This window comes from Apium graveolens, chromosome 3, assembly GCF_009905375.1.
Source record: "Apium graveolens cultivar Ventura chromosome 3, ASM990537v1, whole genome shotgun sequence".
Lineage (NCBI taxonomy): Eukaryota > Viridiplantae > Streptophyta > Magnoliopsida > Apiales > Apiaceae > Apium > Apium graveolens.
Genome location: NC_133649.1, coordinates 243,604,314 through 243,676,402, shown reverse-complemented (window position 1 = coordinate 243,676,402; position 72,089 = coordinate 243,604,314). Strand labels below are relative to the sequence as shown.

Below are 72,089 nucleotides of genomic sequence, written 5' to 3'. Positions count from 1 at the left end.
ATACTAATAACTATTATAACCTGATTTTTTTATATCGAGTCTTCACACAAAACGATCATTATTCTACCTGAGCTCGAACATACGAATCGGCATCACAAGTCTTACGCGCTGTCTACTTGAATCTAACCATATCTGCTAGCTGTAATATCAGGGTGAAAGCAAGTAGTGAGCCAAATGCTCAACAAGCGCTATAATATACATAAACAAGAATAAAAGAATAAAAATGGAAATGAAAGATTCAACAATATAGTAATAAGAGATAAACTTTCAGGGTGATGGCATCTTTTCTTATGATAAAATAATTCAAAACCATTTCTTTATCAAAAACCATTTTATGACTCTACGGATTACAGCCGGTGATCAGCCGCGAAGTAATCCCGAACCTCGCTGGGTTCTAGAACATTAATGGGATCCCTAGGCAACCTTTAAGCCTACAAATTAAGAGCAGAAAGGACTTATGTCTCAGTCCAGATCCACTATTTAAAGAAAATATTTGTCCCCCTTTGGGACTGAAAATCCACTTTTTAATTTTTTTTTTATTTTAAAAATTTATTTGATGCCAAGTGACGGTTAAACTATTAAACAATGAACATCTTTATCAAGGGTTATAGATCAACTTTAAAGCCATGATCAACTAGACTGATACCTTATCAAATGGAATCGCAAAGTTTATATTCACAATGAATCTGACAATGAGGTTTCACAGGGTTGTTGGATAGTATAAAGGAACTAAGTCAAACTAGGTTCAAGGTAATGGTTTCAGATAAGACATAGGTATTAAAATGTAAAGAAGGTGAGCATCAGCTCAAACTATAACAGGGTATCATGTTTTATGGGTAAGAATAGGGTTATCAAGTAATCATGAACGACTTTAAGAAATAACTGACTTTTAGGTATCAAGATAAGGTATACAACTTACACAGGGTTCACTATCACTAATTACTTTGATCTATTAGCATGGTATGACTTTTGAATTACTTGCATAGAAATCTCCAAGCAAAGCTATATTACTTGCAATATACTTGAGGGTTCATGGAATTTGCATATAATACAAAAGATAGATTTGAAACCACTCGAATCATATATGTCAAGGTGAATTAGAATACTCGCATCATATATAAAAACTGGTCTAACACACACTTGCAGTATAAACAAAAGGTGAGTTGAAACACTTGCCTTGAGAAAGGCTTGACTTGACTGGCAGGTGGGAGCAACTGGAGCTTCACTCGACTTTAATGGAAAGTTTAACCTCGTCTCAAGATCCTACATAAAATAATAATATCCTCATTATAATGTATACTCACTAACTCAACCTAATTATAAACCGAAATTACGTATATTGGCTCTTAGGCTTATATACACATACAAACTTATAATTACCTTATAAGCATAATAGTTCACATAGCCACACATGTTCACATAACACATTTAAGTACATAATAATATATTCACACACTATATTGCATCTCCAAGCTTGGATGATCTTACTCCACTTACTCAAGTCACTTAGTTAGGCTAAACTAGCCAAAACTCTTAATATCGACCTCATAACTCGAAGCGCCTTTTCTAAACTATCAAGTTCTTATTGGACCTGACTTAGGCCTTACACTCTAATGACCTTATACTATCTTAAAACTATGGTGATAAACCTAGGGCTCATTTATAAGTGCTCTAAAACTAAAGGTTAAGTGATTGTGCTCGTTATAATGATTTCAGGACAACACCAAAGGTTTTATGAGTACAATTGACACCCTTACACTTAAAGTTTACCTCTAAAACTTCTACCCTAGACTCTTCTGATCATAAGGCAACTCTGAAATTTGGTGTGGCTCAAGGGCCCAGCTTGGGCCTACCTGGGCCTAAGCTTAAAGTTCAATGTTCCCCTGTGTTCTGAACAGAAAAGTATCCTGATTTGCACTAACTTTTGACACATGATTCTAACTCAATTACTATGAAATATGGATGGAAAAACTCCTCTGAAACTCCCTCTAACTAAGTCCAACCGAGGCCTAATGAGGGTCTACCATGACATGGTCAACACTCCTACATTTCTAAGTTGCAACAAAACTGTCCCCTGCTAACCAATCTGCCTTGTTTTTACCAACTTAAAACTCACTTAAATTGTTCGATTATTGATTTTAATGACTTTTTAAGCTTCCTAAGACTTCATTATACTATTATAAACCAAGTACCAATGAATGTCTATCCTAAAATATGGTTATAATGGGTCAAATATGGACTTGTACCAAATCTGCCCTCCTCTGAGTTCCTCTCGGTCTTGTGTCTGTGCACCTAACCAAATGCATGGTTTTATCCAATCTAAAGCTTCTGGACTCAATTAAATACCAAGTCGTAACTCTACTGAACTTGGGTCTAACAAGGCCTCACCAATGGATACCTAAAATGACCTAAACTTCTAGTGTTAAATTCTGTCCAAATAGGACTAATGCATCCCTTCCACCTTAACTCCCTTCTTAACCACCAAAACCAATGAACAAACCAACAACCAAGCCTAATATCATGCTAACACCTACTGACCTATAGTGCACAAGGTTGATTTCTATTTTATTTACCATTATTACCAATTATCAAGGGGTCAAGAGGCAACTACCTAGACAACTTCATATCTCTAAGTTCTAAGCATAATTCGAATTATACACTTAGGTTAAGCACTTGATACCTACTGAGTTTAATCTCTTTTAATCATGACATATTTAAATTAACATTTTAACACATAATTCGTGGCATGCACCTCATAAAAATCAAGTATCAAAGCTCATAGCAAGCAAGTATGGTTTCCTAGTCTAAAATCACTTGTAAATCAACATGCAAGGGTTAATTTCATCATGCAAGGGCTATAACTAACATGCAAGTCTTAAAACTTAATATACTTGAAAAAAATACATAGCATTCAAGATTTTAAACATTATAATTCATCATTTTTAGAAGAAAAACATTTTATAAGCAACATGCAAAGTCATTTTCATAGAAATTTCTAAAGAATAATCCATACACATTTGGCTCTTTTAATAAATTATTACCAAATGCTCTGAACAAGATTATGACTTAGAAAGTTGAAGTAAAAATACTTCTCCAAGACCATATCAAGTCCATATCTTTAAGCCCTTATGATTTTAGTTCTTAAATTCATGAGAATTCAAGGCCTAAATCTTGGCTACAAGAACACATCAACACATAACAAAACATACCTTTTAATAGCCAAATTTCCAAGTATAAATATGGGAATATGGGTGAATTAGCTCCTTGATCAAAGTGTTGAGAAATAAAATAAAAAAGAAAAAGAAAGAAGAGGGGGTAAAATGAGAGAGTAAGCTTGTGTTTTTGGTTTTTAACTTGTTAAAGTGGTAATGGAATTGAGAAATGACCTATATGCCCTTCCTACAAGCTTAAGCCATTTTGCATGCAAGGGTAGATGAGTACTTTGCTTGGTTAATTGAGTTAGTGGGGTTGAAAATGGCGGTCCTAACCTTGGTCTCTATTATAAGGAATTTTGCATGCAAGGTTACATTAATAATCTAGTAATCATTTTTTTCTAGAATTAAAGTATGCTTAAAAAGAATGAATTTTAATAAATAAAGTACAATTCCTTAAATCACAAAAATTATACCATAAAATAGCTCATGATTTTAGAAATTTAATGATATAAGATTTGAAAATTTATTGTTAAAAGATTTTTAAAAATCGATTTTTCATAATAAATGAGGTACTTTTGATTATCATTTAAAAATACTAAATGATAAGATTTTCCCTCAAAAAAAATATATATATATTAATACATTAAACACTAAATTTATAAGCACTCAACACAATAATCACCCATATTTATAATTCCACAAAATTTAAATCTTAATTATAAACACAAAATTATATATATAAGATTTAGAAAGACCGGTCGTAACATCCTCTCCCCCTTAAAGGATTTTGTCCTCAGAATCTAAGAGAATAAGTGAGGATACCGGCTACGCATATCCGACTCTAGTTCCCACATTGACTCTTCAACCTTGGGATTTCTCCAAAGTACTCTTATCAACTTGACCAACTTATTTCTAAGACTCTTCTGTTGCCAGTCGAGTATTTTGACAGGTTGCTCCACAAATGACAGGTCTGCCTGAATCTCTATAGGTTCATACTCTATCACATGGTTGACATCAGGATTATACTTCTTAAGTAATGACACATGAAACATGTTATGCATATGTTGATACTGAGGCGGAAAAACTAATTCATAGGCCACCTTTCCCACTTCACTAAAAACTTCAAAAGGACCGATATATCTAGGTGCTAACTTCCCTTTTCTTGCCGAATCTAGACAATCCTTTCCTCGGTGATACTTTCAGCAATACGGCTTCACCTACTTGGATTCTGATATCCTTACGTGCCAGGTCTGCATACTTTCTTTTCCTATCTTGAGCAACAAGTAATTTCTTTTGAATCAATTTGACTGTCTCCTGCATTTATTGCACCAATTCCGGGCCTAGAATCTTTCTTTCTCCCACTTCATCCCAGCTGGTTGGTGATCTACACTTCCGTCCGTATAAAGCTTCATATGGTGGCATGCCAATACTGGTGTGATAGCTGCTGTTATAGGAGAAATCTACCAATGGCAGGTGGTCGTCCAAACTTCCCGCAAAATCAATTGTACAGCTACGCAACATGTCTTCAATTGTTTGGATTGTCCTCTCGCTTTGACCATCAGTCTACGGATGATACGCCGTACTCATGTTTAACTTTGTGCCGATACTTTCTTGATATTGCTTCCAGAATCTCGAGTTAAATCATGGATCTCTGTCCAAAACTATTGATACAGGTACGCCATGTCGTAATACGATTTCACGTACATACAGGTGGACCAATCTGTCCAATGAAGACCTCTCGTTAATTGGAAGAAAATGTGCCGACTTCGTAAGGCGATCAACTATAACCCATATAGCGTCATGTCCAGATTTCGTTCGTGGTAATCCTACTATAAAGTCCATGGCGATGTTTTCCCACTTCCATTCCGGAATCTTTAAGGGCTGAATTAATACGCTTGGTCTTTGATGTTCCACCTTCACTTTCTGACAAGTATAGCACCTCGCAACCCATTCTGCTACTTCTCGCTTCATATTTGGCCACCAAAAGTTCTGCTTCAAGTCCTGGTACATCTTGGTGCTTCCCGGATGGATTGAAAATATAGAGTTGTGAGCTTCTTGCTATATCTCATTCTTCAATTTAGTCATATGAGGAATCCAAATTCTTGAGGAAAACCTTAATATACCTTATTCATCCCTTTGAGTACAAATCTCTTCTCCGGTCAGTTGATTATTCTCCTATTTCATCACTTCTTCCTGACATTTCTTTATCTTTTCCAAAAATGTTGGATGAAAAGTCATAGTATGACAAATCTATTTAACTTTTCCGCAATCACAAATTTCTAATTCAAATCTTTTAATTTCTTCAAATAATTCCTTTGGTATTGCTACCATATTTTAACCTCTCTTTCCTACTCAAAGCATCAGCTACCACATTTGCCTTTCCTGGATGATAATTTATCGAGCAATCATAGTCCTTAATCAATTCCAACCATCTCCTTCGCCTCATATTGAGCTCCTTTTGAGTGAAAATATACTTCAAACTCTTGTGATCCGTGTAGATCTCACACCTTTCTCCATAAAGGTAATGTCTCCAAATCTTAAGTGCAAATACTATAGCTGCTAATTCCAAGTCATGTGTAGGATACTTCAATTCATGTGGTTTTAACTGTCTTGACGCATACGCAATCACCTTGTTGTGTTGCATTAGCACGCAACCCAGACCCTTATGTGACGCATCACTAAAAATCATAAAGTCTCCTTGATCATCTGGTAATACTAGTACCGGAGCTGTACCCAACCTCTATTTCAATTCTTGAAAACTATCCTCACATTCTGCATTCCATTCAAATTTCTGATTCTTCCTGGTTAACTTAGTCAACGGCGTGGCGATTTTCAAGAAATCTTTAAAAAATCTTCTATAATATCCCGCCAATCCTAGAAAACTTCGCACTTCCGTAGGTGTCTTTGGTCTCTCCCAACTCATAATTGCCTCAATCTTTACCGAATCCACTTTGACTCCTTCACTTCCAATAACATGTCCCAAAAATTGAACTTCTTTTAACCAGAACACACACTTTAAAACTTGGCATACAACTTCTCTTGTCAGAGTATCTCCAATACTAACCATAGATGATGCATATGTTCTTCTTCTGACTTTGAATATATAAGAATATCATCAATGAATACCACTACGAACTTGTCCAAATACTTTTTAAATACCCGGTTCATCAGATCCATAAATGCTCCAGAAGCATTAGTTACCCCAAAAGGCATTACTAGGAATTCATAATGTCCCTATCTTGTCCTGAATGGCGTCTTCGGAATGTCGTCTTCTTTGATCTTCAGTTGATGGTATCCTGATCTCAAATCAATCTTGGAAAAGCACTTAGCTCCTTTCATCTAATCAAATAAATCATCTATTCTTGGTAACGGGTATCGTTTTTTAATCGTCATCTTATTCAATTCTCGATAGTCTATACATAACCTCATGCTTACATCCTTCTTCTTTATAAACAGAACAGGTGCTCCCCATGATGACGTACTTGGCCGTATTACTCCTTTGTCCAACAATTCTTGTAGCTGGCTCGCCAACTCTTTCATTTCTGCCGGTGTCATTCTATAAGGTGCCTTTGAAACTGGTTCTGTGCCTGGAGCAAGGTTGATCTCAAACTCGATTTGTTGATCGGGCGGTAAACCTGGTAGTTCATCTGGAAACACATCTGCAATTTCGTTGACTACGGGAATATCTTCCATGCTAACACTCTCTCTCTTTCTGAATCTACTACATAGGCTAGGAACTATTCGCAACCTTTCCTAAGCAATCTCTTAGCCTGGATGATTGTAAGAAATAGTCGCTCTTGCCTCTGACCCTTAAATACCACTTTCTCTCCATTCTCCGTCCTTAAATACACTTTCTTAGATTTACAATCTATCTGAGCGTTATTCTCTCCTAACCAATCCATGCCTAAGATTATGTCAAACTCCCCTAACTTGAAAAGTATCAAGTCTGCTGAAAATTTATGCCCCAAAATATCAATCTCACACTTAGGACAGAATTGACTCACATGAATCTTCTCTTGGTTCACAATTACCACATCTATTACCTCGTTCAGAGTCATTTATCACATTTAAGTTTATCAACGAAAGTTTCTGATATAAAGGATCTAGTAGCTCCAGAATCAATCAATACCTTTGCTTCAACATTATCCATTAAAAGTTTACCTGCTATCACCTCAGAATTCTGAACAGCGTCCTTCATCTTTAAATCGAATGTCCTTGTTGTTGCTTGCGGAGTTGCGGTAGATGGTAGAGGTAATGCCAATACCTCAGCTGGCATGTGTGCACTAGTACTTGCCACGTTCATCAAAGCCTTGACTGGTCCAGTTGACTTGCATTCCTTAGCTATATGTCCAGTCTTTCCACACTTATAGCACGTAACTCCCGGCTTCGATACCTTACACTCATTAGCCAAGTGCCCCTTCTGGTTGCATCTATAGCATGTCATGTTCATCTTATTACACACTCCTGGATGTCTTTTTCCACAATGCTTGCACTCTGGTCTCTGAAATCTATTTTCTCCAACTTGTCTTTGGCTTGACTGGTTGTTCCCCTTAGTATCTTGTCTCTTATTCAAATTTCCCTTCTTCTAAAAATTTCCTCCTTTGTGAAATCCAATCCTTTTCACACTCCTGTATTGTGAGCTTCCGGCTTCAGACTTCTCTCCATGAAATGGAACCTTTCTCTTTTGTTATCCTTTTCTTTCCTTGACTGCATCCCATTACTCTCAATCAGAGCAGCTTTCTGTACTACTCCAGCATAAGTATCAAGCTCAAACATAGCCACTCTATCTCTGATCCAAGGCTCTAATCCTTGTTGGAATCTTTTTGCTTTCTCTTCCTCATTGTTGGTATACTTTGTCATAAACCTTGACAGCTCCATAAACTTCTTTTCGTACTCCAATACAGACGTACTTCATTGCTTTAATTCAAGAAATTTAAGCTCCATCTGATTCTGCATGTACTTAGGGTAATACTTTTCTTGAAATAACTTCTTAAACCTTTTCCAAGAAACCGGTTGATTTGCTTCCATAGCCTTCACGGAATCCCACCAATAGATGACTTCCCCTTTCAGAAAGTATGTAGCATATGGCGTCTTCTAATATTCTCCTAACTGAACCAATTCAAAAGCTCTTTCCATTTTCCCTAATCCATGTATTAGCTATTACCGGATCGGTGGTATCATGAAATGCAGGTGGATTCACATTCTGAAAAGCTTTGAAAGTGACAATTTGTCGAGGTGGTACTGGTGGATCAGGTGGTTGGTGTGGTTCACGGCTATCTTGGTTTTTAAATTATTGTTGATGAGTTCTTTGTTGTTGAGCTATAGCATTTGTTTGCTGTTGTAAGGTTTCCAGTAATCGAAGAATATCAGGATCTGTGGTAGAAGTTGTTGTCGGGTTTTTCTTTTTGGGTCGCATGATCCTGAAATAAAAGTTATACCAAAAACAGGTATGAACAATATAGAAAATTTCAAGGTTAAGGTGTCACAGGTCATTATATTCATTCAATTGGGTTTTGAATTAAACAATAAGGGCGATGCATTTAAAAGCATAAGAACAATTGAAAGCAAATAGAACGATAGTGCATAATTATTGAAATTAAGGTCAAGGTACATCAAGATCGGAATAGAGTCTGATTCTAAGGACAACATGCTTAATTAAAGGAAAACAACAGGGAATTTTATAAAGTCCAACAATACAATGACACGAGAAGTAGGTAATGGAAAGAACAAAGGCTCTTCTCCATCAGATTGGGGTCCGGTAGTCTTTTCCTCACGAAGCGTCTTCACAATACTCTGGAGCTCGTCCGCAATTATCTGGATAGTATACTGGCTAGTACGGTCTCGGTATGATGGCATCTCATCAAGCTTCGTGTTAATGTACTGAATCAAAGTCTCAAGTCTCGCAGTCATATGCTCCTTAGGCTTCCCTTCATAATTTCGGCTGTCCGGATACACGTTCTTCAATTGCTCTAACAGTCGATCGTACTTGCCCTGAAGTCTGTCGAACTAACGCCTCAACTCAGCATTCACGGAGAAAGCAATTGTGTCAGACGGTTTAGAGGATGATGAGGAATGCGCCCTTTGCTGCCAAATAATACATAGATATATATATATAAGAGAATTATTAGCGGATGACTCGAATAACCTATCCCTACACTCTCGTATAATACTATAAACATATATTCATATATGACTCTAAACCATAACTCTGATACCAAAACCTGTCATGCCCCGACTTAACAATAGATATTATACAAATTATTACAATAGTAAACAAAAGTACTATTTCTAAAAATTATAAAATAAATATATAAACACTAACATGCTATAATATACACAAGTACGAAGGCGGAATTTCAGAATCGTTATCCAAAATAAATTTTGATCACCCCGAAGAGAATATCTCATGTCCGGAAAATATCTCCGGAAAAATCCAAAATTAATAGCCATAGACATATACACGCTGAGATGCCATGTGGAGTAATCATCACCGTCATACTCCTTATTAATGTCCCGAAAATAAATTAAAACGGAAATATAACGGAAATATGTCCTGCAAATTTTCTTCTCAAAACCTTGCAATATATATACCTATGCATAGGTATCGAAGCGCTGATCGTTTATATATATACCAATTGAAATTTGGACGAACGGTTTGTAAGATATTAATTTTTGAAAATTAAAAATAAATAAAAATATATAACAGAGAGGAGAGACAGAGAGAAAGGGGGAGTAGTCTGTTGAACAAATAAAAGAAATGGGGGAAGGGTATACTCGGGGGGTGCGGGTAGTTTCTTTCCTTTTTTCCTTTTTTCCTTTTTTTTTTCTTTTAACAAAAAAAATTAATACAACATTTAAACAATTAGCCCAAAATTAATAATTAGCGGGAAATGATATTTAATCAAATAAATATAAAATTTATACAAAAAATTCCTAAAAATTATGAATATTCAAAAATATAAAAATATAATATATTTGAAAGTCCCACGATTTTATAAAAATGAAAATACATTTTTTGTGGGGTTTGACGTCCCGATAGGGGCCCGATCCGATAATTTTTATGAAACCGAAATAATCCTAAAATTCTAGGAATATTTAAAAATTAATAAAATAAAATTTTCATAATTTTTAAAATATTTATAAATCGCACGTCATATCCGCATTTTACGATTTAACGAACAAACGTGCGGGTAAATATAACCCGTAAAATTTTCGAAATAATTTTAAAATTCTTGAAATATTCAAATACTAATAAAATATAAGTTTCATGATTTTTGAAATATTCTGGAATTTAATACTGAATTTACACTTATATATCGGATCCAAAATTAGATTACTTAGCTGCTAAGTAACGATATAACGATACAATTTAATACCCGATATGGATAATTATCAAAATTGGACTTCTTATAAAATACTTTATACATAAATAAAGTAATATTATCCCACCTTCCGAGAATATGGGTTTTACCGGTCCATAAAATGATTAGCGTACGGGTCAAACCGTTATCCAGATTGAAAAAGTCAAAACATGAAAAATGTCTGGAATTACCAGATTAGGTTAGGAAGGAGTTTTCCGAAGAGTTTCGGGTTGTAAAAACGCAAAAACAGTTGAGGTTGGACGATTCCCGGCTTTATAAAATAATTTTGTAATTATTTAGAAAATAATTAATAAATCCATAAATCATTATAAAATCATCTAACATTCCAAAAATTACCAGAAAAATATCACAATTATCTAAATTTTATTCTGAGCATATAAAAATTAAAATACTCAAATAATATCACATATAAACACCCAAACACCAATTCCAATATCAGATAATTCACCAAAATTCACATAAACAAATCCAAATAATTATAATAATAATATTTAAAAATATGGGATATTACAATTTACCCCCTTATAAGGATTTCGTCCTCGGAATCAGCAGAAGAAAGCACTAAGGGTTTTCTTTTCAGCTTTCCAATACTGCCTACTTAACTTTTTCTCAAAATTCCAAATAACACCGCAATTTCTTATACCACACAATTATCACGGGAGCTTCACTCCGCACCATTGTTCCTTCCACATACCTTTTGACCAATTTCTCAATAGAATCACTTTTACTGATCGCGAGAAAGAAAAAATAGAGAGGAAGATAGAGAGAAAGAAAAAGAAAGAGACACAGAGATAGATAGATAAATAAAGAAATGGATTGACTTCGTCATATGCCACTGGTATTATAACCGCATTGCAGTCCACTATTGTCCTTGGTAATTCCATCACATCGCCTTACTTTGACTTGACCCAGATAACTCAGCTTAACTTGATTGGCATACCTTCGAATGTTTGGGATGATAAAATCATGGACTTACAAAGAGAAAAGAATTTCATATCATAACAGGACAAAATCTGAATTTGAGAAAAAGTATTGTTGAAATACAAGAATAACTGAGAGATCAATATGACCAAATGAACTTGGTATTGCGTGTCCAAATTAAGACACTACTAAAGGTTGTTAGCCTTCTTGTAGTCACAATACACACAAGTGATGGTGTCCCATCCAACTCCTATCACATAGACAGGTATACCTTGTGTCCCCTATAGTTAGGGTTGTTCATCTCAGTCAGAATAAAAGAATATCAAAGGAATTCAAACTCAGATGAATAAAACTGAAAAGATTTCAAAGCTAATATTTCTGGAGGAAATGAAATCCAGAGAACAAAATTATGGCACCAAATGAGCAAGTGGTGTCAGATCACCAAGAAACTATCCACCAAATAAGAAAAGTGGAAGTTAAATTATCATAACTTGGCAGAGCTATCAAAACCTGAAAAATAGGCTTCATGACAGCCTCTGGCACATTTAAAACACATATATGATTGAAAATGAGTGTTAGGGAATATATCCTCCAACAATTACTTATTTCTATGAGATGTCAAAAGGGAGTTATAGAAAGAGAAGGTATTGCCAAAGTCTTAATATTTATCTTCTATCTGAACTCTTCTGTTGACTCGCTATCCGATTCTAGACACTTCTTCATGTTCCAAGGATATCGATAATCTTCATCGTCTTCGAATCATAGTAGCCTCGAAAGATTCCAACATAGAAGTTTGCAGCTTCTCAGAGTTCCATCCAGCTCAACACAACCATCTCAAACGAATGCACCTATATTAACTTACTCGTTGGTACTATATCCAATAGTCCAACATGAACTCGATATGAGCTCAAACGTCCTCACATAGCTATACACACTCCTACACACTCTCGTTTCTAGTTTACTATAACCTCAGCTCTGATACTAACCTGTAACGCCTCCAAATCCGGGGTCAGAGGATTTGGTCGTCACTATAAAACTTCAATCCAAATCAACCTGTTTAATCAATAAATAAATGTCAGCGGAAGATATTTATCATAAATGACCCCAAACTAATCCAAGATCTTTTAAGGTTACAGTTCTAGAAACAAGATATCCAAATTCCATCAATAAATTTTTCATTTTTTTTTAAAACTCTTTTTAACAAAATCCAATTCAAAACTAAACCCACTAGTATAACTTCGAAATGAAGTATACTAGGCCCAAATAAAATACACAACTATAATATAATATAATATAATATAATATAAACAACTTTATACAATAAAACTTACACTAGTTCGCAAACCCTGGACCAACCACCTTCCAAGAACGTCTTCTTTGCTTCCTTGAATTACGCAGCTAAACAGCGCAAGCTAATCCTCACTGGAGGTTAAATTTGAAAACAGGCAAGTATGAGCGAAAGAAATGCTCAGCAAGATCATTATGACATATATACGGTCGTTTTGATATAAAACCGACATCTACATTAGAGCAGAACATTTAAAATCATAATTGCTGACTCATAAAACTCTTTTTGATATTTTCAAGCGAAATGCTTCAGCAATACTTTAAATCTTGACGAGAATAAAACTCGTAAAACAGTGTTTACGGAAATATCGTAAACAATTCTAACATGAAACAATGATTATGGATTGAATCGTAAACTTTACTCAAAACCGAACTCTTGAAATTAATACTTATTTTGTTATCATATCAAATTAGATATCACTACGAACTTTGATGCTCACAACATCCCATACTGAAGTCAACACCAATCATCTGTACTAATACCACCTTTGATATTTAACAACAAACTAAGTATTCTCAAATAAGAAACTGAATCAAAACCACATTTCATCTTTTATCCGAAAACAAAATACTTAATAAATCATTCCTTGTAAGATGTCAAAAGCAATATAATAATTTAGATTGGAATCCTCGAACGACGGTGTATTGCCACCGGTGATCATCCGCGGAGCAACACCGGTATGCCGAAGCATATCCAACAAAACAAAGGGGTACCCAAGGCACATATCGGCCTAGCAAGGTGTTATATCCTGTATAACACATAGCTCACGCTGGACCGCCGCCACGGCCTCTTACGCAACCATCCAATCTTAAAACATTTTTATTGAAAGGGGTCATAATACTCGACACCCTTATAAATTTTATTCGCCCATTCACTTGGGCAGAAAACCAAAACAACGTCATCTTTCTCAAAATCCACAACATTTATAAATCCGATAATTGGATAAGTAAAATCATTTAGCTATTCTGAACATAGAATAGCGAAAGAATACTTGCATAAATAGAATTATTTAATTCAGCGATATATAAAACATTAATCGATTTTAAACTGAGAATAGGGAAAACAATACTTGCATGATACGATTCAAAATAAATATCACTTGAACAATAAGTGATGATAGAAATACTTGCCTTTGGGTTTTTAGCAGTTAGTCACACTCGCAAACACGCATCTATTCTGACATTTTGTCTCAAGACATCACCGTCCTTCTTTTCAACACTTGCCTGATATGCTGCTCCTGCGATTGCTAGAAGCCAGATACCCAATACCATTCCATCTCATTCTTTATCCAACATCTTGTCCCGATCAACTCGAGAGATCCGCATCTATAATTAAAACATATAGCTTTAATTGTCTAAACGATAATCACTCGACGAACTGCGCGTCAAAATCCTATCGTCTACCCATACGATAGCCCACACATAAATATAACAGACAATCACAGGACTCTTGATCCACATACACACATAATTCATATAACACGTAATCACATAACTCACGTATCACATAATTCATATAACACAGGATTTGGTACGTTTAAAACTGAAATTGGGTCAAAATACGATTTATCGATCAATAATCGACTTAGAATGACTTGTAAAACAAGTAACCTTTTGAAACAAAATGATTTGGGTCTCAAAAGTATTTTTAATAAAAGCGAAATATTATTCTGAGTCTGTACGCGTTCGTTTCGTATTAAACAAACGAACGGTTGATTTATTATGAATTTTTGAACATTTTTCGGAATTAAAACAGGTCTCCGAATCATTTTATAACTAAATAATAGTGCTCGAACACCCGAAAATAATTTTATAAGAATTATTGAGCCTGGAAAATAATTTAAAATAATATTTTAAAGCTCGAACTATTTTTCGGAATTAAAAAATCATAAGAAATAATTAACCCGAATTAAATAATCAATTAAAATTCATTAACTAAATAATTTGGATTTATTTTCAAATAATAATAAAATAATAATCTTTATAACTAAAAATAATATTTTCTTGGAAATCGGACATCACCTCCTCTATTTCTCGGACTGCCAGTCGATATCATATCGACACAACCAACAACAATCAACACAATACTTTATATTTACGCATATAAACACTCCAGAAATGAATAACACGGTTACCAGAACCAAAACTCGGACCAAAAGTGACTTCTCCAACAATTTCTAAAAATTATGAAATAAATATATAAACACTAACATGCTATAATATACACAAGTACGAAGGCGGAATTTCGGAATCGTTACCCAAAATAAATTTTGATCACCCCGAAGAGAATATCTGATGTCCGGAAAATATCTCCGGAAAAATCCGAAATTAATAGCCATAGAGATATACACGCTGAGATGCCATGTGGAGTAATCACCACCGTCATACTCCTTATTAATGTCCCGAAAATAAATTAAAACGGAAATATAACGGTAATATGCCCCGCAAATTTTCTTCTCAAAACCTTGCAATATATATACCTATGCGTATGTATCGAAGCGCTGATCGTTTATATATATACCAATTGAAATTTGGACGAACGGTTTGTAAGATATGAATTTTTGAAAATTAAAAATAAATAAAAATATATAACAGAGAGGAGAGACAGAGAGGAGGGGGGAGTAGTCTGTTGAACAGATAAAAGAAATGGGGGAGGGGTATACTCGGGGGGGTGTCGGTAGTTTCTTTCCTTTTTTCCTTTTTTTTCTTTTAACAAAAAAAAAATTAATACAACATTTAAACAATTAGCCCAAAATTAATAATTAGCGGGAAATAATATTTAATCAAATAAATATAAAATTTATACCAAAAATTCCTAAAAATTATGAATATTCAAAAATGTAAAAATATAATATATTTGAAAGTACCACCATTTTATAAAAATGAAAATACAATTTTTGTGGGGTTTGACGTCCCGATAGGGGCCCGATCCGATAATTTTTATGAAACCGAAATATTCCTAAAATTCTCGGAATATTTAAAAACTAATAAAATAAAATTTTCATAATTTTTAAAATATTTATAAATCGCGCGTCATATCCGCATTTTACGATTTAACGAACAAACGTGCGGGTAAATATAACCCGAAATTTTTTCGAAATAATTTTAAAATTCTCGAAATATTCAAATACTAATAAAATATTAGTTTCATGATTTTTGAAATATTCTGGAATTTAATACTGAATTTACACTTATATATCGGATCCAAAAATAGATTACTTAGCCGCTAAGTAACTATATAACGATACAATTTAATACCCGATATGGATAATTATCAAAATTGGACTTCCTATAAAATACTTAATGCATAAATAAAGTAATATTATCCCACCTTCCGAGAATATGGGTTTTACCGGTCCATAAAATGATTAGCGTATCAAAAATTTTACGCCGGAACTCGTACGGGTCAAACCGTTATCCGGATTGAAAAAGTCAAAACATGAAAAATGTCCGGAATTACCAGATTAGGTTAGAAAGGAGTTTTCCGAAGAGTTTCGGGTTGTAAAAATGCAAAAACAGTTGAGGTTGGACGATTCCCGGCTTTATAAAATAGTTTTGTAATTATTTAGAAAATAATTAATAAATCCATAAATCATTATAAAATCATCTAACATTCCAAAAATTACCAGAAAAATATCACAATTATCTATATTTTATTCTGAGCACATAAAAATTAAAATACTCAAATAATATCACATATAAACACCCAAACACCAATTCCAATATCAGATAATTTAGCAAAATTCACATTAAAAATCACATAAACAAATCAAAATAATTATAATAATAATATTTAAAAATATGGGATATTACACATGCAAAGCCCCATTCAAAGTGAATACTACAACTAAACCACAATCCAACTCTGCACGGAGCATCGGCTGAAAACTTTTCCATCTGATCATTCAACAGTTGTCATGGAGGTATGTTTCTACTCTATCCTTCAATTAGGAACGTGATGATTCAATATCAATCTTCAATAGATATTTACTGTCTTCAATTTGTTCAATCATGCTCGTGTTTATATACAAATAAGTATAGTGAATAGCCTACGTTTATGATTCTATGAAAATAATTATTAAGATCAGTTTAGGATTGACAATGTAATCTCGTGATAACATTGTGTATTGATTCATCTTGGGTATTTTTCATATAGTATTGCCATATTGTATGTTGACTTATATGGTGAAAAATCAATCCAATTATTTTAAGTATGTGGTTGGTAGTCTTAATATGTTTTGGCTAGCAGTGTATGTTGTGATTTTGGTTATATTGGTTTACTACTGGGACAGTCATTATAGATATTAAACTCTGTTATATTGATTTGTAATAGTATCTGCCATGATTGTATTAAGAGATGTTTAGCATTATGCCTGGACTTTGCATCTGACCTGATTCACAGTAGCAAGTGCTACTACAATATTTTGTAATCCATCTGCTACAATGATTTTGCTTGGATTAGAATCCAAAAAAATATTACAATTGTTGCATTGCACAGGTCTCGTTCATTGGCCAATTAGACTTAATAAATTGTAGTTGCTAATTATACTTATGTATATTATTCCATCTCAGCAGCAAAATTGTGAGCCTGTTAACCTTCCAGCATTCATCATTCAGGTTGATGCCACAATGCAACCTCTCATGGATGAATTGGTAAATAACTTACTCAATTGTCCCAATACATGTACTGACTTTCATAATTGAGTAAATGAATAAGTATTTTCTTATGCCTTCAGAAATTACCACTTTCTATTATTTCTACATATGGCGAAAATCTTCCTGGTAATGGATTAATAATGCTACCAAATGGCCAACATTTGCAATTCTATTATGAGAAAAACAGGGAAAGCTTAACTGGAGTTGGGGAACTCAACAATTTTTCAAAACAGGCATTGGTTGTAAACTTCTTCTCTTCTATAAAGGTGAAGGAAATTTCCGGGGTCACATTTTTGATAAGACGGGATGTAAAATAGAGTATATCATCCCAAAAAAACAGAATTTCTATGTGGCTAAGCGAGGTAAAACTCTAAATGCTCTTCACTATATGGTTGAACATTGCATTATTTTAAGTCATGATTGTAATTATACTTTTTACAAACATGACCAGCCAATGTTGCTGGAGCTGGATGGAAAATTTTAGTTGAAGCTAATGAGAATACAATCTATGATGGCTTAGTTGTAAGTTATTTTCTTATAAAATGCTTTAATCGGGCAAAACTTTCTATTTACATAATAAAAATACATAGGATAAATATGTTTTCACTTTTGATGCAAGATATTCCACATTCTTTCGTGGCACGCTTTGGCAAGCATATTCCCGATGTTGTTCTCTACTCTTTCCCTTTGGATACAGTGTTTACAGGTTATTTTCCAAATATGACAAAAGGTTCTTTGGTCTCAATAAAATTGCAGCATATATTCAACTCAACCTGGGAGATTTTATTGTGTTCACCAACTGGGAAGCTGGTCGGTTTGATGGTATCATTTTTGACAAATATGGAGTGCAAAGGATGTTTGCACATCAGACCCCAAAGCCTGGTGAGAACTCTAATAATAAAAACTCTGTTACACAATATGGTCATATTAATTGACGATCATTGCTTAACTTACATTAACTATTTTTGGTTTATACTGAACTGATTGTTTACCTCCATTTGAATACACACATTTAAAGATACAAGTGATATTTTTCTTGATGAAGAGAATGTCCAGGGAACATAGTTCGGGAATCATGGAATGGAGAAGATTTCGAGTGAAAACATTTCATTACCATGCTTGCGTATCTGCTGATATTCAAATGTTTTTTAACTTATGCTTTCAACAAAGAAATATAATATTGATACAGTCGCCAATTATTTTGGCATGGAATTCACTTTAAGACGTATCATTGCAAACATGGTATTTGCCATGCTTGGTATTACTGAATTGTTATAATTTTTGATAATTATCGACTAAAGATGGCATTGGGCTTATGTATTAATTCCTTGGGTGATTCCATTAAGGTACTTAACTAATCATAGTATCAACTCATGGCCTATGAATTGCACATATGTAGTTGCGATTTAATGAAAGTGCATATAATAACCCACATGTAGACTATAGTTACACTTGTATTATAACTAATATCTCATGATACTCATGAAAACTATAGTTTCACAATTATGGTTTTAATGACTACAAATTTGGAGACTCAGGGATTTCGTAAGTTCTTTGCTTTTACAAACTGACCACGTCTAACAACTTTGAGGTTATCTTCCTATGGCATAATTGATTTTCTGGCCAAAATATGCCTAATTATGTATTCTGCCTAATTTGTAATTGTTGTTTTGACATCACAAAATCTATAATTATATAATTGTTATCTCTAACATATCTTTATTTATTGTAACAAAATATTGTATCATACAATCTATCTTGGACTACATACTAAATTAACTGCATTTACATGTTCAAAACACATATATTTCAGCACATTCTTCATATTAGTTTGATCAACAACAAAGAACAATAATATTCCATTCAACATAAAGTCTAGAAATTACAAAACTTAAACTACCAAATGTTTCAATTTCGTTTTAAATTCAAAAAAACTGCAAACCATCAATCACAAACATCACCAAGCAAGATCTTGAACAAAAGTAAATACACTTTGCAATGACCACAACCTGAATTCCATATGTGTGACATGGTTAAACGTTCATTAAAAAATTCACCTTCTTCATGGTACTTCTCTTTCACAGTCAATTCACAAAGTGAATACCAAAGCTGGTCACCAAAAGGATTTCCTTTAATCCTGTTTATTGGGCCTTTATTTCTTGCATTTGGACAAAATTTTGAAAAAGGAAGCAAATTGTCTACATCTGATATGTAGCAGTATATATTTTCAAGCAAATGAACAATGTCTACTAACTTCGATTTAAGATCAACCATTACAATAATATGAGACAATTCTTCAACAACCTGATCTTTTTTATATGGTCTGTACACGGCTCTAAAAAACACAAAACTAAAATAAGATGGAAAATGATTACCGGAGAGAAAAGAGAGAGTTTGAAGATTATGATCCACATTATTGCGCATGAAAAGCATTCGAACTGAGTTATAAAACATAGCTTGCTCAACTTCAAGAGAAATGGCAAAACGAATAAAGCCATGGAATTGGTCATGCCTAACTTCTAGATAATGATTATGGTGCAAATAGAGCATCCCAGTTGAACTGCTGCAACATCTCTTTAACTTGGATTCGGCTTGCTTTGGTGAAATAGGCCATCAACAACTTTCCAAACATGTGAAAGCTATCAAGATCGTGTATTATGAATATAAACAATATAGCAATAATATCAGTATCAACGGTGAAAATGTTAAAGCTTGCCATGATGTACTGAAGATAATAATTTGGTAATGAAGTAGAATTAAAATGATAACTGATTATGATAAGGTCTAAATACAACTGTTATATATGTAAAGGCGGACAAACTTGGAGTTCTCCAACTCTGTATAAATATAAAATATTTTATATATTCCAATTACTTGAATTAACTGAATTGAATGTGAAGAAAAACTTTTCACTTTCTACTCTACTTTAAAGGGTTATAACTTCAGAAATACATAATGATTAAATGGCAGTAACTTGGATTATTACAAAATACTACTACATCATTATGACTTGTAATAATAAAACAGTTGCCAAAATATTTTGGCCTTGTGGGAATAAACTTAGTCATGACTTTAATTGAGTAACGTGTGAGTAACAAAATACAGCATTGTAGGTAATAGAAAAAATTAGGAATGGACAATCCATGTAACATCAAATCAAACATATTTTCACATTCACATATTTATTAAGTACAATAATTATTTACATTTATATATAAAACCAAACTGTACATTATTTTTATATTTTTATAACGAAACTTATATATATTTAATAGGAACAAACACAAACAATTGAACATGCTTAGAAATTCACAACCACACCATCTTGAACTGGTTTAGGGTTATCAATTTCAACATCTTGAAACCGGGCTTGTGGAGGGCCAATACCTAAATCCATATTTAGAAATTCTTGAATGTTGTCAACAGGTCGGTCCAATGTCTGTAAATCATGGAGATTTTGTCTGCCAATAGATGCCAAGCGTCTTGCAACAGAGTTCCTTTACGGATGTACCAAATTAATTTCATAACGAATGTTAGGATCATTGAGATGTGAAAGGATAAATTTGAAAGTGCTCCTAGTATGTGGTGTTAATCCGTCCTCTCTGTAGTAATTGCATTCACGGTAAGCCTGGATATTATCAGTCTCAATGATAACACGTTCATACTGGTCTTGAAATGCTCTACGCATTCCTATCAAAACAGCCCATAAAGCACTATTCAGATTAGTTAGGCCTGGAATGGTGCCATATGTTAATCTAAGAAGAAATCCATTTGAATATCTCACAACAACACCAATGCCATTTCTATTTTGGCCTTCAGGAGCATTCTGAACGAACTCACTGTGAACATTTATCTTGATCCAACCTTGAGCAGGGAATTCCCATACACGTTCAACATGTTCCATATTTACGTGTTTTGTGTTTTTAGTATTCTTACTAAAACGTTTAAAGACCAACTAATTTCAACCATAATGACACACTTCTATATATACAAAAAAAGGTACAGAGATATGACTATTGGGGAATGGATGTTGAGTTTATTTATAACATTTTTTTTCCTTAATAACTAACTTCAAACAGTTATAAATATATAAGATTAACTGCCTGTAACATATATAACTAAAAAAATAAATCGAAAATTTGGTGTTCCTCTTAATATTGCATTAAACATTAAAAATGTGATTATCCAAAATTATGAATCAGACGAAAAACAAAACCAAAGAGCAATCTTCATAGATTATAATATAAAAACAAACTTGAAACAACCGGAAATAATGTTTAGAGTTCAATGTGATAAAGAAATTTCATAAATAAAAAGCTTAGGAAATTGGATTGCAAGATCAAATGCCGCATCCATGCCACAAAACAGATGCACATCATCACTTCTCCTGTAATATTAGAGCATTTTAATGTAAGATAGGCATTAAGAGATTAACTCAAAAACTATTATTACTATTTACTATTTTTATCTTCTTACTGACGGATTTGCAAGATCATGGGGTCTTTGAACTCTCAGCCTGATCAAATGACTATAATGCAAACATTTAGTCAATAATGTTTAATTATATTCCAAAATATGCAATAACGGTAATTTATGAAAAAATCTCATACCTCTGACAAATCAAGGGTAGGGAAATCAACATGATTGGATGATTCAGAGTTTAACATGACATACATGTTTGAATCATACATGTCTTAGGCTTTGATGATAAAATTTTCAGAAACATATTTGGCTGCATAAACTTCAACAACAACAATAATTTCTTTCCCGTACATGTCATGCAGAAATGCAGGAAACACTTTAGCAGCTACCTCTTCCTGTTTTGGTAATTAAGTCATAAACATAATTGGTCTGTATTGCAAACAATTTATAATATGGAAACAAATTTTAAAAATGTAATTGATTGAACCTTTGTTTGCTTCAAATAAAGATGTGAAGTGAAGCATCCTATGAGCCGTTTCACAACACGATCCATGAGAAGAATGCTCCATGAGAACGATTGATCCACAATAACAACCTCTAAACTGAATCCGTGAGTGAAAAAAATTATTAAATAATTCAACATTTCGTAATCCAAAGAAATTGTACAAACCAAATGTTTAATATATTATTTCCTATGTGTCAATACCTTTTTCAGCAACTGGAAAAGTGCGATTACATTTACCGCATTAAAATCTATTCCCAACTTCAACAAATTTTAAATGACATTTGCTACATGAATATGCAAACCAAGGATGTCCTTCCTCCAACTTAGCAATTGTGAAACCACAATACAATTTCTTCTGCAATTGGTAATTTTGAGGATAATGTTATAAATGAAAATTAGATTGCATATAATTCTAAGATAATGCTCTAAAACTTCTATCAAAAATGAATTAACCTCAACACTGCCAGCAACATTGTCAATTAATGTTTTTCAGATTTATAAACTCATAAGGAGAGGCCAATGTTAACGCATAGCTATTATCCACATCATCCCTCGACGGCTTGTAGCCTTCAAGTTCAAGCCTACACATTATATGATGTACATATGATATGGAACCTTGAAAAAATATGGAAAATGAGTAAAATTTTATAAGATTGTACCTGTTTCTCATCTCAAGTACACACTCATCATCAAGATTGAAGTACACTTTCGAAGATGCCAATCTGCTGATTTGAAGCGTATCTAAAGTTTTAAAGCAATATGTATCTTACATAAAATGTAATTTAATATAACCATGTGTAACCTTATTGATAAATTAGTATATAGCATAAAATACTAAAGATCAAACCGTTGTATGTTCCTAGCTTTGCGCTTGTTAGGATTACAATAACATTTTCCTCATGGTTATATTCCTCATATTGATCACTGACAACTTTCGCCATATCTCCCCATATACCAACCCTGTGCTTATTGCTACAATGTAATCAAGTAAACATTTAATTATTTATAGAGCAAGGTCCCAAAATTGATAACGATGTAAAAATTAATAAAAAATTGTATGCTGAATTAAAAGAATAACCTTGCATCACAAATTTTGAATCGAACAATATCCCTATCTCCAAACTTAGTGGGGATTTTGCTTACTTTAATAAAGTCTTCAACAACTCATATCTACAATATATAAACACATGGATTGCACTAAAAACTTTTATAACAATTGTTAATACGAATAATAATAAGCCAAATAGGAAAGACGAAGTAACCTATATCAAATTCTGGATTCTCTTTGGGACCATATTTTCTGGCTTCATCCATCAAATCACCCAAATCCATAAATTCAAATTTGTATTTTGGAATCATAACATAATTGGTGCATGGTTGGAAAGTGGTAGCATTTGTAAATATTATAGATGTGTCTATAGAAAAAGGCTTTAAATTCCCAGAAGCATCCCTAACCACAAACGTGTCAATAATATAAACAGCTCCTTCAACAATATTCTTCCCAATCAGTTTCCAAGTATCAGCAAAAGCAAATGCATGAATATAAGTATTCTGCACATAGTATAAAGTGGCAAAGTATAATTTTAAATATCCATTTTAAAATTGTAAACATAATCAATATAAAATGAAAACAACAAATTAGGTAGTTACATCATCATCAAGAAGAATAAGATTCCAGCCTTTCGTTATTCCTGATTCAGAAGACATAATAGGCCACATTCTTGTAACTCTTGCCTTGATCTTCCAATCTGACCTAGATTTGTCAAGACTTAAAATGTGTTCAAACATGAGGGCTTCCATCTCTACAAGATTCTGTGAAAACAATTTTTAATTTAAATTAAATAGAATGATCTATTATTAGAATTTAAAAGTCACGACTCCTGAGAGAGCTTACATGTTATATTCTTAATGAAGGTACTAAACATAGAATATCACAACGACGTGGTGGTCTTTTTGTAGTCCATTACCCTACATTAACGGGAATGATAATTGATGACATGCTGTTGAATGAAGTGCACGGACAAACATATATTACGGACTTGATCTTTCCCTTTTAATATGTGACATAAGGCCTGTAAAGGGATAATCCAATCAGCCTTTAACTGAATCATAAACATATCCTTTGATTGGATAGATTATTATTTGATACGATGAGGATCAATGTGATTGGATCAGCATCAAGTTAGTTAGATGGATTAGTGGGAACTAATTATACAGCTTTGTTATATATATGTCATTCTTTTTAATTATTTTTTAATACTATAAATTGTTTTTCCAAACGAAACTCAATGACATAAAATTATAATAATAAAAACACAATCAACTGTTAAACAAATCACATACCACGAAATAAGGACTTCAAGTACAAAATATTCATGGTCAAATAATTACAATAAGTTAGTTAAATCAAATATGATCACAATTTATGAAGATTGTTGAAAACTTCTTCAAACATAACATTTGATGTTATATTTGTGCTTTTCCCATTATCGTCATCAATAAGAATATGTAGTCCTTCTGGAGATGTAACAAGGGATATTGCAACGTATAACTGACCATGAGAGAATACGGGCCGAGGAAGATACAATCCAAATGTGTCCAACGATTGACCTTGGCTCTTGTTTACAGTCATGACAAAACATATTTGGAGAGGAAATTGTGTTCTTTTAAATTCAAATGGCCAATACGTGTCTGTTGGGACCATATCAATTCTTGGAATTAGATGTTTCGTACCAACTTGAGATCCACAGAGAATTTGACATTCTATACTATTTTTTTGCAGCCAGTAACTATCATCCTTGTACCATTGCATAGACCCATAATCTGATTTAAATTCCTCATCAACATAACAATAGCTCCAACCTTTACTTTCAACTCATATTTAGGCATACATGGCATATTTATGAAGTTCAGATATTCAATTGGAAATGACGAATCAAAGACATTATCGTCAACACCCCTGTCTTCAATTGAATCTTGGCTGAGATAAGTATGCACATTACCCGGAACTCTTTCAAGAATCTGTGCATTGATATCATCAACTACAATGTTTGTTGGAGTAAAAATAGATCACGATCTCAGATACTCCTGTGAATGCAAGTTATTCTGAAAATCTGGATATATAATGTCAATTAGGGTTTTTATGGGATTTTCAAGGGACTCTTGACAACATATTCATCAGGAACTACAAACTCAGTTTCAACATCTGTACGATGAGTATCAATACATTCAACTCTTCCGTCTCCAATCTCAAGTTGCCATTTACTAAAGTCAGACATTACTTTATGTCTAGCTTCAGAATTACCTGAATGTAATCTCATGTTCTGACTGAGAAGAAAGACCTTACAAGATTTCCAAAGTTGAGATTTGTTAAATGATGCATTTACTATTTCTGCCCTTCCAGCCTTAGGCAGAACAGGTAATATCTGTTCAAAATCGCCACAAAAAACAACTGTAATACCACCAAATGGTCTTTTTTCCTCGTTCTACATCAACGACAGCCATTATGTGTCACAAGCTCCTGTCCACGACTTCAAATGCATAGTGATGCTGTATTGGAGCTTCATCCCATATTATAAGACTTGTATGTTGCATCAACTCTACAATGTATGTACCATGTTTTATTCTAGGAATAGAACTCTGATCTAATTTAAGCGGTATTTTAAACCTAGAATGAGCTGTTCGGCCACCAGAACGAAGTGTAACAGCAATTCCTGAGCCTGCAATAGGAAGAACAATCTTTCCTTCTGATCGAAAACGTGAACAAAGAGTTTTCCAAAGGAACGTTTTACCGCATCCACCGCTCCCATAAACAAAAAACATTCCACCTTTATTTTTGTTTACATTATCCAAAACTGCATTATAAACATCTAGCTGCCTTCAGTTCAGATTTTTATGAGCTTTTTCATGATTAAGTCTCAATTCTTCTTTATTGTAGCTAGTTTCCTCAACAATGAGATGATTGACAAAAGTGTGAAAATATCGTTCGTCAGGAAATGGCATCATATGAAAATCTCTTAAGTACTTACCAACATCATTTAATTCAATCTCTGCACAAAAAAACATTGGTAAATAGTGCGCATAGCTGAGTATGTTAACAAACATAGCCCGAATTTGCGAGTATGTTAACAAACATAGCCCGAATTTGGCTTGGCATAGCTGAGAATGCATCTTCTTCCAAAGCATCATGCCACTGCTTATCATTATTTAATAGACCAAGAGCACCACATGCTTCCTTAAATGTATCATATGTAGTTCCATCAATAGTGCGCAACTGAGTGAAAGATAAAGCACCTTTACATCTAAGTAACAGCATTCGAAGATACAATAATTCACCAGTTGTTGCATGAACCTCTGCTAACCTCCCAATCACATCACCTCTTTGTCTAAGCTTCCATCTTTATCCATGTAAAATGGGTGGGAAAGTCAGAATATGTAAAATTTCGAGCTTGTGGAAATTCACTGTTAGCTACAAACCAAGCCTCTAGTTTACTTTTTTTGGAAGACGTGTTATTGCACACATTCTCCATATCTACAGAACTCTAAAAATTCAAGTACTTCTGACCGGGAAAATGTATTGGTAAGTGTTCAACACTTGGGGAACGATGGTGAATGTCAAACCCAAAAATCCTCCAGGATGCTTCAGATGCACAAACATATCTACCATCAAGAAAATTCTTTACCTCATCCAAATTCTTCACGAATCTTGCAGTTTGTTCATTCCCTGATTTGTTACTTTTGTTCTTCAACAACATTGTAGCAGTGTCATGACCCTTTAAACAGTACTTGAAGAGATATTTCAACAATCTTAAACTATTGCAAATTTTCAGATTTATATGACACTGAAACCGCAACAAAAGATCTCGATTGTATGGAACTACATATTGATTATCAAGGTTGATCCATTTTTTGTTGATAACTCTACAAGTGTTACGCCTCCGATAAACAGGAAAACCACAATCGTCAAAATAGGTATTGCCATTAAATCTGCAAAATAAAAATTACATGCATCGACATTAATAATGAAATAGACTTATTACAGAATATATGTATCTTTCTATTTATTCACACCTCTTTGGGAAATGACGCATGCATTTTCCTTTACCATACATGGAGATGTGTATAAGTCTTTACCAGAGGGTCCATGCATCATGTAGTTTTTAACAGCTTCATATGCTATTGGATCAGAATTCTTATCTGGTATTTTAGTAAAAACCAACTGGTCAACCTTTTCAATAAAATTAGGTCTGCTTTCAGAGCTTAGCCAGATTAGCATATGCACGTGTGCATAACTGTGCAAAACATAAGTAAAGAAAAAATATGTCATTAAATCTATGCATGTGTAGATATGATTAAAAAAATTAAATGTAAAAATGTCGGTGTCCAATAAAATAAATTCACCTCCTATACACTTTCCAAAGTAGTTCTTCTTTTTAATCAAATCTAATAGCTGATCAAGCTTCAGTTTAAACACGTGAGAAACAATATCTGGTGCATCAACAGGATCAACATTGGGCAATAGTTTAAGCATTTCTTGTATCTCTGGCCACTTTGAGTTACAAGTCATGGTGATAAATGAGGATGGATGACCAATTGCACGACATATCGCCAAGGAATCCTTAAAGTATTGAGACATGTACTGTTGAGATCCAATGAATGAAGCAGACAGTATAACAGCTTTTCCAACATGCATTGGATCATGGTCTCCTTTACTGAGAGCATCACGCACATAATTATACAAATCAGCACGGATGGTAGTTTGATGCGTTGAAACCCAGTTTAATATATATTTTTCAATGGTAGCAAACTGATCCACAGCGTATTGTTGCCACAAACATCAAGCAAGGTGTGGCGTTAAACCTGAAATTAATGAAACAATGGTGAGAATATGCACTAATTCATTACGCATTTTATATTCTAATCACATTGCTTACTTCTAATAAATACCTTCAGAAGTGTGTATCGTAATCTTGTAATCATAATACTCTGTTAGTGAAACATGTCGCCTCTGTGTTGAGTCAGGATCAAGGTCTTCATCATCTAAATTCTCTATTTCAGAGTATTTATTGCTTATCAGAGGTATAAGTTTATGATAACCCTCGGTTCCCCAGGGAAACAGTAGTGGATATTGTAACTGCATGAAATGTGGATCTCTTTCATATATCCTCTTCAATCCTTCTTGTTTGGAATTCACAACTGTGTCTCTAAAACCACCGGTATCCGTATTATCATTAACAATGAAAGCAACAACTTTATCAGATGGAGTAATATGGTTTGGTCTCCCGCTAGAAGATTTAGATGATATGAGGACTAACTTAAAATCATCTAGATCTTCATTTTCAAACCGATTCCAATTCATGCGAAAAGCTTTGACTAACTCATTGTTCTTGTCTAACATACTTAAAAGTTCCTCGACAATATCTGGATCAACATTGTCAGAATCACCTCCCATTGCATTGATTCTATTCTCAACTTCATTCTGCATGTCGTATATGTAGAGCTGGAAAAATTTGGGGGAAGATCCATCCAGAGGTACTAAACTCCCAACCAAATGATAGTTTTGACCTTGTAAGCGAAAATAATATGGTGAGCTACCTCTGTTTATTGAGTTATCAATCTTACCACCGGTGGAAGTGAATTGGAACATGTAGTTGTACACTCTTATGTACTGTTTAAAATGCCTCAATTTCATACCACCAAGTAACAAAGAAGCTAGTGGTTCTGGTGGCGGTCTTTCTTTTGGAAAATGTATCTGACCATTCCGATAACATATAGAAAATGTGGGCTCTTTACACGGACATGATTTATTATTACGCTCTTCGTTCCACATAGTAGCACCACATTTATTGCACAACTTTGACGGAAGACCAAGATCCATATATCCACGCCAAAAATTGTGATTTAATATCACACCATCCAGGTCATCATGGTACATATCATCAATTCCAACATCTGAATCAAGGGACTCTGAATTGTCATTTTCAACCACATTTTCAAAATCTAAAATCAAATTCCTCTTCTCAGGAGATGCTTGACATTTATTCTTTCCTACACTGTTTCTTAACTTTCATTCCTGGGGATTATGACAATTTCTACGTAAATGAGACATCTCAGGCTGGCTCATTCGCCCATGTTCGAAGATGGGATTAGAGTTTGAAGATGCGTCACCGCTATTCACAGAGGACATACCAAGTCCTTTACGTTTCACAAATGCATAGCAAACAAATACTTGACTATACATCTCCTTTGTTGAAGAAAGTGGGATTAATCAATTACATTCTGTAAAGTTTTAAAAAAATTTAGAAAACAACATATTAACAAAAAAAACGTACTCATGGAATTTGTATACATCTTCTCAATATTAGGACCATGTACTCTACATTTGTAAAAAACTACACATACCTATGAAGGAATATTTGCTGCTTCTATTAGACGATACATCACCAACAAAGTTAGAAGGTTTGTGGGGGGGGGGAATCACGCAAAACATTTGTCTCATTTGATAAAGGCTGTAAAGGGGACCTAATTCCCACTACAAAATGCATATGTTACACATGTGTTTCAAAATTAATTTATGTAACATATAAGATATGTATGATATGGAAAACTTACCAGACGATACTACAGAACCTGGTGTCCGTTGATTTGAAACTGTAACATTGGGACTGAGATTTTCTTGGCCAACACAAATATTTCTACGCTTCACAACTAAGTTCATGAAATGAATATAAGAACATGATTTATATTCAAATCTACATACGAACAGAAAGATAAAGAAAGATACAATACCAGAAGAGTCAGGAACATTCAAACTTGGGATGGGCTGCAACACATTAGATTGATTTGCATCTTGATTTGATGAATCTCGGCTACGAATCAAATGTTTTAAACCTATGGATAAAGACACAAACCAACAAATCAGATAATATTTAACGTGCATAATGATTAATAATACATCATAATAAAAACAAACCTATAAGTAAAGTCCTTGAAGAGGTTTTCTGAGAGCGTGGACCCATGATTAACAATAGATCAATGGAGCATGGAACGAATGAAAAGATCATATGAGGATAGAGTTATGTAGCAGCCTAAGAGAAATAATTCAAAAAAATTCAAACTGTACTATTCAGTTGCTACAATCAGGGAGTGGGTTAAGTGTATATTAGGGTAGTTTCTAAAATGGGTTATAATTTATGTAAATGTGAAAGATCCATGATATGTGTATAATATAAATTTTTATGTGTAAAAAATTAAAATGGGTCATGGGTAAATTTATAGGTAAATCTTATATGGGCAATAGTAGCCTTTAAGATTATATAGATATGTACGTATCACAAAACATATAGGATGAAAAGAAAAGAAAAAGAAGAAACACCTACTGAGACCTATATATACATACATAACTATAATATTAATCAACACCTTAACATCAAATAACTACACGAGAGAGAATTTTAGTAAAACAAGAAACACATAAGAAAATATAATAGAAAAAGGTACCTTATTAAGAAGAACCTGTGCAAAATATAAGTGAAGCAAGTACATATATTTATATACATAATTAGGTTTAACGTGCTCCTAGAATAATGGTACGTGGCCACTATTTTAAAATGATGTTTATCGCCACTAATAGCAGTTTTTTTTACTGAAGTTGTTTAAATAAATATATTTGTAAAGCAACAACAAATATTTTAAAATTCTAGTCATAAAATAATTATACATTAAATTAAAATTATGCACACATAAATTAAAACAATTTTTTAACCTTACTAGATATTTTAGATAATTAGATAATAAATATTTTTAATATAATAACAATACACGTCTTTATATTTTATAACTAATCTATATAATAAAATATTATTTTCTTATCTAACCAAATAATTAAAATCCAAAAAGTGTATATATATTTAATTACAAAAATCATGGTTATTACATTCTACCCTGCTTCAAAAAATTTGGTCCCCAAATTTTAACATTTCAAAAAACATTTAATGATACAAAAACTATTTCATCCTCGAGAAAGTCCCAAAACATTTAACCAAACAAAAATAAAAGTATTTTTTTTGAAACACAAATAACTAAACTCATAACTCACACGTCAAGCCTAAAAGGGCAGTCTACAGCAAGCTAACCTAGGCTTTGATAACAACTATAATACCCTGACTTTGCCCAATAATTATACTTAAATATTTAGCTAAAACTCCAAATTATATTCATAATAAGAATAAGTTTCTAGTTGTCCATAAAATTCTAAAATCCTAAACAGAATTAAAATTATCTAAGCTGAAAATAAAGCAAATCCTGGAAAACGCAACTCCAATATAAATATAATCACTAAAATGTTATTCCAAAGCAAGCTCATATCAAGTCCACCTTTGAGATGTCCCAAAAGCTAAGCACCTGGAAATTTGTAAGTAATGAGCCAAAAGCCCAGCAAGAAAACAATTCTACACTAGTGGATCAAGTATCATAATTTTATAAAACCAAAATCATTTTCCAAAATCCATATGACATAAGACCTAAAATTCCACAGCTCGCTTAGGCCACAAATACCTGGTGACACAGTATCAAAAGTTCATAATTTCTGTCAATAATGCGCCCCTTACCAAGGTATCATAGAATGTGCACTCCCGAAGGCATCAAAAGTAGCACTCCCTAGTAAGGTATCAAAGGCTAGTTACAGAACTATACGTAATTACTAACTGTTTCACAAGTTAAAGCTCACTGGGAATTCTTATTTCTAAAACAGGGTACTTGATCTATAAATTTTAAAACAAAAGCAGTGAAAAAATATTTGAAATATTTCAAATAAAAATAAAAGTATGAAAAGTTAACTTACCTTAGTTGAAAAATCACCAAATACACAATCCCCGGATATATGCTAAGAGATAAGCCTAAATTAAACAAATAAGCAATCTTTATTATAAAACTAACATATAACAATCATGAAATTAACTCCCACAAATTAATAACATATATATGGCTAATAGAATATTAATTATACAATTACAGTTAGGTCATGTAAACAACCTGACAAAAAAAACTTACGTCCGTACGCCTAAATATAATTCTTAACTAATACAAAGAATTACATTTAACTTATCAAATTTTATATATTTAGTTGATAACAATAATTAAATAATAAAAATTACAACCACAGTCTATTTTAAATTATGCTAAAAATAGAATACTCGTTCTAAAAAAACAAACCCAAATAAAAGTATATGTATTCTTTTATCAAAATAAATATTAGCATAAATATATTTATTTATAAAAAATTAGATCTACAAGAAAATAAATATAATTATAAACCTTTTTTTATACCAATAAATGATTTAAACAAGTATGTTAGGAATATGTTGTGTACTTGATGATAACTTGATCAAAACACTTAGTAGATTTTATTTAAGTGAATTTTGTAGCTTTTAACGGATGATCAATTCAACATCCATTGATAGAGTAGCTTATGTAATAATAAGATTAGTATCACATTCCTACATACCATAATGGCTTAGTGAACTAGATGTTGTAGAATGTATAGGTCTTGTTGACTACTAGATTGATATGCAAGATAGGTTGGCTAATTATAAATATCAGATGTCTTGTAATCTTGTATAACTGAAATAGAGTTAACTGCCAAGAAAATAGTCTCAACGGATGATTCACATAGCTTCAATGGATGATCTGCTCAAGCTTCAATGGATGATCAACCAAAGTTCTAATGGACGATCAACCAAAGTTTCAATGGATGATTCAATGAAGCCTTGATGGATGTTCAAATTCAAAAGAGCAGTTGACAGTGACTTGAAAGTCACATGCATTGATTTTATGCAAATGGAATGTGGCAGCCTATTTGCAGGGTTTAGAGAACAAATAAGCATTTCCATTTCCATGCTAAACTGAAGATATTCAAAGATGTTAGAAAGAGAAGTGAAGGAGCATGAAATTAGTCTAGAAATATTTTATCTTATTTACTTGTCTTTTTATCATGTATCTTGGTAATATATAAACGAAGTGTAGCAAGTTGAATAGTATCAAAGTTAGTAAGCAATTACCAGAGAAATAAAAAAAGCTACATCTGTAAAGAATTTCTCTGTTCTTTGTAAATTCAACTTGTAAGCAGCTGTGTGCAAATTTTGTATCATAGACTTCTCATATTAATATATATCTCTGGTGGAAAAGTTCAATCCACCAGAAAGTTTATAAATACTTGTATTTGATTACTTTGTGTTTTGATTTCATCAATAATTTCATTCTGCACCATAGCCAAATCAAACACGATTATATATTCACAGTAGAACAGTTCTTAAAATTGAAAAAGGTAGCTAGAATTACATTCAACCCCCCTTATGTAATTCTTTGTTAGATTGTTAGGGAATAAAACTTGGTATCAGAGCAAGCTCTTGAAGAACAAAGAGTTTAAAGATCACAACAACTAACAAGATGAGCAGAAAATATGTTGGAGTAAAGATTCCATTTCTAGACAAAGACAAATATCACCATTGGAAGGTGAAGATGCATATGCATCTCTTATCTCAAAATGAAGCATATGTGGACTGCATTGAGAAAGGTGCACATGTCCCTATGAGAGCTGTTACAGGAAATGAAGCATCTATCCCAAAGCTTAGAGTAGAATGGTCTGATCCAGATATTGAACAAGTTCATAAGGATGAAAAGGCCATGAACAATTTGTTTAATGGTGTTGATGGTGACATGTTTGATAACATCATAAACTGCAAAACTGCTAAGGATGTCAGGGATATAATTCAAGTTATATGTGATGGAACTGAGCAGGTAAGGGAAACCAAAATGTAACTCTTGATTAAGCTATATGAGCATTTCCATAGTGAAGAAAGTGAGTCACTCACTGACATTTTTAGTAGATTTAAAAAACTACTGAATGCTCTAAAGTTGCATGGAAGGGTCTATCAAATAAAGGACTCAAACCTCAAATTCCTTAGATCTCTGCCAAAGCAATGGAAGCCTTTGACAGTCTCATTGAGGAATTCTCAAGATTACAAGGATTTTACCTTGGATAGACTGTATGGGATTCTAAAGACCTATGAGCTTGAAATAGAGCAGGATGAGAAGCTGGAGAAATAAAGAAACAAGGGAGGATCCATTTCATTGGTTGCTTAGCAAAGAAAGGAGAAGGAGATAAAGGTTGAAGCTGTTGAATCTGCACCAAACCCTAGATTTTGTGAAGGCAAGGAAAAAGGGCTAGTAGCTGAACATGAAGACCATCTTAGCCAAGATGACATGGATGACATAGATGAGCATCTTGTTTTTCTATCCAGGAGATTTGCCAAGCTCAAATTCAAGAAGAAATCTGGAGCAACTAAGTCAAACAGAAACATGGTTGATAAATCTAAATTCAAATATTTTAAGTGTTGCTTGGCTGGTCATTTTTGTAGTGAATGCAGAAAGTCTGATTCTAGTAAAAAGAAGTTTGAGCATGATGATTATAAGCAGAAATATTTTGAATTGTTCAAACAAAAGGAAAGGGCTTTCATCACACAAGAAGTCAGTTCATCCAGTAATCAGGTAATCACCACTAATCTAGCATATCTATCTAAAGCTGAGTGTAATGATGCTATAAATGACATGTCTACTGAATTATATCATCTGCGTGTTACACTCAAATCTCTCACTAAAGAAAACACCAAACTTAAAGAGAACAATATGTTTTTAAGTGAGAGAAACAATGTGTTAGAAACTCAATTTGTTGAGTTTGAAAAATTGAAAATAAAATGCAAAATTACTAAAGATGAACTAACTGAATCCTTAAAGAAAGAGGAGAGTTTAAGAAAGCAGCTTGAACGAGAACATGAAGTAATTAAGGCATGGAAATCATCTAGAGATGTTCATACTCAAATTACTAAAGTTCAAGGTATAGAATCCTTCTGTGATGAAGCCTGGAAAAAGAGTAAGGAGAAACTTGATTCCAATTTGGTTGAAGGACTTTCAACGGATGTGGATTTGACGGATGATGAACATTATTCGTCGAATAATCAAAAGGATTATCCTTCGAAAGACAATGTACCACATCCGTTGAATGAAAGAAAGCCAGTTAGCAAAGCCAAACTAGCTAAATTAAATGAAAAATATGGATCAGTTTTTAAGAACATTGTTCTAGGAGATACAAGTCAAGTGAAACAGAACAAGAGAGTCAATGTAGGACATCTATCTAATAAGCAATTAAATGACAGATTGGATAAAATTGAAGTGAAAGCAGAGTCTAAAAGGAAAAACAATAGAAATGGGAAAGTAGGAATTAACAAGCTTAACAACTACACGCCTAATAAATATGCACCAAGAAAAATTTGTGTTATGTATGGTAGTGTTAATCATTTGTCTGTTAATTGCAAGCTTTCTATGCCTACTTCCATTTCTGCACCTCATTCTTTTCCCAGTATGCCTACAATACCTATTAATGTTATGCCTGCATATAATTTGAATGCACAGTTTGCTAATATGCCATTTGTATAAACTCCTTACTATGTTGCATTAAGTATGCCACAAATGCCATTTAGCATGCCATACTGGAATAACATGCTTTCACAAAATATACCTTTCTATGTTAACCAGCCTGTGCATGATAATTCTACAATGATGAATGGTTTTAAGGGTTCTACCCAATTGACTAAGGATGAACTTCAAATGCCTAAGTCAAATGAGGACAACCCTAAGAAACCTAAGAAAAAGGCTAACAAAACATGACCCAAAGAAACTTGGGTACCAAAATCAACTTGATTTGATTTTGTTGTGTGCAGGGAAATAGAAAAAATCTTTGGTATTTTGATAGTGGCTGCTCAAGGCACATGACTAGAGATTCTACCCTGCTCACTGAGTTCAAGGAAAGAGTTGGACCAAGTATTACTTTTTGGATGACAGCAAGGGTTATACTGTGGGATATGGCTTGATTTCAATAGATAATGTCACCATTGAGGAAGTTGCCCTAGTGGATGGACTCAAGAACAATTTGTTGAGTACCGGCCAGCTTTGTGATAAGGGCAACTCAGTAACATTTAATTCTGAAGCCTGTATTGTGACAAACAAAAGAAGCAACAAAGTGGTTCTCACTGGAGTGAGAAAAGGAAATGTGTATTTAGCTGACTTCAACTCATCTAATGCAAAATCTGTCACTTACCTATTTAGCGAGGCAAGTCAAGATGAAAGTCGGCTATGGAACAAGAAGTAATCCCACCTTAACTTCAAGACTATGAATGAACTGGTCAGAAAATATTTGGTAAGAGGTATTCCGCAAGTGGAATTCTCAAAGGATGGACTGTGTGATGCATGTCAGAAAGGAAACAGATTAAGGCATCATTCAGAAAGCAGCTTGACTCAACAATTAAAGAACCTTTGCAACTACTGAACATGGACTTATTTGGACCAGTCAATGTCCATATCATGGAAAAGGTACTGCCTAGTAATTATGGATTATTTCTCAAAGTTCTCTTGGACATATTTTCTCAAAACCAAAGACGAAGCTAGTGAAATCATCATCAATCACATAAGGAAAGTCAACAATCATCCTGACTTCAAAGTAAGAAGGATCAGGAGTGACAATGGAACTGAGTTCAAGAATTTTATGATGAGATTATTTTTTGAAGAGAATGGGATCATGCATGAGTTCTCAACAGCAAGAACTCCACAGCAAAATGGAGTGGTGGAAAGGAAGAACAGATCTCTCATTGAAGCTAAAAGAACTATGCCGGAAGAATCAAAGTTACCAACATATTTTGGGCAGAACCTGTAAATATAGCATGCTACACTTAGAATATTTCTTTGGTTAATCAAGAAAAATTCATGACACCCTACCAATTGTTCAAGAACAGGAAACCAACATTAAACTTTCTTCATGTCTTTGGCTGTAAATGCTATATCTTAAGGAATCAAACTGATCATCATGGAAAGTTTGATGCCAAAGCATATGAAGGCATTTTTCTTGGATATGCAGTTAGAAAAGCATATAGAGTCTACAATCTCAGAACCAACATTTTTATGGAATTTTTACATGTTGTGTTTGATGATAAATAGATTGAAGGATTACAAGATGGAGATTTCGATAAAAGCCTCAAATTTGACAATGTTGAGATAATTTATGAATATAGTGATGATGAAAGTGATCAAGAACCATATCTTAAGACAATGCAGAAAAGTCTACAACTAATGAAGCACATAATTCAACATCCGTCAAAATACCAAGTGCACCATCCGTTGAAAGACAATCTGCATCATCTGTCGAAAGGCACATAACAACAACCACTGATCTATCAATAGGAGTTGAAAGTCATGTTAGATCATAATAAAAAAGAACCCCAATTTCAAGTCAAAGATCCACAAACTCAGGGGGAATTTTTTCTAATCAAAACTCTTTTACACATCAAGACAACAATGAGGCCTCTTCATCTAGGGCTAATCTACCACAATAGAGATAATGGACTAGAGATCACCCATTTGAACTAATCACTGGTGATGCATCTTCAAGAGTGCAAACAAGAAAAGAAACTCAAGAAGAATGTCTATATAGCAGCTTTCTATCTCAGGAAGAACCTAAAAAGGTAGAGGAAGCTCTATTGGAACCTGATTGGATTTTAGCTATGCAGAAGGAGCTAAACCAATTTGAAAGGAATAAAGTAGGGAAGCTGGTACCCAAGCCTAAAGGAAAGAATCCTATTGACACCAAGTGGGTATTCAGAAACAAGATGGAATAAAAATGGTATAGTAGTTAGGAACAAAGCTAGATTGGTTGCTAAGGGCTATTGTCAACAAGAAGGAGTAGATTTTGATGAAACTTTTGCTCCTGTTGCAAGACTTGAAGCCATCAGAATCTTCTTAGCCTATGCAGCCCATGCCAATTTCAAGGTCTATCAAATGGATGTCAGGAGTGCTTTTTTGAATGGAGATTTGGAGGAGGAAGTTTATGCCAGTCAGCCTCCTGGTTTTGAAGACCCAAATTTTCCAGAATATGTCTACTATCTTTTAAAAGCACTCTATGGACTAAAACAAGCACCTAGAGCCTTGTATGACACTTTGCCAAAGTTTCTCTTAAAAAATCATTTTACCAGAGGTACTGTTGGTAAAACTTTATTCTTTAATGTTAATGTCTCTAGTATACTTGTTTAAATTTATGTAGATGATATTATATTTGTCTCTATAGATGAAAAACTTTAAAAAAAGTTTTCCAAATTGATGCAAAGTAAATATGAAATGAGCATGATGGGAGAACTAATTTACTTTCTTGGTTTACAAGGTAAGCAAGTTAGTGATGGAATATTCATTAGTCAAACCAAATATATTTATGATATGTTAAAGAAGTTTGACTTAATGGATTGCACATCTGCAAAAACTCTCATGGCCACTGAAACTAACTTGAAGTAAACACTATTGAAAAGTCTGTGGATATTTCAAGCTATAGAGGCATGGTTGGTTCACTTTTGTATTTAATAGCCAGTACAACAGATATAATGTTGGCTACTTGTCTTTGTGCTAGATTTTAGGCTGATCCTAGAGAATCTCATTTAATAGCTATTACGAGAATTTTCAGATATCTCAAAGGAACATCAAAACTTGGCATTTGGTATCCTAGAGATTCTGGTTTTGATCTAACTGGTTATTCAGATGCAGATTATGCAGGTTGTAAAATTGATAGAAAAAAGTATAACAGGAACCTGTCAATTTCTAGGAAATAAGCTATTATCCTAGTTCAGTAAAAAGCAAAATTCCGTTTCTACTTCCACAACTGAAGCTGAATATATTGTTGCTGGTAGCTGTTGTGCACAGATCTTATGGATGAAAAATTAACTGTTGGAAAATGGTCTACATGTGGACAAGATTCCTATTTTCTGTGATAACACAAGTGCCATTACAATCACTGAAAATCCTGTACAGCATTCAAGGACCAAGTACATTGACATCAAGTATCATTTTATTAGAGAGAATGTAATGAATGGTCCTGTAGAACTTCATTTTGTTCCAAGTGGGAAACAACTTGCAGACATCTTTACCTAGCCACTTGATGAATCCACCTTTACTAGGGTTGGTAAGTGAGTTAGGTATGCTTAATTATTCCTAACTCATTTAGATGTCTAAGCAAATTGTAATGCAGCCAGAGTAAATGTTGATATTTCCTGTCAAAGATAAAATTTTGGCTAAGTCAGAATTTATATCTCGACGGATGTTCATTATCCATTGAAAATGATCATCCGTTAAATCTTATCATCCGTCGAAGTATGAATTATTACTCAGGGTACTTATATCATTATTCGTCGAATTACACTCAATCTTCGCCGTTAATTTTATGCTTTATCCTTAGAATTTACTTATAACCTGTATGTATATCTCAATGGATAATCTTAGAATTTTGACAATTTTCTTTATTTTTAAACGGCTATTTTGGGCTAATTTGATTGGTCACTTTATTTTACTTTTTACTTTTTGACAGTTTATTTCTGAGTATATAAACTAATTTCATTTATATTCTTTACTTTTATCTTTCTCAAAGCAATTTCTCTAACTCTTTTCTTCTCCAAAAGCAAAAACTTCCTTTCTGCAACTAAGTTCAATCAGAGCTATGGCGCGAGTAGTCAAAATCATGTCCTCAACTGGGTACGTTTATGAGAAGAACAACTTTGTGGCTCTGGTAAACAAGCAAATTCCGGCATCTGAAGATTATCACAAAATGATGGACTTCATTCAAAACTGCAAACTGAATTATGCCATGCTTGAGTTTCCAACCATTTACTGTGAAGTTGTCGAGAAAATTTTGTCTACAATAATGTTCAATTCAAAGGACAAAACTATTGTCTTCACTCTCAAAGGTGGTGAACATTGTATTAACTGTGATGCAATTGAAAAATGTTTTAAACTACCTGAAGATAACACACTTGCTCAACACACAGACACTGATGTGAGCAACATGCTAGTTTCTATGGGCTATGCTCTTAATGCCACTAAGTTAGGTGATGTTAGGAGAATGTTTCTTAGGAAAGAATGGAGTTTTCTGTGTGTTTCCTTCATTAAGGTATTTTCTTGTAAAGTTAGCAACTTTGATGCTGTATCTTATTCACTTATTCACATGCTTTATATGCTTCTGAGTGATAAGTATTATAACTTCAACACCTCAGGTATGTATGAATTAGGGAGTAAATTAGGGGATATTAAGAAAAGGTCTAAGAATATTTATTATGCTAGATTCTTCACGATGATAGCTAATTTTGTTTCTGAGAATCTCTCAATTGAGAACCCGAAAAACAAGTTAGATTGTTGGGTCCAAGAGAGATGAGTTATTGCTGACTTGAACAGGGCAAATCACCATAAGGATGTCCCTCTTGTGTAAATACCAATCATGGAACTGCCTCAGGTAAGTAAGGTAAATATTTCTGTCCCTACTACTTCTCAACCACCAACTTCTTTGTAATTAAATGTGGCAATGACATCTAGGACTAGTGACCCAACACATACCTACCCAAGTCACAAAACCAAAAACTTCTAAATCCAAGTCAAAGAAAGTCCCCTCTAGTTTCTCTCAAAAAAAGCTAGTTGTAAAATCCACTAAAAACCAAGAGGGGAGCGTGAAGGGAAGTGAGTCTGGTGAGGGACAGGGTGAACATCAAAGAAGCCCTAAGAATAAGGATGTAGAGGTGAGTGCGTCCCAGCCTAGCCACACTACAGTTTCCCAACAAACTGTAGTACTTAATAAGGATATAAGCTCATTGCTAGTTGCATCCTCCCAAAAGGATGTGACTATTGAACAAAGCTCTCAGCCAAGAGTACAGGACAAAAGGGTTAGGGACACAAGCTCACCCCAAACTTATATTAGAAAGAAGAAATCAAAAACCCTTGGGGATACACAGGGTGCACACACTGTGCCTACTGAAGTCAAAGACTAAGTTCATGCACCTTCTTAAAGTCAGGTTGATGTGGCTCCAATAAATGTGGAGTCACGGACAAAATCTTTAGTTATAGAGGCTCCGAACACACCAAACTCACCCACAAATTCTCTGGATGTGGATATGATTCACACATCAATTCCTGATTCCACATCTCTAACTCTCATGGAGAAGCATAAATCTTCAGCAAGTGAGCATCATCTTTTAGATGATTTGTTGGCTCACTTTCCATTTCTGTTTTATTCTACTGAGAATACTGTGCAAAATCTCAAATCAATCACCACAGATTCTACAGTAGTCTCTACTCCAAACTCTACGATTTCTACTATCCCGACGGATATTATTCATCCGTCGACTACTGATTGTATCTCGACAAAATGTGCTTAACTACAGTCATTCATTGAAACTCTCAACTACTACCTCGACGGATGTCTCTCATCCGGTGACAATCACCGCACAACTTGAAATCTCAATTGTTGTCACAAGTGCAGATGATTTAGTAGTTGTACAATCACTCTTAGGATTGAGGGAAAGGAGTGAACAGAGTGAGAGGCTGAGTTGGTCTCAGGCAAAATGAGAGGAAAGGAGTGAAAACATGCAAGCTATTTCATCCAGCTTGGTAAAAGTAAGCGAGAGGAGTCCCACCTTAGTTGGTGATGATGAGGGTGTGAGGGTGGGAAGCCAAGAGGAGCCCCTGATTCAAAAACAGAGAGAACATGAGAGAAAAGAAGGTACAGGAGAAATAAGGATGGAAACCATTGCTAGCGAGTCTATGAATGTCAGTGATGCAGAAAAAGAGAGACTGTTTCAGCAAGAATATCAAGTTGTCATAGATTCTATCTCTTTGGATGCTGAGACATTTAGTCATCCTGTTCCAGCATATCAAATTCTGGCTGGACAGGGCACTGAGCAGGCTGAACAGGTATTGAACTTAGTGCACACAACTGCTTCTATGCAAAGAGAAAAGGATGATATAACTGCCATGTCCTCCACAGCTGGTAATGACTTTAAATATGCTGAAGATTCATTTGGGGATGATGGCGAGGATGATGATGAATTAGAAGGCATGAGCATAGGGGGAGATGCAGAAACTCCATCATGGATGCTGCACAAGGAATGCTCTTATCCACATCTCCAATCCACAGTATTCAAGCATATCCATGACACCCAAACAACAATTCAGGCATCCACTACTGCCAGCACCAAAAGACTACTTACAGCTCACCTGGAATCTTTCCAATTGCACAAAATCCAAGCCCTCCAAAAAAGTCAGAATGTGGATGCCATCAAACAGGAAATTGGTGAAATTAAGCAAGAATTTGTAGCATGGTTGGATGTTAGGCTTCCAGGAACCACCATGACAGAAATAGCTCAAAAGCTCGGAAAGGAAGCTGATCTGAACAGGAAAGTTGAGGCCATGGATTCAAGACTGACAAATGTGGAGAAATCAGTGGCCAAGATACTTGCACATCAGGAAACTCAGACTAGTCTGCTACAACAGTTGGTGGCTGCACAAACCTCAACTTCCACTCAACTTGATGCTATCAAAAAGGGGGAGAAAGACTCTATCATTCCAGTTAGCCAGGGGGATTCAACAAGTGAGAGGGAGAAAGTGCTTAACATTCAAGTTAGCAAAGTGATTGTGCCAGCAATTGCTTTCACTAAGCCACCAACTCTTGACATCATTGATCTAATTAATCTAGCAGCAGCTAAGTTGGAGTCAAATGACAAGTTGAAAAAGCTTGATGTAGCAGGAGTAGAGCAAGAGCTAGATGCAAAATGGAAGAAGCTTGATGAAAACATCAAGAAGAAGTTTGGTCCAATTGGGAAGCAAGACAAGGTCTTTTCTCACTTCTCCCAATTGAGACAAATTTCATCTAATGAAATGAGCTTAAGGAACATGGAAAGGGGTCTACCCTCATCAATCAAGTCTCCAAAGGCCAATGTGATTTTTCATCCATAAAGAAATTATCCATAGAATTCAGATAAAAATCCACTGGACCTATCCTATGAAACCCCTAGGCTAGATGAAAAGAAGCTGCTTGCAAGGTCCATTGCCTTATCCAAAGATCCCAGAGACACAGTGTCAAAGAACAGAATTGCTAAGATCTACAAGAATGGTAAATTAATCTATGTAGTGGCTGGACATCCACAGTTTGCAGAAGCTAAGAAAGAAGAAAAGGTGAGGCTTAAACAACAACAAAAGCAAGCTACTTTAGAAGCCAAGAAGCCTGCAACCACATAAGTTACATTGCCTGCTGTGACATATGAGAATCCGATGGAAGAAAGCAAGAAAAACCAAAGCAGAATAAGAGGAAATTTAGGTACAAGCTACCAGCAAAGAGGAAGCTAGATTTCAATGAAGATAAGGAAGACTACTATAACCTCAAGCCAACCAGCCATACCTACTATGAAGGAGGCTGAATTCATGGTTGATCCCAACATCACCTTTCATGGTGAACCTTTAATTCCTAAGGATGAACCTATAGATTAGGTCAGTTTGCCTCTTTCTGATCTGAACATTCCAATCTTTTCCAAACCATAAAAAACAAGGAAAAGAGTAGTCAAAACTGTTAAACCTGTCAAACTTTAATCCAAGACAGTGGCCAAACCCAAACCTACTGTCAACAAGGGAGATCAACTCTTCATTTGTGACATCAAAGAATTCTTAGACATGAATCTTTATCTAGAAAAAATAGATCAAGTCAAAGATATTGATGCCTACAGACATCTTCCAGAAAGATTGGTCTTCAAGTACAAGGGTGGAAAAGAGATAACATGGCCCCTTCACAGAATTCTCAATGATGGCTATTCTACTCCAGTGACTATCTTTTCCTTAATCAAAAAAAAATTTGGATTCAACATAGTTGCCAAGAGAATGGTACTAAACAAGATTGAGGAGATAACAAATAGCTGGAGAGGACCAAATGCACTCCCAAGAGTATTGACAAAACCTTTTACTGGAGATAGGGTGCATTGAGGCCATACTGGATTATGAAGTTCAAGGATAAAAAGTACATTAGAAATTCTTCAGATTGGAAGATCAGCTAAAGATTACAAGCAATGAAATTCTCAAGGAGATGCAAGAAAAATGAGGATGAATCAGAATATTACAGGCAACTCCAAAATCAGATTGAAGAAAATAATGTGAAGATGGGAAAGAAGTCAAGACAATCAAGGAAGTAATCTAAAATTGCTCAGTCGAGAGGAGCACCTTGAAAAATGATCTGTGAGCCACTCTACAAATCTTCCTCTGTAAGAATTTTCAATAAACTGCAGCACTGTAATTTTATCTACTTTATTTCATTCTGTATTCATAAAGTGTTTTGTTATCATCAAGTTTCTCTTAATTTATGGCTATAATTCTAGTAGACATAAATTGGGGGAGATTGTTAGGAATATGTTGTGTACTTGATGATAACTTGAGCAAAATACTTAGTAGATTTTATTTAAGTGAATTTTGTAGCTTTCAACCAATGATCAATTCAACATCCGTTGAAAGAGTAACTTATGTAATAATAAGATTAGTAGCACATTCTTGCATACTATAATGGCTTATTGAACTAGATGTTGTAGAATGTATAGGTCTTGTTGACTACTAGAATAATATGCAAGATAGTTGGTTAATTGTAAATATCAGATGCCTTGTAATCTTTTATAAATGAAATAGAGTTAACTGCCAAGAAAATAGTCTCAATGGATGATTCACATAACTTCAACGGATGATCAACTCAAGCTTCGATGGATGATCAGCCAAAGTTCCAACGGATGATCAGCCAAAGTTCCAACGGATGATCAACCAAAGTTTTAACGGATGATTCAATGAAGCCTCAACGGATGTTCAAATTTAAAAGAGCAGTTGACAGTGATTTGACAGTCACATGCATTGATTATATGCAAATGGAATGTGGCAGCCTATTTGCAGGGTTTAGAGAACAAAGAAGCATTTCCATTTCCATGCTAAACTGAAGATATTCAAAGATGCTGGAAAAAGAAGTGAAGGAGCATGAAATTAGTCTATAAATATTTTATCTTATTTACTTATCTTTTTATCATGTATCTTGGTAATATATCTGTAAAGAATTTCTCTGTTCTTTGTAAATTCAACTTGTAAAAAGCTTTGTGCAAACTTTGTATCACAGAGTTCTCATATTAATATATATCTCTAGTGGAAAAGTTCAATCCATCAGAAAGTTTTTAAATACTTGTATTTGATTACTTTGTGTTTTGATTTCATCAATACTTTCATTCCGCACTATAGCCAAATCAAACACGGTTATATATTCACAGTAGAACTGTTCTTAAAATTGAAAAAGGTAGCCAGAATTACATTCAACCCCCCTTCTGTAATTCTTTGTTAGATTATTAGGGAAAAACAAAGTATACAATTTACTCATTCTTTTGCATATATTCAAACTAATAACATTCATTTATTAGAACAACAGAATAAAACATTTAAATATTAACAATTTTAACTACTTATGGAAACTGGTTTTGTGAAACCGTAACACATTTACAGAATTTAACATCAACCACTTGTAACATATTTACACAATTTAACATAACTTACCAAACTATAACATGTTATACAACTAAATGCAAATCATGGTAAATAACAATACATATTATATTATATATGTAAGTATCACAAAACATATAGGTTGAAAAGAAATAAAAAAGAAGAAACACCTACTGAGACCTATATACACATACATAACTATAATATCAATCAACACCTTAACATCAAGTTACTACACGAGAGAGATTTTTAGTAAGACAAGAAACACATAAGAAAATATAATAGAAAAAGAGGTACCTTATTAAGAAGAACCTGTGCAAAATATAAGTGAAGCAAGTACATATATTTATATATATATATAATTAAGTTTAATGTGCTCCTAGAATAATGGTATGTGACCACTATTTTAAAATGATGTTTGTCGCCACTAACAATAGTTTTTTGACTGAAGCTACTTAAATAAATATATTTGTAAAGAAACAACACATATTTTAAAATTCTAGTCATAAAATAATTATACATTAAATTAAAATTATGCACATATAAATTAAAACAATTTTTTAACCTTATAGAATATTTTAGATAACTAGAATATAAATATTTTTAATATAAAAATAATACACATCTTTATATTTTATAAATAATCTATATAATAAAATATTATTTTCTTATCTAACCAAATAATTAAAATCCGAAAAGTGTATATACATTTAATCACAAAAAATTGTGGTTATTACATGGAGGAACATTATTTATCTCTTTATTCTTCCTGCAAGAATTAACAAGATGATTAGTACTACCATAGTTCAAACAAGCCTTTCTAGGTGCATTGGGAGGAGTTACATAATTACCATTCTTATTAACACCTACCTTGCCATTTCTATTTTTCCTAGGCCTTTTCTTCTTGTCTTTCATGTATAAATCCTTCAGCTTTTGCTTAAGCTGCTTCTGAGTCATTAGTAATTAAGTTTGATCTAGGTGCTGAGGTTGAACTTAACTCGTTAACTGATTTAATAGTATCAGCACTTGGACTAAACTTAATGGTCTTCAACTGAACCTTGTTAAGTTTGACCTTAATATCAGTACTTACTGGTTTATTTTTCTCAGTTTCTTTTTCAATTTTCTTATCAGAATTAGATATATCAGCATATCCTAATCTTGATCCCTAACAGCCATTCTCTAAAATTTCCTGAGTTGTTTTTCCTGAGTTGGTCATCTCGAACGAATGCGCCTATCATAACTTACTCGTTGGTACTATATCCAATAGTCCTACAGGAACTCGATATGAGCTCAAACATCCTCACATAGCTATACACACTCCTACATACTCTCGTTTCTAGTTTACTATAACCTCAGCTCTGATACCAACCTGTAACGCCCCCAAATCCGGGGTCAGAGGATTTGGTCGTCACTATAAAACTTCAATACAAATTAACATGTTTAATCAATAAACAATGCCAGCGGAAGATATTTAGCATCTATGACCCCAAACTAATCTAAGATCTTATAAGGTTACAGTTCTAGAAACAAGAATTCCAAATTCCACAAATAATATTTCACTTTCTTTTAAAACTCTTTTCAATAATTCTCAACCTTAAAACTTAACCCACTAGTATAACTTCGAAAAGAAGCATACTAGGCCCAAATACAATATACAACTATAATATAATATAATATAAACAGCTTTATACAATAGAACTTACACTAGTTTGCAAACCCTGGACCCACCTTCCAAGAGCTTCTTCTTTGCTTCCTCCAATTACGCGGCAAAACAGCGCAAGCTAATCCTCACTAGAGGTTAAATTTAAAAACAAGCAAGTATGAGTGAAAGAAATGCTCAGCAAGATCATTGTAATATATATAGGGTTGTTTTGATATAAAACCGACATCTGCAATAGCGCATATCATTTTAAAATCATAATTGCTAAAACAGAAAATTTATTAAAGAATCGGATAATTGTTTCTCACTGTATTCAAAACTCTTTTTGATATTTTAGAGCGAAATGGTTCAGCAATACTTTGAATCTTGACGAGAATAAAACTCGTAAAACAGTGTTTACGGAAATATCGTAAACAACAATAATATGAAAATTGATTATGGATTGAATCATAAACTTTATTCAAAACCGAACTCTTGAAATTAATACTTATTTTGTTGTCCTATCAAATTAGATATCAATATGAACCTTGATGCTCACAACATCCCATACTGAAGTCAACATCAATCATCTATACTAATACCACCTTTGATATTTAACAACAACCTAAATATCCACATCAAGCAGAAACTGAAGTCAAAACTGCATTTCACCTTTAATCCAAAACAGAAACAGTTGATGAATCATTTATTTTATGATTATCAAAACAATATCATAATTTAGATTGGAATCCTCGAACGACGGTGTATTGTCGCCGGTGATCAGCCGCGGAGCAATACCGGCATGCTGAAGCATATCCAACTAAACAAAGGGGTACCCAAGGCACATATCGGCATAGCAAGGTGTTATATCCTGTATAAAATATAGCTCACACTGGACCGCCGCCACAGCCTCTTACGCAAACATCCAATCTTAAAAACATTTTATTGAAAGGGGTCATAATACTCGACACCCTTATAAACTTTTATTCCCCCATTCAATTGGGTAGGAATACTCGTAAAACCAAATCATTTTTCTCAAAATTCAAAACATTTATAAATTCATTAATTTGATAAGTAAAATCACTTAGCTATTCTGAACATAGAATATCAGAAGAGTACTTGTATGATAAATATTTAATTCAGCGATATGTAAAACATTTATCTATTCTGAAATGGGAATAGAAAAAAATACTTGCATAATAAGATTCAAAATAAATATCACTTGAACAATAACTGATGATAGGAATACTTGCCTTTGGGTTTTTAGTAGTTAGTCACACTCACAATGATGCATCTATTCTGACATTCTGTCTCAAAACATCACCGTCTTTAATCTACTTATCCTTTGACTTGCTGCTCATGCAGTGCTGACAACCCAAGATTCCAAACTATTCATCTCTACTCTTCATCGATTGCATCTGGTCCCTGATCGCCTTGAAAGACTCGCATCAATAATTATAAAATATCATTTTAATCGTCTAAACGATAATTATTCGACGAACTGCGTGTCAACACCATATTTTCTACCCATACGATAGCCCACACATAAAGGAAACAGTCAAACACAAGACTCTTGACCCACGTACGCACGTAATTCACATAACATATAAACACGTAACTTACATATAACATAATTCATATCAAACATGCCTCGGTTCGTCAAAAGCTTCGACTCGATATGTTTAAAACGGAAATCGGGTCAAAAATATGATTTTTCGATCAATAATCGGCTCAGAATGACTCGTAAAAAGAGCGACCTTTCGAAACAAAATAATTTAGGTCTCAAAAGTATTTTTAATGAAAGCAGAATATTTTTCTCAGTCTATACGCGTTCGTTTCGTATTAAACGGACGAACGGTTTATTTTCTACGAATAAAATATGAATAATTAGGAATCAATCAATTAATAATAATATTAATTGATTTTTAAATACCAAAATATAATTTTTAAAAGCTTAAAAACAATTTTTAGGAATTGTTTGAATTAATTATAAATAATTATATTTTATTTAACTATTTATTAATAAAATTAATTGATTAAATGAATTAATCAATTAATTAAATCATAAATAATTAACTAAACTAAATTATAAATAACTAAATCAAATTTGGATTTAAAAAAATAATAAAAGAAAATAATTTTTGGAATTAAAATAATTCACTTAATTATTTAAAATAATTAACTAAATTAATTTTTTTGTTTTTTGAATTTAAAATAGATTTTAGGGATAAAAATGGAAATTTGAATAAATTTTTAAAAAGAAAAAGACAGAAACAGATTTTGTAAACAAAATTGGGAGTTTTGGGATTGAAACCGGGTCGGGAAATAAAAGAAACGGGTCGTCCAAGAACGAATCCGGGTCGGGTTGAACACCGACCAGATTCTGGGAACATCACCAGTTTCCGGCGGGGTTCTCCGATCCCGGCGAGCTCCGTTCTTGGTCAGAAACACACCGTTTGATCTGCTATATAGTCTAAACAACAACAACAACAACGTCCCAGCTACTCGTTCGTGATCACAATCCAGTCAAAACATGTCTGATTCCCTTATTCCGATCAAGAATTTGAACTTGAGTTCGACTTTTCCGGCAATGGAAATTTTAACAAAAACCAAACGAAACTTTCTGCTTTATATACCAAAACGACGCTCTGAATACACACGATCCATATACATGATCAAAACTAACGATCAGAGCATAGATAATCCAGAGAATCGAAATGAAAAAAAACGGAAACACAAGACCCGACTTGATCATTCCAGCAATAAAATGAGTATAATATTTACATGAATCGACTGCTCTAATCATGGAAAAGCTATTAAAATCATCAAAACATCGAAAACAATCCAGAAATCATAAACCCAATTCGAACAGAATAACCCTAAAAATTGAAAATTCGATTCATTACCAATTGATGAAATCTGATGATATGAATTGGTAGAGTTCATCACAAGCTTCAATTTGATTATTCATACTTCAAAAACAGAGACCGGAATCACCTTCAAATTCTAGTTTAATTCTTACAGCTCAAGAACACCCCGCACAAACCATTTTTTATTTTGATTTCCAGAATTTTAATAATTAAACTGATTTTTATGATTTTTTTATAATTAAATAATAAAAAAATCAAGCTATTTATATTATCTGAAAATTAATACACCAAAATCAAATAAGGGTGTTTTTATCCCCTATTTAAAATAATTAAGCCCCAAAATTATAATTATGGGGAATAATTTTAAAAACGGTAAAATATAAAATTCGTATCAAAATTCCCCAAAAATTGCGAATAATTCAAAAATGCAGAAATACTGGGTATTTGAAATACGATAATTTTATAAAAATAAAAACACAGATTTTGTGTGGTTTGACGTTCCGGTGGGGTCCCAGTCCTTTCATTTTTGAGAAAAACAATACCTACATTAACAGAAAATTCCAAAAACATGTAAAATACAAGTAAATGCTCATACATCGAGATAAAACGAGTACCTCGATAAAGACACAAATAAACACGTGCCCAAATTACGAATCGATTGATATAAATGCATTTTAAAACACGTAACGAGTATCCTATTGGATCATATCGGATCCAAAAATAGGTTACTTAGCCACTAAGTAACTATTAATACGATACAATTTAATATCATATTTGGATAATTATCAAAACCGGGTTTCTTATAAAACACCTTATATGAAAATAATGTAATAATTTCCCGTCTCTCAATATTACGGGTTTTATTGATTTATCAAAATGACTATCGTATCGAAAATTTGGCATCAGGACGCGTACGGGTCAAACCGTAATCCGGATTGAAAAAGTTAAAACACGGACAATGTTCAGAATATCCAGATTAGGTTAGGAAGGAGTTTTCCGAAGAGTTTCGGGTTGTAAAAACGTAAAAATGGTTGAGGTTGGACGATTCCCGACTTTATAAAATAATTTTGGTAATTATTTAGAAAATCATTATTAAATCTATAAATCATTATAAAATCATATAACAATCCAAAAATTACCAGAAAAATATTACAATTATCTATATTTTATTATGGACATTTAAAAATTCAAATACTCAAATAATATCACATATAAACACCCAAACATCAATTCCAATTATCATATAATTCACTAAAATTCACATAAAATCATATAAACAATTCCAAATAATTATAATAATAATATTTGAAAATATAGGATATTACAATCTACCCCCTTATAAGGATTCCGTCCTCGGAATCAGCAAAAGAAAGCACTAAGGGTCTTCTAACCAACTTTCCATTTCCTAATAAACTCAATTTTCCATAATCTCAAATAAATCTTGTATTCCTTGTATAATAAAACTTTTACAGAAGCTTCGTCTTGCACCACTGTTCCATCCACATCCTTTTGACCAATTCGTCAATGGAATCACCTTTACTGATTGCGAGAAAGAAGAATAGAGAGGAAGACAGATAGAAAGAAAAGAAAGAGAGAGATAGGTAGAGAGAGAAGTACAGAAACAGTATGACTTCAGTATATGCCACTGATATTATAACCGCAATGCAGTCCATTGTTGATCTTGGTAATCCCATCATATAACCCTGCTTTGACTTGATCAGGATAACTTAGCTTAACTTGATTGGCATACATTCGAATATTTGAGATGATAAAATCATGCAATTTCAAATAGAAAAGAATTTGATACCATAACGGCACCAAAATCTGAATTTGAGAAAAAGTATTGCTGAAATAAAAGAATAACTGAGAGATCAATATGATCAAATGAACTTGGTATTGTGTGTCCAAATTAAGACACTACTAAAGGTTGTTAACCTTCATGTATTCACAACACACATAAGTGATGGTGTCCCATCCAACTCCTATCACACAGACAGGTATACCTTGTGTCCCCTATAGGTAGGGTTGTCCATCTCAGTCAAAATAAAAGAATGTCAAAGGAATCCAAAATCAAATGAATAAAACTGAAAAGATTTCAAAGCTAATATTTCTAGGAAAAAATGAAACCCAGAAAATAAGATTCTGGAACAAAATGATTAAAGGAGTGTTAGGGAATATATCCTCTAACAAATATCTCTTTTTCAAAGATGTCAAAAGAAGTCATAGAAAGAGAAGGTATTGCCAAAGTCTTAACACTTATCTTCTGTTTGAACTCTTCAGTTGACTCGCCATCTGATTCTGGACACTTCTTCATGTTCTAAGGATATCGATAATCTTCATTATTGTCGAGTCGTAGTAGCCTCGGAAGATTCCACCATAGAAGTTTGCAGCTTCCCGGGGTTCCATCTAGCTAGACACAATCATCTCGAACGAATGCGCCTATCATAACTTACTCATTGGTACTATATCCAATAGTCCTACAGGAACTCGATATGAGCTCAAACATTCTCACATAGCTATACACACTCCTACATACTCTCGTTTCTAGTTTACTATAACCTCAGCTCTGATACCAACCTATAACGCCCCCAAATCCGGGGTCAGAGGATTTGGTCGTCACTATAAAACTTCAATCCAAATTAACCTGTTTAATCAATAAACAATGCCAGCGGAAGATATTTAGCATCTATGACCCCAAACTAATCTAAGATCTTATAAGGTTACAGTTCTAGAAACAAGAATTCCAAATTCCACAAATAATATTTCACTTTCTTTTAAAACTCTTTTCAATAATTCTCAACCTTAAAACTTAACCCACTAGTATAACTTCGAAAAGAAGTATACTAGGCCCAAATACAATATACAACTATAATATAATATAATATAAACAACTTTATACAATAGAACTTACACTAGTTTGCAAACCCTGGACCCACCTTCCAAGAGCTTCTTTTTTGCTTCCTCCAATTACGCGGCAAAACAGCGCAAGCTAATCCTCACTGCAGGTTAAATTTAAAAACAAGCAAGTATGAGCGGAAGAAATGCTCAGCAAGATCATTGTAATATATATAGGGTTGTTTTGATATAAAACCGACATCTGCAATAGCGCAGATCATTTTAAAATCATAATTGCTGAAACAGAAAATGTATTAAAGAATCGGATAATTGTTTCTCACTGTATTCAAAACTCTTTTTGATATTTTCGAGCGAAATGCTTCAGCAATACTTTGAATCTTGACGAGAATAAAACTCGTAAAACAGTGTTTACGGAAATATCGTAAACAACAATAATATGAAACAATGATTATGGATTGAATCATAAATTTTATTCAAAACCGAACTCTTGAAATTAATACTTATTTTGTTGTCCTATCAAATTAGATATCAATACGAACTTTGATGCTCACAATATCCCATACTGAAGTCAACATCAATCATCTATACTAATACCACATTTCATATTTAAGAACAACCTAAATATCCACATCAAGCAGAAACTGAATCAAAATTGCATTTCACCTTTAATCCAAAACAGAAACAGTTGATAAATTATTTATTTTATTATTATCAAAAAATAATCATGATTTAGATTGGAATCCTCGAACGACGGTGTGTTGCCGCCGGTGATCAGCCGCGGAGCAACAGCGGTATGCCAAGCATATCCATCTAAACAAAGGGGTACCCAAGGCACATATCGGCCTAGCAAGGTGTTATATCCTATATAACACATAGCTCACACTGCACCACCACCACGGCCTCTTACGCAACCATCCAATCTTAAAAACATTTTATTGAAAGGGGTCATAATACTCGACACCCTTATAAACTTTTATTCCCCCATTCACTTGGGTAGGAATACTCGAAAAACCATATCATTTTTCTCAAAATTCAAAACATTTATAAATTCATTAATTTGATAAGTAAAATCATTTAGCTATTCTGAACATAGAATATCAGAAGAGTACTTGTATGATAAACATTTAATTCAGCGATATTTAAAATATTTATCTATTCTGAAATGGGAATAGAGAAAAATACGTGCATAATAAGATTCAAAATAAATATCACTTGAACAATAAGTGATAATAGGAATACTTGCCTTTGGGTTTTTAGTAGTTAGTCACACTAACAATGACGCATCTATTCTGACATTCTGTCTCAAAACATCACCGTCTTTAATCTACCTATCCTTTGACCTGCTGCTCATGCAGTGCTGCAACCCAAGATTCCAAACTATTCAACTCTACTCTTCATCGATTCCATCTGGTCCTGATCGCCTCGAAAGACTTGTATCTATAATTATAAAATATCATTTTAATCGTCTAAATGATAATTACTCGATCAATTGCGCGTCAACACCCTATTTTCTACCCATACGATAGCCCACACATAAAGGAAACAGTCAAACACAAGACTCTTGACCCACGTACGCACGTAAATCACATAACATATAAACAAGTAACTCACATATCACATAATTCATATCAAACATGCATCGGTTCGTCAAAAGGTTCGACTCGATAAGTTTAAAACTGAAATCGGGTCAAAAATATGATTTTTCGATCAATAATCGGCTCAGAATGACTCGTAAAACAAGCGACCTTTGGAAACAAAATAATTTAGGTCTCGAAAGTATTTTTAATGAAAGCGGAATATTTTTCCGAGTCTATACGCGTTCGTTTCATATTAAACGGACGAACGATTTATTTTCTACGAATAAAATATGAATAATTAGGAATCAATCAATTAATAATAATATTAATTGATTTTTAAATACCAAAATATAATTTTTAAAAGCTTAAAAACAATTTTTGGGAATTATTTGAATTAATTTTAAATAATTAAATTTTCTTTAACTATTTATTAATAAAATTAATTGATTAAATGAATTAATCAATTAAATAAATCATAAATAATTAACTAAAATAAATTATAAATTACTAAATCAAATTTGGATTTTGAAAAATAATAAAAGACAATAATTTTTGGAATTAAAATAATTCAGTTAATTATTTAAAATAATAAACTAAATTAATTTTTTTGTTTTTTGAATTTAAAATAGATTTTAGGGATAAAAATGGAAATTTGAATAAATTTTTAAAAAGAAAAAGACAGAAACAGATTTTGTAAACAAAATTGGGAGTTTTAGGATTGAAACCGGGTCGGGAAATAAAAGAAACGGGTCGTCCAAGAACGAATCCGGGTCGGGTTGAACACCGACCGGATTCTGGGAACATCACCAGTTTCCGGCGGGGTTCTATTTTTCCGGCGAACTTCGTTCTTGGTCAGAATCACACCGTTTAATCTGCTAAACAGTCTAAACAACAACAACAACGTCCCAGCTACTCGTTCGTGATCACAATCCAGTCAAAACATGTCTGATTCCTTTATTCCGATCAAGAACTCGAACTTGAGTTCGACTTTTCCGGCAATGGCAATTTTAACAAAAACCAAACGAAACTTTGTGCTTTATATACCAAAACGACGCTCTGAATACACACGATCCATATACATGATCAAAACTAACAATCAGAGCATAGATAATCCAGAGAATCGAAATGAAAAAATGGAAACACAAGACCCGACTTGATCATTCCAGCAATAAAATGAGTATAATATTTACATGAATCGACTGCTCTAATCATGGAAAAGCTATTAAAATCATCAAAAACATCCAAAACAATCCAGAAATCATAAACCCAATTCGAACAAAGAACCCTAAAAATTGAAAATTCGATTCATTACCAATTGATGAAATCTGATGATATGAATTGGTAGAGTTCATCACAAGCTCCAATTTGATTATTTATACTTCAAAAACAGAGACCAAAATCACCTCCAAATTCTAGTTTGATTCTCACAGCTCAAAAACACCCCCACAAACCATTTTTTATTTTCGATTTCCAGAATTTTAATAATAAACTGATTATTATGATTTTTTTTAATAATTAAATAATTAAAAAATCAAGCTATTTATACAATCTGAAAATTAATACACCAAAATCCAATAAGGGTGTTTTTATCCCCTAATTAAAATAATTAAGCCCCAAAATTTTAATTACGGGGAATAATTTAAAAAACAGTAAAATATAAAATTCATATCAAAATTCCCCAAAAATTGCGAATAATTCAAAAATGCAGAAATACTGGGTATTTGAAATACGTATAATTTTGTGAAAATAAAAACACAGATTTTGTGTGGTTTGACGTCCCGGTGGGGTCCCGTGTTAGATATATTTGATAATGTCATGACTAATATAATTTATGTTAGATATCATCAGAAGTTAGATATCAGAACTTAAGTGCTGAAGGACGATCAGATAAGGACAGTAGCTGATTAAAGGAAAGAAGATCGAGATAAACATAAGAAGAGATATGCATGAAGAAGGAGTTCCGTGAAGAATGGAATACTTGGAAGAAAAGATATCTGATTGATATATTTTAGGAAGCAGAATTATATTCCATATCAATTAGCGATTATCTTGTAACTGTGTAGTATATAAACACAGACATAGGTTTTACACTATAAGTGTTATCATATTCGAGAAGATTATTCATTGTAACCCTAGCAGCTCTCGTGATATTTGTTCATCACTGAGAGGTAACAGTTCCATACTGTAACAGAGTTTATTGTTTCAATAAAGTTTGTTTTCTGTTACTTAATATATTAAAGTTCGATTTGATTGTATTATACACTGTATTCACCCCCTCTACAGTGTGTGTGACCTAACAAGTGGTATCAGAGCCAATCTGTTAACACACATACAGTTAAAGATCTAAACACAATCATGTCGGACACAGAAACTCCAACTAAGCCTACCAAAACTGAGGAACCACCAAAGACACAAATTCAGAGTCGGTATGAGACCATCAGAGTTCCCATACTGAGACCATCTGAATATCCCATATGGAAGGTAAGGATGGCCATGTTCCTGGAAGCAACCGATCCAGAATACCTTGATAGAATCAAGGAAGGGCCTCACAAACCAACCAAGCTCACTGTTGCAGTTGCAGGTGAAGCAGTAAAGACCGTACCAAAGGAGAAGAGTGATTATACTGCTGAAGATATAACATCAATTGCTAAGGATGCTAAGGTACGACACTTACTGCATAGTGCCATTGATAATGTAATGTCAAATAGGGTAATCAACTGCAAGACTGCTAAGGAAATATGGGATGCTCTGGAAACAAGGTGTCAGGGAACTGACACAATTAAGAAGAACAGGAAGACAATACTCACTCAAGAGTATGAACATTTTGACTCAAAGACTAATGAGTCATTGAATGATTTATATGATAGATTTGTCAAACTTTTGAATGATTTGTCATTGGTTGATAAAGAGTATGATCTTGAAGATTCAAACCTTAAATTCCTGTTAGCTCTTCCTGAATGCTGGGATTTGAAGGCAACGACGATAAGAGACAACTACAATCTTGATGAAACAACTCTTGATGAAATCTATGGAATGCTCAAGACTCATGAGCTTGAGATGGAACAAAGAAGTAAGAGGAAAGGAGGAAAGTCAAGGACAGTTGCTCTTAAGGCTGAAGAAGAATCCCCCAAAGCAGGTTCCTCAAGGAAAGACAAGGGTAAAGCTCTTGTCATAAAGTCTGAAACTGAGTCATCAAGTTCTGAAAGTGATGATGACTCAGATTCTGAAAGCTTGCCTGAGACTGATGCTGATGAGGAGATGATTAAGCTGTGTGATCTTATGGTGAAAGGAATCACAAAGATTGCATATAGGAAGTTCAGGAAGGGAAAGAAGTTTTCCAGGAAAGGCACAAGTTCTGACAAGAAAAATTTCAGATAATCTGAAGGCAGAGGAGGAAAGTCTGACAGAGGAGATTATACCAATGTTAAATGCTATAACTATGGTGAGAAAGGCCACATATCTCCTGATTGCAAGAAGGCAAAGGGTGACAAAGGCAAGGCTCTTGTCACAAAGCAGAAAAGCTGGACAGACACCTCAGAATCTGAAAGTGAGGAGAACTATGCATTGATGGCAAATGCTGATAAAGAAAGTGCTGAGAGCAGTTTTGAAGCTGCTGAAACAAAGGTACCTCAGACTACTTATGCTTTTCATACTGATGATATTAATGAGTTGAGAAGATATCTTAAAACCATGTTTGTTAGTTATAGAGATCAAACTTTAACATGTGAAAGATTAACTTCTGAAAATCTTGCTTTTAAGAAAAGAAATGATTTCTTAGAAAAAGAGTTAGTCATGTTCCATCAAACTCAGAAGGATAGAGATGATGCTTTTTATGTTAGGGATGAAGTGCTAAAAATGAATGAATCTCTAAAAACTGAGTTAGAAAAGGAAAGAGAGATTATCAGGACTTGGACTAACTCTGGCAAAACAACTCAAAATTTGCTAAGTAGTGGAAACTGGAAAGAAGGCTTAGGTTATGGAGAAGATAAGAATGATAAAGGAACTGAAGAAATTAAGCCCGTTGTTAAGCAAAAGCCAAAGTTAAAACCTGTTAAGTTTGTAACTGTAAAGTCTGAAAATGAGAAATCAGAAGTTAAAGAGGAATCAACTTCTGACAAACTAAAACAGGATAAGACAGCTGAAGTGAACATAGGCTTAATGACAAAGAAGCAGCTTAAGCATAAGCTGAAAGATGTTAAGAATGCGAACAAGGTAAAATCACCTAGGAAAAATAGGAATGGAAAGGAAGGTGTGAATAAAAGCAATGATAATAAACCTGTTCCTGATGCTCCTAGGAAAACATGTCATAACTGTGGAAGTTCTAACCATCTGGCTTCTTTTCGCAGGAAGAATAAGAATATTAACTCCTTACCTTCAAAATCAGGAGTTAAGAGTCAGTTAGTTAGATACAAACCACAAAATCCTTGTTTTCATTATGGTAGTTTATGGCATTCCATTTATACTTGTAAGGAATATCATAGTTTGTACTATGATTATTATCAAATAAAACCTTCTTTGAAGAAAGTTTCCATTGTTCCTTCTAGTGTAAATTCTGATTCAAAGTCTGATAGTGTAAGTTCTGATAAGAAAAATGTTAACATAAACTCTGATGCTAAATCCGCTGCAAATGTTAACAAACTTAATAAGGCCAAAGGATCCAAGCAAGTCTGGGTCCTTAAAACTAATAATTAGTGGTCTTTGTGATTGCAGGGCAACGGGAAAAATATTCTAGTTCTGGACAATGGATGTTCAGTACATATGACTGGGAATAAGGCCTTGCTATCAGACTTTGTGGAGAAAGCTGGCCCAAGTGTTTCTTATGGAGATGGAAACATTGGAAAAACATTGGGATATGGCGATATCAATCTTGGAAATGTCATAATTAAAGAAGTAGCTCTGGTCTCAGGACTTAAACATAATCTACTGAGTATAAGTCAAATCTGTGACAGAGGTTATCATGTTGATTTCTTTGAAGAACACTGTGAAGTTGTGAGTAAATCTAAAGGCAAAGTTGTTCTGAAAGGATACAGGCGTGGTAACATTTATGTAGCTAAGCCTTTCAACAAGTACCGATAGGTTCTGCAATTTGTCTGATGAGTAGAGCATCAATTGAAGAAAGCTGGAATTGGCACAAGAAACTCTCTCATTTAAATTTCAACAATATAAATGAACTGGAAAAGAATAATCTTGTGAGAGGACTTCCAAAGTCAGTATTTGCTCCTGATGGCCTGTGTGATTCCTGTCAGAAGGCCAAACATAGAAAATCTTCATTCAAGAGCAAGACTGAATCATCAATTCTTGAGCCTTATCATCTACTATATGTTGATCTATTTGGTCCAGTAAATGTCATGTCTATTGCAAAGAAGAAGTATGCGTTGGTCATAGTCGGATGAGTTCACCAGATACACATGGGTGTATTTCTTGCACACAAAAAGTGAAACTGCATGTATCTTGATTGATCATGTCAAAAATCTGGATAAACTGGTCAAACATTCTGTGAAAATTTTAAGGAGTGATAATGGCACTGAGTTCAAGAATTTGATAATGGAAGAGTTCTGCAAAAACCATGGAATAAAGCAGGAATTTTCTGCTCCTGGAACTCCACAGCAAAATGGAGTTGTTGAAAGGAAGAATAGAACTCTCATTGAAGCTGCACGAACAATGCTTGAAGAAGCAAAGCTTCCAACCTATTTCTGGGCTGAAGCTGTGCAGACTGCTTGTTTTACTCAAAATGCAACACTTATTAACAAGCATGGAAAAACACCATATGAGATGGTGAAGAAAAAGAAGCCAAATCTGAAATACTTTCATGTATTTGGATGCAAGTGTTTTGTTCTCAAGACTCATCCTGAACAGCTATCCAAGTTTGATCTAAAAGCTGATGAAGGAATCTTTGTTGGATATCCACTTTCCATAAAAGCCTTCAGAGTCTATAATTTGAGAACAAAAGTGGTCATGGAATCTATCAATGTCTCTTTTGATGACAAGAAGATTACTGGTCTTGAAGATTTCATTGACCATGATCAGCTGAGATTTGAAAATGAAGACTCAAATTCTGATACTGAAAATCCTGACAGTCTAAGTCCTGATATTGTAAACTCTGATGGATTAAACTCTGATGTTATTGAAACTGTGGTGACTACGTCAAAGGAAGATGCACATATGCAAGGGGAGCATACTCAAGATCATACCACATCTCAAGAAATATCAGAACATACATCTGGCTCTTCAAGTTCTGATTCGTCAAGTTCTGATAAGCCAAGTTCTAATAGTGCTGAAAATCTAAATACTGAAGAATCCAACTCAGAGAGCATAGTTTCAGGGGGAGCATCAGATAATGAAAATGAAGACAGCATGGATCATGGGGGAGCATCCAGTTCTAGAAAAAACCTTCCATCTGCAAGGAAGTGGACAAAATCACATACACCTGATTTGATAATTGGAAATCCTGATGCAGGTGTCAGAACTAGAACAGGTACTTCAAATGAATGTCTCTACAATTCTTTTCTCTCTCAGACTGAGCCAAAGAAAGTGGAAGAAGCTCTTCAAGATGCTGATTGGGTGCAAGCAATGCAGGAAGAGTTAAATGAATTTGAAAGAAACAAAGTCTGGACCCTAGTGCCAAGACCAAAGAATAGATCTGTTGTTGGTACAAAGTGGGTATTCAGAAACAAAACTGACAGTGATGGCATAATTACAAGGAATAAGGCAAGGCTGGTTGCAAAAGGATATTCTCAACAAGAGGGAATTGATTATGATGAAACATTTGCACCAGTTGCTAGGTTAGAAGCCATAAGAATATTTTTGGCTTATGCTGCTCACAAAAAGTTTACTGTCTTTGAAATGGATGTGAAAAGTGCTTTTCTCAATGGAGAATTGGAGGAGGAGGTATATGTTGAACAACCTCTAGGCTTTGTAGATTTCAAACATCCAGATTATGTCTACAGGCTTGATAAAGTACTTTATGGACTTAAGCAAGCTCCTAGAGCATGGTATGAGACTTTAGCTCAGTTTCTTCTGGAAAGTGGATTCAACAGAGGAACAATAGACAAAACACTGTTCTACCTCAACCATGGAAAGGACTTACTTCTGGTCCAGATTTATGTTGATGATATCATTTTTGGGTCTACAAATGACAAACTTTGCAAGAAGTTTGCCAAACTAATGCAGTCAAGATATCAGATGAGTATGATGGGGGAACTTAGCTATTTTCTGGGCCTTCAAGTCAAGCAGAATGAAGAAGGCACTTTTATTTGTCAAACCAAGTACACCAGAAACTTGCTGAAGAAATTTGGAATGCAAGATTGTTCAAGTGCATCCACTCCCATGGCCACTGCAACAAAACTGGATAAGGATACTGGTAAATCAGTAGATATTACTGACTACAGAGGTATGATTGGCTCTCTACTCTATCTAACTGCTAGTAGGCCTGATATCATGTATGCTACCTGTCTTTGTGCAAGATTTCAAGCAGATCCAAGAGAACCTCACTTAACAGCTGTGAAAAGAATCTTTAAGTATCTTAAAGGAACAGCTGATCTGGGATTGTGGTATCCTAGAGAATCAGATTTTAAACTAATAGGTTACTCAGATGCAGATTTTGCAGGTTGCAAAATTGACAGGAAAAGCACAAGTGGAAGCTGCCAATTTCTTGGAGGCAGATTGGTTTCTTGGTTCAGCAAGAAACAAAAGTCAATTTCCACATCAACTACAGAAGTAGAGTATATTGCTGCAGGAAGCTGTTGTGCACAGATTCTTTGGATGAAGAATCAGTTACTGGATTATGGGTTAACATATTTCAAAATCCCTATTTACTGTGATAATCAAAGTGCTATTGCTATGACAGGTAATCTAGTTCAACACTCTATGACAAAGCACATCGGCATCAGGTACCACTTCATAAGGGAACATGTGGATGAAGGTACAGTGGAATTGCACTTTGTTCCAATAGATCAACAACTAGCAGATATCTTCACAAAACCACTGTGTGAAGCTACTTTTACAAGATTGGTAAATGAACTTGGAATGATTTCAAGTTTTTTCTCTAAATCTGCTTATTCTTGTTCTGTATTATCAGACTTTATGATCAGTATTTACAGAATTTAATCTCTTTCTGTGATTAATTGATAAATGTTTTCAAGTACTGACTGTTGTCTGATATATGTTTCTCAACTCTGATAAGTGATTTGTCTGTCTAAGTAAAAATTCAATCCTATGAGGACAACTGTGCTAGATACTAACTTACTAGTCTTCAATAAACAAATGATCCCATGTAAGAAGTAATTATTTCTGTGGAAATCTTATGACACTAGCAAATTCTGATAATTGAGCTTAGTTGAGTTTACTTTGTTTATCTTATTACTAAGTCACAAATTAGAATAATGCTACTCATCTGTTAAGTTCTGATACTAGTAAAACTGCTGAATGTACTAAGTGCTGATAAACCTCACCTATAAAAAGAAAAATCAAAAGGATCAAAGAATAAAATCAGGTACTCCTTTGAGATCTAGAGTAAAAATGTGGAAGGGAAGACCCAAGTGCATTGCTGGTATTAAGTAAATATGCATTAGAAAAGCAAAATATTTTCTTGGTGACTTTTCACACTCTATGATTACTGGAGAAATACTCTGATAATAGCATAAATTCTGATAAGCAGTCGTGACTCACTTACACTGAGGAGCCACTGTAAAATAGAATTTAAAAAGATGCATAAAATTAGCACAAAACAGTTAAGGTGGACTCAAGCATGAACTCATTCATCAGTAGGTTTCAGGATAATGACAGCTCTTTAGCAAAATTTTAGTTATGCCTTATTTCTAAGATATACTGAAGTGAATCAGACTTTACTCTTTGTCTGCTATTTAGCTTGATGCACACACTAATCACTCCATCTGAATGATGAAAATTACTGTGGTGGTCTATGTTGTTTTAGATAACCAGTCATTGTGTCATTTTGCACTAACTCTGAGGCCAAGTTCTAGTTGCATATTCTGATGATTAAGTTCTGAAGAGTATAACTCAGCACTTGTATGAGGATCTACTAAGATAGGCATTCCTTTTTCGAGTTAAGAAATTATGTTCTGATGACTGTTAAGTTCTGAAATAAGTCTAAGTTCTGATATTACAGTCTAAATTCTTTACTTGACTTATCTGTGGATAAAATTTGATAACAGTCTCGGTACAATCTAGAACATGTGAAGTGGAAGATTAATAGTCACTATGGTTAGGATTAATGGTACTCGTACTTGAACAGTCAACTTTTACTTGTGTCTTGTACGCATTAAACCATGTTTTCTCTTTCCAATGAATGTTATTCTTTTTCCAAGTCTGGGGAGACGAGGTAGAATTAATTCTACCTGTCAGCATTAAAAACCTTTCTGTCTCCTGGCATTCTCTTGCCTATATAAACAGCCTCTTCATATCAGCCTTCCCATCAAATTCTTTCTCACAAACTTACCTTCATACTTTTTCTTTCAAAAACACAATGGTCAGATACAACATGTTTTTGAACTACCAAAACTTCAATATGGAGCTAAGCTGTGCCGACTGGCAGCAGGAATGGCACGTCACGGCCATTCCTGAGGAGATATGGGACTCTGTCCCACAGGAGGTACTGACCCACCTCCTGTTCTTCTATATGGACTACCATCGCCATCTGGAGCGATTGGAGGAGGAAAGGCTGGAAGCTCTCCGCCAGCAAGAGCGAATCATCCGACTCGCCATTCTGTTTGTCGAGAGTAGGAAGAAGAAATGATTTAATCTCGTCTTCTTCCTGTTTTTCTTCATCATCATCTTTGTCAGGCTTCTTAGCTAGGACTAAAGCTGTTGATATTAGGTTTCGTAGCTTAGGGAAATCTTGTATAAGTACTGATGTAATTTCTATTTCAGGAATGTATTCTCTTGATATATTAATGAAATCTGTCTTTATTTCAAGATTTTGTCTCTAAGTTATTTTGTAATGCATTGATAAATCCTGATTGATATTCTGATGACCATATAAATTCTGTTTTAATTTAAGTTCTGACTTTCCTTTATCAGTACTTACTCATTTGATTTATTTTGGTCATTTTAACTTGATTTCTTTTCTAGAATATTAATGATGCAGTGAAAAATAATTAAATCAGTGGGAACGGTTTCAATTTTGAAATAAAAGTGTTTCACCTTGATTAATGGAATATCTGGGTAAATGGAACGGTTTTTTCTTGAAAACAGGCAAGTGGGCAAGTAATGATTACTGTTTTCTCGCGCCCAGTAACTATCCGTTATTACTGCATGTCTGACAGGTATCCAACGGTAACATTTTTTTTGAGTATAAGTACGACAGAGAAAGGATTTCTTTAATCTTTTATTTCCTTCATACTTTTTCTCTCTACTTGCTGTTACTCTTTCTTTCTCTCACGTTGGTTTTTCATACAGACATTTTATCAAACACCTAACAGGCACTTTTAAATCTCAATTTTTCACATGGCACCTAAGGATTTAATCATTGATGGAGCTAAGTTTGTTCCAAACAACTATGCTGCAATTCTTGATCATGCTGAAGCTCCATCTGAATTGCATTTTGTGCAAGATCTTCTTGCACACAGTGAGATTGGGTATGCACTGATCCACCCTTCAGTATTTTCGAGCCAACAAGTTCTGACATTTTGGCGGACTGGGCACTTTGATGATGGTGGTAAACATGGCACTCCCAGTATTGTTTTCGAAGTGGGTGATTCATCTTATGCAGTCACTCATGGTACAATACGCAAAGCTCTACATCTCCCAGAAGATTGTACCTTTTCAATTCCAGAAGAATCAGCTCTTCAGGAGTTAATGGTAAATTTGGGGTATGAACGGAGTTTGGCAAAACTTGGGCAGTTGAAACGGGCTCATATCAGGAGAGAATGGAGCTTCTTCTTCGACTGCATCACCAAAGCTTTTGGGAACAGATGTTCGAATTTTGATGTTATCCCAATTCTGAGTCAGTACATAGGGTATGCTATTATCCATCAAACTCATTTTGATTTTGCAACTGGTATAATTGGTTCTATTGGGGATAGGATGATAGAGGATAGGAACGTTGTCTATTTTGCTATATTCTGTCAACTTATATATACTTTTTGTATTGATGAACCTCAATTAATCAGTTCCTCAACCCCACCTTTTAGAGTTGCAAAACGATACTTTAATGACCTGGTAAATGCTGATACTAAGAAATCAGTGGTTAGACCATTACAGATTCTTCAGTCTGTAAAACAGATCTTAGTAAATGCTGATCCTCATACTTATAGATCTGTTTACTCTGATGTCCAACCAACGACAAACACCCAAAAACCATCATCCTCAGCACCTACCACTCATTCTACTCAACCTACCCTCAGGACATATCTCAAATCCTATCTCTCCACTTCACAGACTGATCAACCCTCAGCCTCAGCACCTACTTGTGAAGCCTTCTTCCTCCAAGCCAAAGAGGACAAAAACTGTTCCTCAAACACCTCAAAAGAGAAGGAGGATTACCTTGAGAGATGAATCTGATACTGAGGAACAGGTTCCTTCTTCAGAACCTGTTGTCAGTGAAGCTGAGAAAAAGACTTCTCAGAAGGATTCTGGAATTGGGGGATCTAGGCTTCTCAAAAGGCTTAGAAGAATGACAGTTCCTGAAACTCCCAAGGAATCCAAATCAACTAAGAGATACCAGAAATAGAGGGCAAAAAGGCCATTTTCAGATGATGAAGAGGAAGCAGCTAAGGAAGGGGATCAGGAATCTCTGATCTCACAAGGCAAGGAATTTGCTCCAGTCACTTCTTCTCCATCAACTCCATCTAAGGAAGATGCTACTGAAAAGGCCAACACACCATCTGTGTCTCCTGTTCAAAAGTCTGTATCTCTTGTTGATCCATGCCTAAGTGCTGAAATTGATATTCAGAATCTGGTTGTGCCTGACATACTTTTCTTAGAAGCTCCACCAACAACTAATCCTTCTACAACACTTGTTCCTGATGCTGTTCAAACTCCAGAGTTATCAACAACATCTTCTCTGAATCATGATGCTGATGATCAGCCTTTAGGTGAGCATCAGGATTTGGCTGTTGATTAGAACTTAGAACAAGATCAGCAATTAGAGGATGCTAAAGCCTCTATTGCTACTCACACTGTTATCTTATCAGAAGATACTGATTCTTTAAGTTCTGATGCTGCAAATGCTGGAGATACTGGTGATGCTGCTCCAACTGCTAGATGCTGATACAGCAGGTCCTTCAGGACATGCTCCTCAACAGACTATTCTAAAGTCTGAACTGGTTAAGAAGTTTGTTACCGGAGAAGCACCAGTACCTTGGAGTGAAACTCCTGCAGGTCGGGAGTGGACTAAGGATTGGAACTCAGTTTCCTGTGTTCCAACTGAAAAGCATCTTGCTGAGCACTTGACTAAAGCTGATGCAATGTTAAATTCTGATGATTTCAAAACCCAGCTTAGAGTCACTGCATTGAGTACTAAACATCTACAAGGTCTTCATTCAACTACTCATGCAGAGCTCCACAAGATTCAGGAGAACTTTATCAAACAGGAACAAGTTTGGAAAATTGATAAGAAAAAGTTCTTCCAACCTACCATTGACAGGATTGCTTATATTGAGAAGACTCAAGATCATCAACAAGCTCAGATTGATGAAATTCTGAAAAATCAAGCTTCTCAGCAATCACAATTAACTGAAATCCAATCCTCAGTGGAATTGCTTATCTCTCTTCTACTACCTGCTGATGCCAAAAAGGGGGAGAAAGTAATTAAGTCCAAATGCAAGACTGACAAGACACTGACAGGAAAGGATAATGAAAAAGATGATCAAGGAAACTCTGGAATGGGTAGAGGTCATAGTCAAGGTAGAGGATTCACATCAAGACAAGCTAGTCACAGGACAAGTTCTGATACTGGGAAGAGAATAAGTTCTGCTACTGGTAAAAGGATAAGTTCTGATGAACTGTTAGATCTTGATGAGGAAATGTCAAGACAGTTATTTCTTCAGGAAAATCCAGGAATGGACTTGGAGAGTTTAATGAAAGAAGAAGCTAGGCTTAAATCAGAGAAAGTCACATCTAAATCTGAAGCTTCTGGTAAAAAGCCACTTCCCAAACTCAAAGGCATTGTGATCAAAGAAAGGACACTTACTGAAGCAACATTGGCAAGATCACAACCGCAAATAGATCCAAGATCCAAGGGTAAAGAAAAAGTTGGTGAACCTATCAAGGTTTATGTGCCTCCTGAGGATGAAGAAATTACTGATGAAAAGGATGATCTTGCTCTGACTTCAAGAAAAGTTATTAAGACAACCTCTGACATGGCTCAAGTTGTTCAGAGTCAAGAAATTGTAAGGTCTGATATTCAGAAGAAGCAAGTAACCTCTGACATAGCTCAAGTGAACTTGATATCAGAAAATAGACCAAAGACACTCCTACCAGGATTCACTAAAGCAAAACAGACTCAACCTTTGAAGACTACTGCAAGTGGTTTTGAAGCAAGAGTAGTTACTGGAAAGGAAGCAAGAGATAAAACTGGATTGGGAAATGCTGATGAAAGAAGAATACATAACACTACCAATGATCCAACTTCCTTGAGTGAACCAGGTATTGGAGCAACTCCTGAGAGATTGAATCAACTGGAATCTGTACAGATGGTTTACCATACCTACTTGAAAGAATACATCATTTTGTATTTCATGGCAGATGGTAGGGTTTATCATATAAGACAAAATGCCATTCCATTGAAGTATTTTGAAGAATTGGAGCATGTACTTTTCTTACTTCAAGTGGATGACAGAATAACAGGGACTGCTGCAAACTATTTAAAAGAACAGATTCAGAGACAGAAAAGGCTTTATTCTGTTAAGTCTGACAGCACATATGTTCCAAAGTACAGAGGTCACAATGGTGATATTGTTGATATGAAACCTAATACTGCACAGATCAGAACATATCTTGGTATTAAGGGACTTGAATTCAATCTGGAGTCTGACAAAGCCTATGTCATAAGACTAGATCAGGAGTTGAGAAAAGCAAAGATCAATGATCTCAGAGCTGCAATCTTTCAAATTGGTGAAGATACTGCAGAGCTTAAAGATGCCAAAAGGAGAATGATTGATGAACTCAGATATGCTGAGAAATGTTTGTTGAAGAACTATCTCAGAACAACTCCTGACATCAGAGAGATCAGATGATGAAGCCAAGTCGAAGATCTACAACTGCTTAAATTCTGATATTTGTACAGACTAAAGTTGTTATCAGAAGTTAAATATTGGTAAAGCTTTAAGGACTGTAAGTTGTAGTTTTCTAGTCTAATTCTCATGCATTTGTACTTAATATTTTTGACATCATCAAATATCTGTTAAACTTGTATATTATGCTAATTTACAAGTTGGGGGAGATTGTTAGATATATTTGATAATGTCATGACTAATATAATTTATGTTTAGATTTCAGATCTTACTTAACAGGACAAATCAGTATTTAACTGTTGATCAGTACTTATACTGGAAGTCAGGACTTAAGGATATCAGTACTTATATTATCAGGAGATAATCATCAGAAGTTAGATATCAGAACTTAAGTGCTGAAGGACGATCAGATAAGGACGGTAGCTGATTAAAGGAAAGAAGATCGAGATAAACATAAGAAGAGATATGCATGAAGAAGGAGTTCCGTGAAGAATGGAATACTTGGAAGAAAAGATATCTGATTGATATATTTTAGGAAGCAGAATTATATTCCATATCAATTAGCGATTATCTTGTAACTGTGTAGTATATAAACACAGACATAGGGTTTACACTATAAGTGTTATCATACTCGAGAAGATTATTCATTGTAACCCTAGCAGCTCTCGTGATATTTGTTCATCACTGAGAGGTAACAGTTCCATACTGTAACAGAGTTTATTGTTTCAATAAAGTTTGTTTTCTGTTACTTAATATATTAAAGTTCGATTTGATTGTATTATACACTGTATTCACCCCCTCTACAGTGTGGGTGACCTAACATCCCAGTCCGTTCATTTTTGAAAAAAACAATCCCTACATTAACAGAAAATTCCAAAAACACGTAAAATACAAGTAAATGCACATACATCGAGATAAAACGAGTACCTCGATAAAGACACAAATAATCATATAAATGCATTTTAACACACGTAACGAGTATCCTATTGGATCATATCGGATCCAAAAATAGGTTACTTAGCCACTAAGTAACTATTAATACGATACAATTTAATATCAGATTTGGATAATTATCAAAACCGGGTTTCTTATAAAACACCTTATACGAAAATAATGTAATAATATCCCGTCTCTCAATAATATGGGTTTTATTGATTTATCTAAATGACTATCGTATCGAAAATTTGGCGCTGGGATGCATACGGGTCAAACCGTAATCCGGATTGAAAAAGCTAAAGCACGGAAAATGTTCAGAATATCCAGATTAGATTAGGAAGGAGTTTTCCTAAGAGTTTCGGGTTGTAAAAATGTAAAAACGGTTGAAGTTGGATGATTCCCGGCTTTATAAAATAATTTTGGTAATTATTCAGAAAATAATTATTAAATCTATAAATCATTATAAAATTATGTAACAATCCAAAAATTACCAGAAAAATATCACAATTATCTATATTTTATTCTGGACATATAAAAATTCAAATACTCAAATAATATCACATATAAACACCCAAACATCAATTCCAATTATCATATAATTCACTAAATTCACATAAAATCACATAAACAATTCCAAATAATAATAATAATAATATTTGAAAATATGGGATATTACATCAGTATTTTCCATGAGAGCATAATTGACCTAATCATCTGAATCTGATTAATCATTCCAGTTTTTCTTCTTTGAGATCAAGGCTTGTTTCTTCTCAGCTCTGGGATTTTTGTAGTCAACTGCAAAGTGTCTAATTCCATCACAATTGTAGCATATTTCCTTTGACTTGTCAAGTTTTCCAGATTTTGATTCCTTCCAATTAGTATTTCTTCTGTTGTTCCTCTTATCAGAGTTTGAGGAACTGGAACCTTTTCTGAAAAATCTTCTCCCTCTCTTGAAGTTCTTGTAGACCATCTTCTTGAAACCTCTAACCAATAGAGCAGCCATTTGATCCATATCTTTATTGTTGTCATGATCACTATCAGTATCTGATTCATTATCAGTATTTGAGTCGTCATCAGATTTCGATGATTCAGTATCTGACTTTGCAATAATAGCTCGACCTTTGGAGTGAGCTTTTCTCCTAGCTTTCTCTTTTGGCTTCTCTTCAACTTTGAGTGCTAATGGTTTATATTTAGATTATTTCCTCTTGCTTCTTTTCTCAATCTCTAGTTCATGATTTTTCAGTATTCCATAGACCTCATCTAGAGGTGTGTCATTAAGTTGATAGTTATCCTTTATTGATGTGACCTTAAAGTCCCACTTTTCAGGTTGAGCAAGTAGGAAGTTCAAGTTTGAGTCCTCCAAATCATACTCCTTGTTGACAAGAGACAAGTCATTCAGAAGCTTCTGAAATCTGTCATAGATCTCAGTTAAGGACTCATTATCTCTTGAGTCAAAGTGCTCGTATTCTTGAGTAAGTATTGTCCTCATGTTCTTCTTAATAGCAGTTGTACCTTGACACTTTACTTCTAAAGCATCATATATCTCTTTTGCTATCTTACATCCAATAACCCTATTGGACATAACACTATCAGGACTGCTATGTAAGATGTGTCTGACTTTTGCATCCTTCATAATAGATGAAAGATTTTCAGGAGAATAGTCCTTATTGTCTTTGTCAACCATATTTTATGGTTCTCCTGCAACATAAACAACTACTTTCATTGGTTTATGAGGACCATCATAAATCCTGCTTAGATATTCAGGATCTGTGGCTTCCAAGCACATAGTCATCCTGACTTTCCAGATTGGATATTCATACCTACTCATGTTGCTACTTATTTGTGATATGGCTGGGGGTGGTGGTTGTGGATTATGTGGTGCTTCTTTGTCTGCCATAAAAGATTAATTTTCAGATCTTAAACTATATGTATATTAACAGCAAGCTCTGATACCAATTGTTAGGTCCGTAATCAACTATAGAAGGGGGTAAATACAGTTTGTGCAAATAATTCAACAAAGCTTCAACAGAATCAATAATTTTTATATTGACAGATAAAAACTGATTATAAACGTACTCTCTCAAAAAGATGAACAAATATCCTTGAGAGCTGCTAGGTTATGCGAATGATATAACAATGTTCGCAATGCTTATAGCATGAACCTAATGATTGCAATAAGGAATTAAATAAGGGATCCTATTCTATTACAATAA

General features: G+C 34.0%; 1 protein-coding gene and 1 long non-coding RNA gene across 2 annotated transcripts; both read right to left on the bottom strand.

Moving 5' to 3' along the window:
• Nucleotides 1–21,726: 21,726 nt before the first annotated feature.
• On the bottom strand, nucleotides 21,727–22,481 carry LOC141711192 (uncharacterized). The gene is made up of 4 exons (XR_012571260.1): nucleotides 22,371–22,481; nucleotides 22,072–22,278; nucleotides 21,942–21,989; nucleotides 21,727–21,848 (listed from the first exon to the last, which is right to left on the bottom strand). It is a non-coding gene; the product is annotated as an uncharacterized LOC141711192 (long non-coding RNA).
• A 2,323-nt stretch (nucleotides 22,482–24,804) lies between these two features.
• Nucleotides 24,805–28,080, bottom strand: LOC141714921 (uncharacterized). Its single transcript, XM_074518417.1, has 9 exons — nucleotides 27,800–28,080; nucleotides 27,459–27,679; nucleotides 27,322–27,374; nucleotides 26,946–27,229; nucleotides 26,491–26,785; nucleotides 25,992–26,261; nucleotides 25,549–25,873; nucleotides 25,193–25,429; nucleotides 24,805–25,079 (listed from the first exon to the last, which is right to left on the bottom strand). Exons 1-9 carry the CDS (start codon nucleotides 28,078–28,080, stop codon nucleotides 24,805–24,807), a joined length of 2,241 nt encoding a protein of 746 aa, XP_074374518.1.
• Between the last annotated feature and the right edge of the window lie 44,009 nt (nucleotides 28,081–72,089).

Excerpts from the sequence above, each read along its gene's own strand:
- LOC141714921 (XM_074518417.1), bottom strand. The coding sequence starts at position 28,080 with ATGCATGTTGGAAAAGCTGTTATACTGTCTGCTTCATTCATTGGATCT. Across the intron at positions 27,680-27,799 it reads AAGAAGAACTACTTTGGAAA|TTATGCACACGTGCATATGC; the intron begins GTGTATAGGAGG and ends TGTTTTGCACAG. Across the intron at positions 27,375-27,458 it reads ATGCGTCATTTCCCAAAGAG|ATTTAATGGCAATACCTATT; the intron begins GTGTGAATAAAT and ends TTTATTTTGCAG.